This window comes from Phoxinus phoxinus (assembly GCF_949152265.1).
Source record: "Phoxinus phoxinus genome assembly, chromosome: 1".
Classification (NCBI taxonomy): domain Eukaryota; kingdom Metazoa; phylum Chordata; class Actinopteri; order Cypriniformes; family Leuciscidae; genus Phoxinus; species Phoxinus phoxinus.
Genome location: NC_136876.1, coordinates 45,215,038 through 45,265,863, shown reverse-complemented (window position 1 = coordinate 45,265,863; position 50,826 = coordinate 45,215,038). Strand labels below are relative to the sequence as shown.

Sequence of the window (50,826 nt, the reverse complement as noted above, 5' to 3'; positions counted from 1 at the left end):
GCAGTTATATGAATTTAAAAATCTTTACATTTTGTATTGTTTTTTTATAAGCTTTTTGTTTTGTGATCTCATGTTTGAAAGAGTTGCAAAGTATATTGTGAGATCGGGTTATAAAAGGTAATATTCCAGGGTTTCTTTTGAGTTATTTTTGTCTTATGAATATAAAACTTTGCCAAAATAATTAAAAGATTAATAATATAATTTTGTTTTTCAGAAAAAAAATATGGGTTTTGAAAACAAAGTAAAATGTCATGAGGTTTTAAATTAAGAGTTCTGTTTAATAATTGTGTCATGTCTATTTTAAAAAGAAATAGAAAAAGGGAAATACAAAAATAAATGTTCAATATCTTCAAGTGTTGTGTTACAAAAAGTAGGCTATATTTATCACAAACAGTGAATATATCAACTAATGGCTGCATTTACAGGATAACATCTATGAATCATTTTGTACATTACTTCTTTTACTTTACCCTATAAATATGTTATTTCTAATAATGTCCAAATGTGGTGCCAAGATATACAATAAGGTTTAAGCAATTTTGATTTACATGGAGGACTGGATCTGGCATTTAAGGCATTTCTTATACAATTGTTATTAAAGCCTTTATCAAATAAGGAGAGACCATTAACAAAAACTTGAGGATTTTGTAAGGTTGTAGGCTATAATTAATATCTCTTATTGAGAATTTGGTTCAGATTATGCCATTAGGCCATATTTTGAAATAAAATTAGAGTAAGTGTAAAATTGCCCATTCTTGTCAATAAGCTGGTTTACAATTAAAATGTTGTGCCGAACCCAATTCTCCATGTACAATGACCTCTTATTATGAATTATATTACCATTGTTCACCACAATAAACATGGAGTGCCTTTCATTCCGCATATGTTTTCCGGAAATACCCGAACGACGTTCGGCTCGTGTTCGGCTCGTGTTCGGCTCGTGTTCGGCTTTTGTTCGGCTCGTGTTCGGCTTTTGTAAACAAGGTCAAGTGTTCGCTGCAGTCTTCATTCTCCACTCGACTCGCTAGACACTTTCTCTTGCGAAGGATCCGTCCAGCGACACAGCACACTGCAGGTACAGCGATGAATGCATAGACATATGCAGCTACGCATGCTGATTTATTTTCTGCATGTCTTTTTCTCGCACACATTTTGCAGCATGTTGTTTTTCTCATAGCTAACGTTACGCCATGAAAAGATAGCATGGCGTTGTTTACATACTCTCGCAGTGTGAAAGCTCCTGCAGATGATGTTGTGTCGGGCTGATTTGAGAATGTCATTCAAGGGCATTATGTTACCTCATCAATATACATGAAAGATATTGTGCAGTGCAGCAAAGTCATGTGTGTCTTCCAGCATTTACTCAGCAGGTCTAGACTTGCTTGTCAGCGTTGCAGTGCAGTCATAACACTTCACAGATTTGCATTATATTAAATGCTTAATGCTTAATGATATTCACAATCCTTTTGATCCCCAGCATCAATGCAGATATTTAACACATCATGACAAAATGATTGCATGTAGAGTACAGTAGCCTATAGGAGCCATTTGCTAAAAATAAACAAATAAAAAAGAGCATTCTAGCATCCTATAAATTTATAGGATGCTAGAATGCTCTTTTTTTATTTTTTTTTTGTTCTGTCTGTCTTCAGGAATGACACTACAAATAATTATAATTGGCATTCAGTCATATTTCAGTCATACATTTAGGATTTGTCACTGAGATATCAATTTCCGAATCTATGCTATATTTGACTCATTTAGTTTACAGTTAATTAGCAACTATATTCTTCCTCTTTGTCTGTTTTATTAATATAAGTCAGGCTGTTAGGTCTTCAACCTTGCTAACAGGAGTTGTTTGGATAATCCTCCACCAGACTGAATTACAGACTGCGTTGCGTCACGTGTGCGTTCATCCCCAGATATTTATAGTCTATTCAAATGATGGACAAGTAGCTTTTGCATGTAAACACCGGTTTAAAAACAATTTGAGTTTTCAAACCAGCATAGTTGATTATTTTTTACTATAATACTAGCTTCTTCTTATTTATATCTTATATCTTATTTTTATTTTATTTTACTTCATGCATAAATTAATGTCTTCGAATTTTCTTACATTTTCGACACTTTTTAAAAATACTCGATACAACCACTGGCTTGCATGATAATTCCTTTATTTTCAGTCATATTTTACAGTATAGTATGCCTATTTTTTATTACATTTTTAATACATATTGCCAACATATAAGCTCTTTTAACAAATATTAGAAGTAAAAATGAAAAGCTGCGATAAATAACTCAATCCCTGAGTTGTAATGTCTGACCCAATATCTGGATAACACAAGAAAACTACCCACTGGGTTGTTACAAAAACTACCCAAATACTGAAAAAATAACCCAAACAAATGACCCAAAAGGCTCAACCCAGGATTTGGGTAGAAAAAAATAACCCAAGATTTAGAGTGTAGATAGTTATTTTTCATAATGATAAAAGATGCTGATTATGACATTGTTTTATTTTTTTTAGTGGTGTTTGCTGATAACTCGATTTTAACCTGACAGATTATAAAATAGGTGATAAAAAAAATGTACCCACAACACGAGTAGGGTAATGGTGGAGAATTGTGCACACTTTATATCTTCAGAAAATGATCAAATCTAGTTTTGTTGTCATACTACCATTGTGAAAAAGACGTTCACTTTAGGATACTTTTTATTTTTTTAATTTAAAAAATACTTTAAAATAATGTAATAGTTACATTTATATTAAAAGTAGTCTTTTTTACCAACTTAAGTAGGATTGAAGTAGCCTACATCTTTATATGTAATTTCACTTCTATTGTCTTTAAAAATACAATTAAAGTTACTGCTGAATGAAATGACAAGCATTTCATGTCATTTCTATTGAAACTTGTATGTCATGCATTTAAATATAAGTTGCAAATTAGCTAATTATAATGAAGTACTTTACATGTTTATTAATACGTTAGTCAACACATCAAAATAAGTGCACTTTTTAACAGTCTATTAAAGGGTTAGTTCACCTAAAAATATAGTAATTTTTGGGTGAACTATCCCTTTAAGTGTGTTAAGAAACACTCATGAAAGTGTCTCTTTAAGTGCACTTAAGTGGCCTATTATGTCAAATTAAATTTCAAAATATTATACTATATATCTGCAAGTAGTTTTTTTTAACAATACACTTTTTAAGATTTGAAGTACACCACAAGTGCACATTCAGTACATATAAGCACACTCCTTTTTCACAAGGGTCGTATCAACACTGAACTCCTGAAGCTTTGCTTTATTTAGGTCAAGGCCAAGGTCTGACTGTTTTGGTCATAAAAATAAGTCATATAAATCTGCTTGGTGTTTAATCATTGTTCTGTTGTGAAAGTCAACAAACAGTCTGCTAGGTCGGCACATGTCTTTTCTGTGCCATGAAGTGTGTGCACTGGGGCAGAAAGCTTACCGGTACATTTAATAATTTCCTGTTTTTTCAGTTGTTGTTATTTGCTCTCTTGAAGGATTTCTGTGAGCACCAGCCATGATGATGCAGTGTCTTCAGTTTCTGGTCGAACCAACCAAGAACGTTGCAGAGAAGTTTAAGGTATTTGCACAAATATCTCGGTAGTCTGAGTGGCTTACAAACAATGATGCAGATAAAAAGAAGGACATCAGGGGAACCTGTTGCTTTAAAAGCTTTGAGATTAGTTGGCATAACAAACTTAAAGTCGGTCCTTCTTTTGTCCATCCTGAAGTCCAAAAGTGAGCTCAAAGGCCCGTTAAGCTGGTCATTGTAACTGATTTCAATAGCGGTGAGTCTTTTGCTGCTCATGAGACTTAAGACAGAGGAAGTAATTCACGCATGAGCTGCATTTTAATCAAACACTGTCCTTGATTGTTTGCCGTAGCCTTCATGAACAACAAATGACAACATGGCTGCGTCCGAAACTGCATACTTCCCTACTATAGTAGGCAAAAAGCAGTAGGCGAATGATAAGTATGTCCGAATCCTCAGTATTCATAAAAAAAAAATACCTCTATTAGTTTTAGGCTATGTTTACACGGAAACGATCTGAAGAGAAAACGCAAAAGTGGCGTTGTGTTATCACTTTTTATTCTGCGTTTAGACGAGCGTTATGAGGAAGAAATCTGCGTGCATATGGTGACGCAAAAGTGTGTGAAATTCGATGTAGTGCACTCCAGACGGCTAGGTGGCGATGTGAAGCACTGAAAGTGAAAGAGACGCTGACACTTTTTCATGTTTAATACGGTAAAGCTGCTGTTTTAACCCTCGGTGCTCTTCACGTGTCGCTCAGAATAATTTTTTTTGTCAATGAAATTAATGCTATATTTTAGTTTGATAATGTTTTGTTATTTTCCTGTACTGGTTCATGCCTGTGACGTAAACGTGCACACGACGCCTTCACTGTCTAGCAGACTTTTGCGTTTTTACCGTTTTTACCCTTTAGGCGGGAACGCGATGGTGGAGCGTTTTTAAGATTTCCACTATGGAGGGTGGTTTCACTTTTTTGCGTTTTTAAGCCCCAAAAACGCCGTCGCCGTGTAAACGAAAGGCACATCCGATAAAATATTTTTACGTTTTCACCCGCGAGCGTTCTCGTGTAAACAGGGGCTTAAACTATTTCCCGCGAGATTTGTATATTGCGTCCAAATATGCCTACTTACCTATTATATAGTAGGAGATAACAGTACGTGAAAGGAGTAATAATATGTCCGAATCCTCAGTATTCATAAAAGAGTATGCGAGAAATCCCCGAATGGCTTACTGCTGTCTCCCAGAGTCTGAAGTGTGCATCCGATGGACACTTTTCTATCCCAGAAGGCCACGGGAGAGGATACGTCATACTCGAACATGGAGGAGGACAGCGACACGTGTGATTGTCCTGCACATGTTCTCCCACTCTTGCTACAAGGTTGTGGGGTTCAGGAAGGGCCGACGACATGGTCTTCCTCATGCTCTGGATCAACGATGTCCCCATTGAGAAGAGCGAGATTATAAAGCACAGCGCAGTTAGAACAATACGTTTGAATAAAGCTTTGTTTCATGTGTTATTGACTTATATTTATTGTGACGGTAGGGCTGTGCGATATTGAAGAAAAATGCGATATGCGATAACTCCTTAAATAATGCGATATTCGATATGCGATACGATAATGCTTAAAGTGTGTAAAATAAACGGAAATTATCTTTAAAATATATTTAAAATGATATAACCTACATGTGTTTCACATTCTTTTTATGACAAGAAAACATCCTTATAACTTCTGAAAGTGAACATCAGCGTTTTACTGTAGCGTAAGAAGTGTTATTTTAACATCAGTGTAAACCTCAGGGCTTCAGGTTATCCTACATTAGGTTTATTTAATAAAAGATACTGAATCATAAAATATAAAAATAAAACATTGCTTAGTTTTCACTGTATGAATTAAATATATCCTGTTCATGACCCCATTTATTGCAAGCTGTTGCGATATGCATATTGCGATATATACATTTGCGATATTTCGATAAATTCGATATATTGTGCAGCCCTACTTTTATCCATTCTTTTACTCATTCTTTATGTTTCCTATTGTTGTCAGTAAATACAATAAAATAATTGCATTAATTTATGCATTAATCCATTGCTTGACTGAAAATGTATCGACTGCATTTGTCTAGTGTGTATTCATCATAGACTGTAAAAAAATATGGACGTAGTGTCCGTGACGTCACCCATAGGTTTCTGAAGAGCATTTTTGAAGCCTAAAGTGGGCGGAGCCGGCCGTCGCCATCTTGGCCTCGCGTCACCGCTCGTCACTCCCGGATAACAGAATATGGGCAAAGAGGCGGAGCTAAGGAGCCTGGCTATCTGAAACCACGCCCACCTAGCGCGACGTTATGGAGTTAGCTCAGGCTTGGGAGCTAATGCTATATGCTACTCACACAGTACCAAGTCTGCGACTGCACAGGGGCTCGCGCTAAAGTGACAGTTGATGATTAAAATCAGAATGCCAATTAAAAGGTCCTGTTTTTGCCCTTCGAAATATTATAATAATTAAAAGACATAGCTACAAGTGAGACTGTGTATCGTGATTCTGTACAGCTATTCTGCTAGTTGAAAATGTATTATGCAGTAACTTTACAATATTACTCCGAGAGAGTGTGTGTGTGTGTGACCGTGATTATGTGCATACATGTCAGTCACTCTTTTATTACAGTCTATCTATGGTCCGTCAGCGCGGCATCGCTCGTCAAGTTCGTAGAGAGCTTTATTATTCAGTCCATTTTAAATTCTGATTTTGCCCGCATCTCAATTCTCAAATGGGTCAAAACATAGATATATTACCTATGAAGTTCAAGTAAATGCGCTAGAAATCCGCGCTCATTCAAGGATGTGCATTTATTGCATGGACGGAGAAACACAGACACCTGCAGGATTTCATCTGACGGTACATAAGCATGTTATAATCTGTTCCAGAGCAACGGCACCGCAGAACGAGTGTAGCCTTTATATCTATAGACGCTTTTAAATCTGAAAACTCCAAAAAGCAACGAAATTGTCAGACATCCATTAACATTAGTGCATGTTCACAGAGGAAAACCACTGGAATACAGCGCTGGTTTTTCTCTCGAACGACACTCGACGACAGCGGCGGAATCCAAAGCCATGGGCGAGGTAATGGGTGTATTAAATTATATGAAATAATCCCGAAAAAAAGCACAAACACGGCAGAGATGGCAAGTTCAGCGGCTGGAATTTGCTGAGGTGAAGTGACGGCTAACCGGCTAGCATTTACACAAGGGGGTAATCCATCCGCCGGAAACTGAAGCCTCCGCGGGCGCCGCCATTGTAGCAGAACTTCACCTGCTGTTAGCATTCCATTGACTCCCATTCATTTTTGCGTCACTTTGACAGCGAATAACTTTACATCTGAGGCGTCCAAAGACTCCATTTGTCCATTATTTATTTCTAAAGAAACTCGACAATGTATAAAAGGCTCCATTATCTTATACCTTACGTTATGGCCCCGTAGAAGCCGTTTTTGTAAAAATAGGCTAACGATTGCGTCATAACTCACGCGACTCTCTGTCGCACGGTAGATAAATTACCGTATAGACCGGCGTAGAAGCTCGCAGGCAATCGGGGGAACGTGGAGGCATTAAGTCCGATAAAGTGAAGGGAGAAGCCCACAGAGCGTGATAAAGTTGATCCTGCTGCTAGCTCATGGACAGCTAATGCTCACGCTCTCCGTCTCTGCGAGATTCGGAAGGGAATGATTCAGATTTCTCTCCGCACAGCTACTAGAAGACTGGCAACTATCAGGCACGTTGCTCACGTGTTCAAGCTCAGTTTGAGCCTGCGCAGTTCGCCTGGCGATCAGGAAGTGAGTGCTTCAAATGGGCTTCACTTTTCTCCGTTGAAGTCTATGGGGTCGCTGTGTCCATCTTATATACTGTCTATGCATTTACATCAGCGGGAATCCACCTGTCACTCAAAAGTGGACACACCCTTAATTTGGCAGAACTTTAAATATTAATCAACTAAACGGGTGAGTTATAAAAAAATGCACCCCCCTCACAGTTGTTATGAAGGGAAAAATTAGCTGTATAGACCAAAGCCACAGAGAGAACCAGGCTGTAAACATGTTTTTTTCTGCTGTAAAGTTGGGCATTTTAACATGCGGGAGATACAGATTTGACTCCCTTCTGCAGCCAGCCTCAAGCGGCCAGTCGATGAATTACCGTTTAATTCACTTCCGTGTTGGTTTCAAGAGAGAGACGGGGAGGTTGCCGCTTGGTATTCATGCATAGCTGTCATATGACAATACAATTAAATTCCATTTTGCTTGTTTTGCTAAAATATATTTTCATTAAAAAAAGTAATATAATTAAGTATTGGTCAGCATTTATAATTTTTATTGTGCTGGGGTGGGCTAGCAATGCAATTCATTCTGGGGTAATCTTAATTTTAAAAAGTTGTGTACCGGTACTTAAATTTTTCGAGTATAAAATCAACAGTGTTGCATCAAAATTACATACAAAGAAATGACAATGAAAGCAAAGCCCCATTTATACATGTCAATTAATAAACAAAAAATATAAAACATGAAAGCTTTAACAAAATAAATTAAAAAGGTAAAATAGAGCTTTAAGATTCTTAGAGAATGTAATATTTTGGATGTAGCCCTAATGTTGAATCTCTCTTTTAAAAATAATAAATAAAGGATTTTGATGACAGAATTTGCTGCTGTGAATATCGAATTATGCAAGGAGCAATAATAGATTAATAAAAAAGTATTCATTAAAGGGGTCATGACATGTTTTTTTTTATTTTATTATTATGTTCCCTTAGGTGCAATTATAGTATTACTATAGTTTTTTTTACAAAAAGCTTTTAAAATGTAGTGATTTATGACCTTTTCCCACCCTGTTTCTCATCCTCTGATTCAAACAGTCTGTTTTGGGGGTGTTTCCCCTTTAAGAGTTCAGTGTTAACGCCCACTGTTATGATTGGCTAACGTCAGTGCCTATGCTTCAATTATTAACGCCCCCAGCCAGAACATTTGCGGATTCGGCGCAACTGTTTAGTAGCGGGTGATGCATGCGAAGCGATGGCTCTTGCAATGATAAAACCTTATTATGTTTGAGCCGGAATCAGAGGAAAATGAACGATCACCACAACAACGAAGACTGGATCAGCCCGTGTCCACATGGAAAGTGAAACTATTTTGAATTAATAAAAAAAAATTAACCCGAGACACTTGAAAACGGATTATTGTTGCATAATTATCCTATAGCTTAATTTGCTAACAGTTTAACATTATTTAACTAATTCCAATGAAATGATAGGGTGTACCACGGACAAAAATGCATGCACAGACAGGCCATCTTAGAAGATGCAGCATTGATAAAGGCAAAATTTTTTATTTTCTATCACATGTAGGCCTACTAGAAAGGCGACATATTTTCAAGATTCTCTTATACAAATGTGTTTATATTAGCCATGGTAAAAAGTAAGTTTGCGTCGTCGTTATTGAGCCCAGAAGAGTCGGCACGGACTTATCTTTGAGCAACAGTTTTCTGGCAAAGCCAAGCATCATATTGGGATTTTTTCCTCAAAACAGTCATCCTTAAATGTATAAAACACTGCCGTGACTGGGACGTCCGCAAAAAATAAAGTGCATCCATTTTTCCCTGACGACTGGATCTTTCAGGGTATTTAAAAAGTAGTTTAAAGTTTTAAATACATTACTTACAGTTTGCGTCGTCGTTGTTGAGCCCAGAATAGACGGCACGGACTTATCTTTGAGCAACAGTTTTCTGGCAAAGCTCAAAACAGTCATCCTTAAAATGTATAGAACAAACGCTTAAACTAACACTGCCGTGACTGGGACGTCCGCAAAAAATAAAGTGCATCCATTTTTCCCTGACGACTGGATCTTTCGCAGTGTATTCAAAGATGTTGTTTGTCCACAGCCAGGAACAGCACATCTGCGGCATCGTAATCTCCCTGTACACAGACCCACTCGCTGTCCGTCGACTGAACACTTGTGAGGCGCGCGGCGCGTGGGCGCGACAACGATACGAAATGAGCGTAGTTGCCTTGCGCTTTAAGTGTAGTTGTCTTGTGCTGGAGGCGGTCATATGCAAACGCTGGTACGTCACTTCGTACCGTGACGTCACTTCTTACCATGGATCCAGAACGAGCTGTATTTAGAGCTTGATTAAATAAATGATTCGTTTATAATGGGGAGGACGTCTTAAGCTATGAAACTTGCAGGACGTTTTAATGGTACAAAGACCTCTTATATACCAAAAGATCAAGGCAAATTTGGTTTCTCATGTCATGACCCCTTTAATTGTAGCTTTTTGAAGCCAAACAGTGCATCCTTAAAAGAACAGAGAGAAACACGGGAGAGCATCGCAATTAATAACATTAGAAACATTTTATCAAAAATAGATTGTCGCTCATACCTTTTAAGTTCTTGCGCTTGTTATTACGTCGTAGGTCACATGATAACGTTAACAAGGTGGATGATGTCCGGATTGCATTATACTACGCGCATTCAGGCTATATAATATGTAATCTTGCTCACTAAGCAAGTATTTATTGAAATGAAGTACTTAATCAGAGAGTATGCCAGTTCAGATACAGCCATAGTCTCACGTAGTCAAACCTTTGACTATCAGCATAACGTCAGGTCCACATTACAACTCACTGGAGCCAAGAACCGAACACACGACAGGAATAGACCATATGCCAATCACAGTTTGCTTTGTTTTAATGTGTCGTTTACGGGCAGGGGATTTCTGTCCATCTGTAAAAATGTTGTAAAAATTCTGTCCAAGTAAAATGCACAGATTGATTAATCTGCCTGTGCCTGTGGACAGTGCATCACTGAGACTGGAAATTTAATACCTTTTTTTTTTTCTTTTTTGCGTACAGGAGTTTCGTAAGAAGGCGAAGAATGAGAAGAGAGAACCGCTGGACGAGAGCCAGCAGTTCATTGTGGACCTCGCCAAGGATCTGGGACGCGTCTGTCAGGTACAGCCACGGATACATGACTAATACAGTATAAATTAGAGCTGATGGCCGAATAATCACATGCAGAAAAGACATGAGAAATCAAATTTACCTTGATCTTTTGACTTATAAAACAAAAATGTTATGTGACCAAGCTCCAAAAACAGCTTGTTTTGATATTGCGGGATCTGTGATATCACACGGCCAAATACATTTGCATATGACCGCCTCCAGAGCAAGACATCAATGTTCTTCGCACCATAGGTGACCCCCACTAGCAAATAGAGCCCATTATAGAATAGAATAGAATATAATAGAATAGAATAGAATACATTTATTGTCTTTTTGTGCTTCTCAGGGGTACATTCTCATGAAACATGTATACAGAAAAATATAGACAACAGCTATAAATATACAGTATATATATGGCTGGGTCTTTCACATTTTTCAGTGAGATGTTGGTCATGTAGAGATGAGCTCGCGTCTGTGTGTGTGTGTGTGTGTGTGTCTTCTCTCCTGCTGGTAACAGAGGTCGGAGGTTTTGGAGCACGTCTCAAATAGTGAGGACGTTTGGCCGACTCTCGCCTGCAGGGCCTTCATTCTGGAGTGGGCATCTCTGCTAGAGAGCAAGGTGAGATACACATTTATACCTTTACTGACATTTGTCTGCACTCACTGAAACCGAAATGCTGCAAATCACTGGGTTTTGTCTCCAAATATTGTTGTAACAGAAAAGACCAATGCAGACGGACGGCTGGCCAGAGAGCAGCGACTGGAAGGATCAGGACATGGAGAACGCCAAGAGACTCATCCTCACCTGGGCCAAAGACCTGAGGGCCCAACCTGAGGTACTCACACATCACACTGGATCTGATTGAGAAATACCTTCTCGATGGCTTTCCGTTTAACCCTAGAACGGCTACTGTATCGTAGTTGATATGCAAGTTTCTAAGGCCTCTAAAGTAAATCATTGACATGATCAAAACTTTGCTGAAAAACACACAATCTACCACATGCCTTCTGTCATCTGATTGATAGCTTATACTTTTTTAGCATGTAAAAGGCTTTTTAGTGTAATTGTAAAAATGTCAACTGACAGTGGTTCACGTGTCTTTCTGCTGTGAAATCTTTACGGATTTTTATAAGGTAAACATCATAATAACTTTTATATTGTTGGTAATATTTTAGGATGAACTCTTTCTGGACTGAAGCAATTTACGATTATGTGATTATCCATACAAATGTTTTTTTATATAGAAAATTACATATTTACATGTTACAAACTATCAGAATTGTATCTTGCCTTTTGGCTATAAAAATTATCAGCATCTATCTGCACCAAATTTTTGCTCAGTTTGGGCCAATGAAATTGGCCCCCCTTTTAAATATGACCTCCATATAGTCACTACTGTAAACCCAAATAAGTTGGGAAAACTAAAAAAAAATTGAGGTAATCAGTTACATCAAAAAGTTTAAGTTAATAAATAAAAAAATGTACTTCAGCTAATTCATATACCAGTGGCGGGCCGTGAATTTCACACCTAGGCCTTCAGTGATGTCCAACCTGAATTAATAACGAAAAACAGTGAAATTCCTTTTTTTATTTTGCACCGGCAGTTATAGGGTTAATGCGGTGAGTTCGGGAAAGGCTGGGTAGAGAGAAACGAGCGAGTGCGTTCGGCTTTAAAGTGTAGGCTACAGTGGTTCTTGCGTTCTGATTATAAATTCAGAAAAGGAAACTCCCTTGTCTTGTCCTTCAATGGTTACAATAGTATTAATGTTTGAAAAAAGAAGTTGCTTCGATCATAAATTTACAAGAAAAATTAGGAAGAAAATATTATGCACGGACAAAAACGGGGGCAAAAAATGCATTATACTCACCAAAACTACTGCCTATTTTTTTAATACAAAATCCATTCTAATTTCTTTCCTCAAAAATACTTAAATTACTTGGATGTACAGGTTGTCTGTGCGTTTCAGTCCCAACAACCTTTTCTATTGCCATCGAGGCTATAAAGTGCTGAAAGTCGAGTCTGTCCCGTCGTATTTCTGGCATAAGTTTTAATTGGCTTTAGTGCTGCAAGTGTCTGCTCGACAGAAGCAGTAAACCGGGAAAACACCGCAAAACATGACGATGTGTAACGTTACAGCTGACACAAGCTCTCACACAGATTTTTGAACGATATCAATGAGATCAGCGCGACTTTTGGCTTCAAAATCAGCCCTGGCATAACTTTACATTGCAGTCTGTTCTGTTTTTACCCGGACAGATCGATAGAGATCCGTGACTCTGCATAAGCTGGATAAAGCTGAATAAGGGATTTTTTTCCGGTAGGTTTGAACCTGCTGGTGGTCGAGGAAGGAAAGAAACATTAATTTGTGGGTTGAAAAACTATTAAATATACAGGAATATATTTTAGTTTACACAGTTCGCTACTGATGCGGTTAGCTATCTCTGACTACCAGTAATAATAGTACACGCTCTGACCATCCAATCAAAGGGCGTGAAAATGCTTACGTTATTGTATGCCTGCTAGATGGCCCCGGTGCATTCAACTCGAAATCTGATTGGCTTATTAAATCTGACTGATTATCTGATTGGTTAAAGCAACAGTTTCATTGCCATTCATTTTAAGCTACAGGCGCCCGCACTATTGATTCTGAAGGCCTCGAGGCAGATATATTTGACCTGGCAACACATGATGGCTGAAATATGATTGGATAAAAGCGCTAAAATAAACATACACTACTGGAAGCAGCGCAACCAAGAGAAAAACTATGACATTACGAGAATGGACTATTGGGAATCATGTAATACTCATTCATAAAATATATATATTAAAGTTCAAGTCAGTGATTCTGATAATGTTTAGGCCAGCAGAGAAGGCCTTGCTGGCCCTGACGGCCCACCACTGTCATATACATTACATACACAACACATACTTAAAATTGGCATGTAATCTCAACTTAAATATTTTTAGTAGTGGAAACTTGGAAACATTCAATAAATGCTACCTTGCTAATTGGTAACACCATGCTTTGATAGCAGTAGCACAGCACTTGCTGAATGAGTACAGCAATATAAAACATTCAGCATATATCTGTTCGCAAACTACCGTAATTTCCGGACTATAAGTTGCTCCGGAGTGTAAGTTGCATCAGTCAAAAAATGCATCATGAAGAGGAAAAAAACATATATAAGTCGCATTTATTTCAAATTTATTTCGCAAAATCCAAGACCAAGAACAGACATTTAATCTGGAAAGGCAAGCTCCACAATAGCACACAGAACAACAGGCTGAATAGGTGTCCGGTGTGTTAACGTAACACATTAACAGTTATTCAGATACACAATACAGTAGCATAAAGAACATATACCTGGCAGGCTGAATAGACTAAATTAACATTAGCCAGCGAGTCCAACAAGTTACCGGTAAGCAAGTTCACCAAGCTCCCGCGATCTCACTCCACACTGAATCCATTGAACTCTTACTCGGTGTCGCTTCCGAACAACTCCGCTAACTAGAGCGCCCTCTCGCGGCTGTAGACGGTAATGTTTTCTCTTGGTTCATCTCAGTCAGTATGAATTAATTTTGATATATAAGTCGCACCTGACTATAAGTCGCAGGACCAGTCAAACTATGAAAAAAAGTGTGACTTATAATCCGGAAAATACGGTAAGCTGATGCTGAACAAGAAACTTCAACAGAAACTCTTCTAAACTAGCATAACAAAACATTAAACACTACTAAATCTCAAACTTACCATTAATATTGCACACACAAAAAACATTATATAACACTTAATTTTAGCATTTACTTTCCCTTTTGAGTGTCATGGCAAAGCATGCTGGGAAATAGAAATCCCAGCTCAGTTTCAGTTAAATTTAAGTTTGTCTAAATGAAAAGAAACAAATTCAAAACTCAAAACAATGAAACAAATCAGATTACTTAAAATGTGTCAGTTTTGTGAACTCAAAAGAAAAGTAAAGTTCTAAATACTCAAAAAAAGTTAATTTGATTGAACTAACTTGTTTAATTTGCGTTGGCTCTACGTAAACCTATTAATTGGGGGGTTTAAGTTAGGGTTTACACTGTATATGTGCCATAAAAGCCTGATTGATCAAATATGATATAAAACACATATGGAAACTTTCATGTTTTTTTTTAATGGTTCAATAAACAGTTTTTCACAAAAATGGACATATTGCATCTATGTCAAGCAAGGAAGAAAGTGAAAAATGTCTAAGCCCGTAGAGCCGCGCTTCCTTTGTGTTCAGTGGGGAAAATCAGCGTACATGTTTTAAATGACATCCTCAAATCTGTATGCTATTATTTTTTGAATATTGTTTTTTGGAGGTGAATAGTTGGATGTCAGTTGCATTGAGTGGCATCTTTGCATCCTTCCCCCCCTCCGTGTGCAGCAAAGTGTCTGGCCTGGAGAGCAGGTGGTGGCAGTTTTGGATGACTTTGAGACTCACTGGAAAAGAGGGCGGATGTCCACCCTGCAGTCGGCCGTGGAGCTGGTGTTCTGGACACTCATCAACAAAGAGCTGGACAGGGTATGAAGGAAGTCACATCACAGGAACTTCAGAGGGGAATTCAGCCAACAAACGGCTTTATAGTAACACAAAACCTTTCTGATTTATCCGTGTGTTCAGGAAAACATTCCCCAAAAGTGGCTCACGTGGAAACAGAGGAGCCAGAAAATAGGTCAGATCATCTCTTCAGTGTCTTGAATATCATGAATAATAAAAAAAAAAAGCTATAAACGACTTAGCCATTGTCAACAAAGCTGAATCCGTTGAAAATGTGTGCTGCTCCTGACATGTGATGCGCATAAACACAATATTTTCATTGGATTCAAGAGTTTAGCGTCCATATAACCAATGCAGTGTATTGATTTAGATGAAAATATATTCATGTGTCTGTCAGGTGGTGGGTAAATGTTATGCATGGTATTAACAAATCCTTTATTTTTAATATTCTTCGCTCAATTCTCTTTTTTGTTGTTGTTTTTCACTCACTAGGTGCCACCCCATATATTCCTCACATAGGTGAGTCACATGTTAGTGCTTCTGAATATATTCCAGAAAGCTTTGTAATTATAGTGTGGATTGATTATTAAGACTCAGTATGAACTTGTGCTAATTGTTGCTTTTGTTGTATTTAGTGTGGGACTGGATCTGTGATGCAGGAGGTAAGACATGTGCTCTACAAAGACAGCTGCCCTTCTCAAGCATCAACCTTACTGTAACAGAACCTCATAACTGCGCAGCATCATACAAATAGTGTTTCTCACATGAGATTCAACTCACATTTGACAAGATTGCGCCTTCAATAGACACATTGCCGTTCAAAAGTTTGGGGTCGTTAAGATTTGTTTTATGTTTTAGAAAAAAGTAGTATCCTATGTTGACCAAAGCTGCATTTATTTGCTCAAAAATTCAGTAATATTATTAAAATATTTATTTTAGAATGCTGGATAAAAGTGTTGATTTTTGAATAGAAGATGTAAGTTCTTTCCTTGTACGCAGACGCAGAACGCATAGTTGACAGTCACCTTTAGTCCGTTTAGTGTGTTCAAGCGGAGCTTTTCGGCCGAGACGCAACTGACGTGTCCGCTTTCGTCACCTCTAGTTATTTGACATTGGCTTGGTGTGTCCCGGGCTTAAAAATGTTATCCTTTAAACCATATATTTGCTTTGTATCGAAAGCAAGCCTTTGATGACTTAAAGGGGTGGCTGATTATGATTTCACTTTTTTAACTTTAGTTAGTGTGTAATGTTGATGTTTGAACACATATACAACATCTGCAGAGTTACAATGCTCAAAGTTCAAAGCAAAGGGAGATATTTTCTTTTTAAATTGCTTTTTAAGGACTACGACAAACGGCTGGTAGGGACTACACAACATTTCTCACGGGTTAGTGACATCGCCAACCCTAAAATGTACATAAACCCCGCCCCCGGGAACGCGATTCATAGATTATCAAGACAGAATATGCTAATAATTGACTAGAAGATAATGACACATAAGCAACATAAATTTAAATATAAACAAAAAAGTTTCTGACATTTTTAGAACACAAGCTGTTGTAGCTCCGCCCCCTGTGCCGGGAGGAGCAGCTCATTTGCATTTAAAGGGACAGACACAATTTTAACATGCTTTATATAAAAATATCTGTGGGGTATTTTGAGCTAAAACTTCACACACACACTCTGGGGACATCAGAGACTTATTTTACATCTTGTGAAAAGAGCATTATACCACCCCTTTAAAATGCTGCCTACATTTGCTGCTCTTTAGCCATTTTGAACGATTCATAGTTTATAATTTGATTCATTTGTCTTGACCCTCCATTAATTTCTTCATAGTGGAGGTGACCCTTGACCTGGACACGGCCAATCCCGACCTGCTGATCTCCGAGGATGAGAGGCGCATGCGCTGTGGTTTCAAGCGCAAAGACATGCCCAACTATCACCAGCGCTTCGACGGTTGGTGGTGCGCGGTCGGATCCGAAGGCTTCGCCACTGGCCGCCAGTACTGGGAGGTGGACGTTGGAGAAATGGACTGGCGTATCGGCGTGGCGAAAGAGTCAGCTTTGCGTAAGGGCTTCAAGTCCCTGAACACCGACACGGGATACCTGAGCCTTCGGCTGGAGCGCGGCACGGAGCTGAAGGCCCTCACCGTGCCCTTCACCGGCCTCCCGGCCTCCTTAATTCCTCGAAAGGTCGGCGTCTACCTTGACTTCGGCCTGGGCCAGCTGTCCTTCTATGACGTGGAGAACCGCTCGCACATCTACACCTACAACGAGACATTTGACGAGAAGCTCTTCCCGCTCTTCGGAACGGTGGAGATCGGGAAGGACCTGGTGGTCAAATCTCCGGGGAACAGGAGCCAATGCCTGTGTCCCGGGATGTGCCTGTGGGGTTGAGGTCCCATCGACTCCAACCGGAGCCCAGTGCTTAATCTCTAGAGCAGTGGTTCTCAACCGGTCACAGCCTGAAAATGTTACGCTTTGTTCAGAGAGATAGCAGGGAAAACGTGCAAAAAAATGGCAACAAATACATTTTTACGAAGTATACTTTGGGCTTTCCACTCCTAGCGTAAGAAAAGCTGTTTTCTGTGAATGAGACGTCTGATCCATTAGTCGCTATTGGTGAATAACTAGAAAATAAGGTAAAAACTATTTGCGCTACAAACCATGAGTATAGTATTAGGACAATAAATTAAAAAAAGAACAATACTAAGCAGCATAACAGACTGTTTTTGAACAGCTGAAATAACTGGAAGCGGACGAGACCGGAAGACTCGCACATTCAAGCCTCGCACTTTGAAAAAAAAGAGGAATAGTGGGATGGTCAACTTTTAAAAGGGGCTATATGTACGAATTGTCATGTATTATTTGCTTTTTTTATTGCCAATGTCTGACGAAAGTGAAAAAACGAGATCTTCCCCGACTTCCTAGCCTGTATAAACTGAAATTATGCGAAGGACTCAGGTGTTTTTTCCCGTTAAAATCCAAAAGATGTGACGTTTATGCGCGCTCCGGAAAGCCTCTCTTCCGTTCAATGACACATGATGCTTACAGTATGTTCAGGATAATGCCGAAAGAGCCATTCTGTACTGTAATGTCAACGTGTCATGCACAGAAAAGGGATCATAATTCAAACTATAGTCTCACATAGCCTAATAATCAAACAGTGTGATTTTAATGACCTCATCTGTAGACATGATGCCGGTGAATCGCAGAGCTGGTGCAAACATATCCACGTCACTATGATCAGATGCTTTCTTGCCTGCTGTTTTGGACCACACTGCTTGGACGGCGTCGGGATGTTCGCTAACAGCATATGCAAAGGTATTTGCTTTTTACTTCAAAGTGAAGAGCAGGAAAAAGAAAACGTCGCTATGATCGGGGCCTTGAATCACATTCAGTCTCGTGTTCACGAGTGCGAGCACAAGTAATAAGTTGCTGGCTGCAGTTCACTTAACGGCCACCGGTGTCGCTAAAAACAAGGGTTTCTGCATAAAGCCCCTTTAAAAAGGGAACACAACACTAGTGGTATTTTGGCGCAAATTAGGGTCGTCACTTGGTCGACAGACAATCCCCTCATTCTCTGAAACAATGAACAAAATAAAGCAACGTAAAATAAAATGTGATGCAGACTACATTAAACCCAGGATCACTTTTAATGGTTTGTGACAACTATAATGTGGCTGGTGAGAAACAATTGACATTCACAGACAATTAGAAACCCCTCAAGCTTTGAAGAGAATTGTCTTCTTCAGCCAATACATGTTAATCGTTTTGTGCATTGTTGAGCATATGCAGTTCATAGCAAGATGAGTGTTTGATGCTAATGACTATTTTTTTGACAATAAACACACACTGTGTTGGGTCATTTGATGTAAAAAGTGTATAGTCCTGAAGCAAAACCAGTTGAGAACCAGTATTCTAGACCTCATTAGCATTAGGTGAACCACTGGGCCACATTAGACGGTCGGTCCTTATGACTGACAGCGATCCAAGACCAATAATTTCATCAAGGTAGTACGATGTCTTTCAGCTGCTGCTTCTGTGGTACTTTTGAACCTGCGTCTGAACCTTATTATAATAGTGTTCGCCTGCCCTGTCTGCACTTTCACATTCATCTGACTAAGTCAAATCATGAAAAATGCACTTTATGTGAATAATAAACAGAAATCACTTCAACCCTGTGTGTTCACTCTTATTTACCTGTCAGATATTACTCATTTGTACTTTATGTAAAGATTAGATGTAAACATGCATTGTGAGATACATTTACTATAGTGCAAATGAGTGTCATTATTTTGAGTTGTCATTGAGTGAATTAATTAGAACATAATGTATTACACGAAAAAAAAAATGCTCACACATTCATTAGGGCCCAAGCCTTGAAAAGGCGAAGGCCCTATTGTTTTCCATGGGATTATTATTTATTCTTCTTCTTTATTATTATTATATTACTACCTTTTGGGCACTTTTGGGGGCCTTAACGTGCTCAAAAACTCTTGAAACTTTGCACAAATGTCAGAACCCGCGGCCATTAGGGCCCGACTGAAGCTGGGACCCGGGCGTGGCAGGGGGGCTCGACAGCGCCCCCTGGAATGGGATTCAAAAACATGTCCATATCTCAAACACGCTTGCATGTAATAATATGAAACTCGGTACACGTATAGATCTCATCGGGCCGAACAACTTTCGTGCTCTAAGTTTTACGCCAGTCCAACAGGAAGTCGGTTATTATGGGCTGTATGGAAACGCATGTTCTGGCATTTGAAACACTTGTCCTAGAGAATTCATCGGATGACCACGAAACTCGGTGTGCATGAAGTCAAGACATGGAGGATGATAAATTGCGAGGGGATTTTTGATATCTCGAACGGTTTGGCCGTGGCGAGGAAACGAATTTATGGCGAATATTGGAAACAGGAAGTGTGTTATAACATCCTCATACATTAATTGATCTGGATGAAACTTCAGCAGTGTGTTCGTTGTAAGAGGCCGATCACATGGATGTGACTATTGTGAGTCAAAGTTATAGCGCCACCAACTGGCAGCAGGAAGTGTGTCACTTTCAAAATGCTTTGAATTCACCCTCTTATTTTTACCCGATTTGCTTCAAACTTCATCTGTATAATGTAAACACACGACAGATGTAGACCTGTGAAAGGATTATTGATATCTTTAATACTGTCGCCATGGCAACGCTTTAAACTTTTATATTCTTTTTGGATGCATTTGAGGCTCTTAACATGCTTCAAATTGCATGAAACTCAACATGCATATCACATTTATTGTGTAATAGACATGTGCGAAGTTTCAGAAACGGGCGTGGTAAGGGGCTCAGTAGCGCCACCTTTAGTCAAAAATGGGGTATTAGTTTTACCTACAGTAACAAAAATCGGTATCTATATTTATCTCCCCGATCCGGACAACTTTCTAATTGACAGTCATTAGCTCCGACCAACAGGAAGTCAGATATTTTGGTTTGAATGTGATTTGATGGGAATTTTGCCAGTCTCTCTCAGTGTCTGTGTGTGTGAGAGAGAAGGGGGGCTTTATTAGGGCCCAAGCCTTGAAAAGGCGAAGGCCCTATTGTTTTCCATGGGATTATTATTAGGGCCCAAGCCTTGAAAAGGCGAAGGCCCTATTGTTTTCCTTCGGATTATTATTATTATTATTATTATTATTATTATTATTATTATTATTATTATTAATATTTTTCTTACGACTATTCGGGCACTTTTGGGTCTCTTAACGTGCTCAAAAACTCTTGAAACTTTGCACAAATGTCAGAACCCGCGGCCATTAGAGCCGGACTGAAGCTGGTACCCGGGCGTGGCAGGGGGGCTCGACAGCGCCCCCTGGAACGCGGTCCGAAAACTTGGTCCATAAATCAAACACGCTTGCGTGTAATAATATGAAACTCGGTACACTTATAGATCTCATCGGTTCATATATCCTTCGTGCTCTGACTTTTTACCCCAGCCCAACAGGAAGTCGGCTATTTGGCGTAGTTTAAAAAACACATGCAATGGAATTTAAAATACTCCTCCTAGAAAATTCAACCAATCACCACGAAACTCGGTGTGCATGAAGTCAAGACATTGAGGATGAAAAATTGCCAGGGGATTTTTGATATCTCGAACGGTTTGGCCGTGGCGAGGAAACGAATTTATGGCGAATATTGGAAACAGGAAGTGTGTTATAACATTCTCATACATTAATTGATCTTGATGAAACTTCAGCAGTGTGTTCGTTGTAAGAGGCCGATCACATGGATGTGACTATTGTGAGTCAAAGTTATAGCGCCACCAACTGGCAGCAGGAAGTGTGTCACTTTCAAAATGCTTTGAATTCACCCTCTTATTTTTACCCGATTTGCTTCAAACTTTATGTGTATAATGTAAACACACGGCAGATGTAGACCTGTGAAAGAATTATTGATATCTTAAATACTGTTGCCATGGCAACGCTTTAAACTGTTATATTCTTTTTGGGTGCATTTGAGGCTCTTAACATGCTTCAAATTGCATGAAACTCAACATGCATATCAGATTTATTAGGTACTAGGTATGTGTGAAGTTTCAGAAACGGGCGCGGTGGAGGGGCTCAGTAGCGCCACCTTTAGTCAAAAATGGGGTATTAGTTTTACCTACAGTAACAAAAATCGGTATCTATATTTATCTCCCCGAGCCGGACAACTTTCTAATTTACAGTCATTAGCTCCGACCAACAGGAAGTCAGATATTTTGGTTTGAATGTGATTTGATGGGAATTTTGCCAGTCTCTCTCAGTGTCTGTGTGTGTGAGAGAGGAGGGGGGCTTTATTTTAACCCTTTCTCTGCTGTGTGGGACTTCTCGGGCACTTTTGGGGCCCTTAACGTGCTCGAAAACTCTTGAAACTTTGCACACAGGTCAGAACCTGCGGCCATCAGGGCTGGGCTGAAGCTGGTACCCGGGCGTGGCAGGGGAGCTCAACAGCGCCCCCTTGAACGTGGTCCGAAAAACTTGGTCCATATATCAAACACGTTTGCATGTAATAATATGAAACTCGGTACACATATAGATTTAATCGGGCCGAACAACTTTCGTGCTCTAAGTTTTACGCCAGTCCAACAGGAAGTCGGCTATTATGGGCTGTATGAAAATGCATGCCCCTGGAATTTGATATACTCGTCCAAGAAAAATTATCCTATCGCCACCAAACTCGGTCAGCATGAAGTCAAGACATTGAGGACGGTAAATTGCGGACGGATTTTTGATATCTCGAACGGTTTGGCCGTGGCGAGGAAACGAAGTTATGGCGAGAAAAGAAAAACACAATGTGTTATAACGTCTTCATACATTTATTGATCTTGATGAAACTTCAGCAGTGTGTTTGTTGTAAGAGGGCAATCACATGGATGTGACTATTGTGAGTCAAAGTTATAGCGCCACCAACTGGCAGCAGGAAGTGTGTTACTTTCAAGATACTTTTGACTAAAGTGGGTGGGTTATTTTTACCTACAGTCACAAAACTCGGTATGTAAATTGTGCTTATCGATCCGGACAACTTTCTCATTTACAGTCATTAGCTCCGACCAACAGGAAGTCAGATATTTTGGTTTGAATGTGGTTTTGTCTCTCTCTGACAGAGTTCCCCCTGCCATTCTCTGTGTGTGTGTGTGTGTGTGTGTGTGTGTGTGTGGGGAGGGAGGGAGGGCACACACACAGACAGCCCCCCCCCTTTTCTGTGTGTGTTTGGAGGGGAGCAGAAAGACTCACACTGATGCAAGCTCTAAAGCAGACTTCTTCTCGACAGTCAAAGCGGGGTTACGTTATTGCCCGTCGTGCACAGGAACCCGAAAGGCAACGGGGTGGCGGCTTTTTATATATATATATATATATATATATATATATATATATATATATAAATAAATATAGCTGCAAGCAGCGATGGAGGGCCCAAGCCGGTGGCAGCGCCAGCCCGGTGCCTTTAGTGTAACTAAAGGCACCAGGGTGGCGGTGCCACCGGCTTGGGCCCGTAATCGCTGCTTGCAGCTATATTTATTTATATATATATATATATATATATATATATATATATATATATATATTTAGGGCCCAAGCCTTGAAAAGGCGAAGGCCCTATTGTTTTCCTTCGGATTATTCTTCTTTATTATTATTATTTATTATTATTATTATATTACTACCTTTTGGGCACTTTTGGGGGCCTTAACGTGCTCAAAAACTCTTGAAACTTTGCACAAATGTCAGAACCCGCGGCCATTAGAGCTGGACTGAAGCTGGTACCCGGGCGTGGCAGGAGGGCTCGACAGCGCCCCCTGGAACGCGGTCCGAAAACTTGGTCCATAAATCAAACACGCTTGCGTGGAATAATATGAAACTCGGTACACTTATAGATCTCATCGGTTCATATATCCTTCGTGCTCTGACTTTTTACCCCAGCCCAACAGGAAGTCGGCTATTTGGGGTAGTTAGAAAAACGCATTCAATGGAATTTAAAATACTCCTCCTAGACGATTCAACCAAACACCACGAAACTCGGTCAGCATGAAGTCAAGACATGGAGGATGAAAAATTGCCAGGGGATTTTTGATATCTCGAACGGTTTGGCCGTGGCGAGGAAACGAGTTTATGGCGAATATTGGAAACAGGAAGTGTGTTATAACATCCTCATACATTAATTGATCTTGATGAAACTTCAGCAGTGTGTTTGTTGTAAGAGGCCGATCACATGGATGTGACTATTGTGAGTCAAAGTTATAGCGCCACCAACTGGCAGCAGGAAGTGTGTCACTTTCAAAATGCTTTGAAATCACCCTCTTATTTTTACCCGATTTGCTTCAAACTTCATCTGTATAATGTAAACACACGGCAGATGTAGACCTGTGAAAGGATTATTGATATCTTAAATACTGTTGCCATGGCAACGCATCAAACTTTAATATTCTTTTTGGGTGCATTTGAGGCTCTTAACATGCTTCAAATTGCATGAAACTCAACATGCATATCAGATTTATTAGGTACTAGGCATGTGTGAAGTTTCAGAAACGGGCGCGGTGGAGGGGCTCAGTAGCGCCACCTTTAGTCAAAAATGGGGTATTAGTTTTACCTACAGTAACAAAAATCGGTATTTATATTTATCTCCCCGAGCCGGACAACTTTCTAATTTACAGTCATTAGCTCCGACCAACAGGAAGTCAGATATTTTGGTTTGAATGTGATTTGATGGGAATTTTGCCAGTCTCTCTCAGTGTCTGTGTGTGTGAGAGAGGAGGGGGGCTTTATTTTAACCCTTTCTCTGCTGTGTGGGACTTCTCGGGCACTTTTGGGGCCCTTAACGTGCTCGAAAACTCTTGAAACTTTGCACACAGGTCAGAACCTGCGGCCATCAGGGCGGGGCTGAAGCTGGTACCCGGGCGTGGCAGGGGAGCTCAACAGCGCCCCCTTGAACGTGGTCCGAAAAACTTGGTCCATATATCAAACACGTTTGCATGTAATAATATGAAACTCGGTACACATATAGATTTAATCGGGCCGAACAACTTTCGTGCTCTAAGTTTTACGCCAGTCCAACAGGAAGTCGGCTATTATGGGCTGTATGAAAATGCAAGCCCCTGGAATTTGATATACTCCTCCAAGAAAAATTATCCTATCGCCACCAAACTCGGTCAGCATGAAGTCAAGACATTGAGGACGCTAAATTGCGGACGGATTTTTGATATCTCGAACGGTTTGGCCGTGGCGAGGAAACGAAGTTATGGCGAGAAAAGAAAAACACAATGTGTTATAACGTCTTCATACATTTATTGATCTTGATGAAACTTCAGCAGTGTGTTTGTTGTAAGAGGGCGATCACATGGATGTGACTATTGTGAGTCAAAGTTATAGCGCCACCAACTGGCAGCAGGAAGTGTGTTACTTTCAAGATACTTTTGACTAAAGTGGGTGGGTTATTTTTACCTACAGTCACAAAACTCGGTCTGTATATTGTGCTTATCAATCCAGACAACTTTCTCATTTACAGTCATTAGCTCCGACCAACAGGAAGTCAGATATTTTGGTTTGAATGTGGTTTTGTCTCTCTCTGACAGAGTTCCCCCTGCCATTCTCTGTGTGTGTGTGTGTGTGTGTGTGTGTGGGGAGGGAGGGAGGGAGGGAGGGCACACACACAGACAGCCCCCCCCTTTTCTGTGTGTGTTTGGAGGGGAGCAGAAAGACTCACACTAGAGTGCGGATCGGGCCAAATTTTTCAGTCCGAGCCCGGCCCGCGTCCGACAGAGCAGTAACCGAACCCGACCCGAGCCCGACAGGCATAAAGATATTTATGTTCGAGCCCGACCCGAGCCCGACAGTTAAAATCCCATTTTTTTCTCATACTAATGACAATTGTACGTTTTTTTGTGTGGAAAGCCCGCTTTTATTAAGCAACTGTAGGAAGGCAATCGGAAATGTCAACAGGACAAGCGCATCAGCGCGCGGAGCAACAAGCGCTCTTAACACCTGGCGCGCGCACATTATGCACGCGTTTCGTTGTCACGGCTACATAAACAAATGTCCGCACACAGGAAGACGGATGTTATGGTAATATTTTACATGTATTTTAATCACAAAAACGAACGTTTGCATCAAGTGAAAGCATCAGGCACATCGGCTACCTACATAATAAGCTGTTTTAAATTTAAAATGTTCAATGCCTTATCGCGCTGATGTGACCGAGCCCGACCCGAACCCGAACATCATTTCTAAATATCTGTCCGAACCCGGCCCGGCCCGTCGGGTACCGGCGGGTCCCGTCGGGCTCGGGTCGGGTATCCATCCTCTAACTCACACTGATGCAAGCTCTAAAGCAGACTTCTTCTCGACAGTCAAAGCGGGGTTACGTTATTGCCCGTCGTGCACAGGAACCCGAAAGGCAACGGGGTGGCGGCTTTTTATATATATATATATATATATATATATATATATATATATATATATATATATATATATATATATATATATAAATAAATATAGCTGCAAGCAGCGATGGAGGGCCCAAGCCGGTGGCAGTGCCAGCCCGGTGCCTTTAGTGTAACTAAAGGCACCAGGGTGGCGGTGCCACCGGCTTGGGCCCGTAATCGCTGCTTGCAGCTATATTTATTATTATTTTTCTTACGACTATTCGGGCACTTTTGGGTCTCTTAACATGCTCAAAAACTCTTGAAACTTTGCACATGGGTCAGAACCCGCGGCCATTAGGGCCGGGCTGAAGTTGGGACCCGGGCGTGGCAGGGGGGCTCGACAGCGCCCCCTGGAACGGGGTCCGAAAACTTGGTCCATAAATCAAACACGCTTGCAAGTAATAATATGAAAATCGATATACTTATAGATCTCATCGGTTCATATATCCTTCGTGCTTTTACTTTTTACGCCAGCCCAACAGGAAGTCGGCTATTTAGGGTAGTTTAAAAACGCATGTTCTGGCATTTGAAATACTCCTCCTAGAGAATTCATCCAAACACCACGAAACTCGGTGTGCATGAAGCCAAGACATGGAGGATGATAAATTGCCAGGGGATTTTTGATATCTCGAACGGTTTGGCCGTGGCGAGGAAACGAATTTATGGCGAATATTGGAAACAGGAAGTGTCTTATAACTTCTGCATACATTGACTGATCTTGATGAAACTTCAGCAGTGTGTTCGCTGTAAGAGGCCGATCACATGGATGTGACTATTGTGAGTCAAAGTTATAGCGCCACCAACTGGCAGCAGGAAGTGTGTCACTTTCAAAATGCTTTGAAATCACCCTCTTATTTTTACCGATTTGCTTCAAACTTCATCTGTATAATGTAAACACACGGCAGATGTAGACCTGTAAAAGGATTATTGATATCTTAAATACTGTTGCCATGGCAACGCATCAAACTTTAATATTCTTTTTTAAAGTTTTTGAGACTCTTAGCATACTTGAAATTGCATGAAACTCGACAGACACTTTACATTTATTGCCTAGTACACTTGTGCAAAGTTTCAGAAACGGGCGTGGTAAGGGGCTCAGTAGCGCCACCTTTAGTCAAAAATGGGGTATTAGTTTTACCTACAGTAACAAAAATCGGTATCTATATTTATCTCCCCGAGCCGGACAACTTTCTAATTTACAGTCATTAGCTCCGACCAACAGGAAGTCAGATATTTTGGTTTGAATGTGATTTGATGGGAATTTTGCCAGTCTCTCTCAGTGTCTGTGTGTGTGAGAGAGGAGGGGGGCTTTATTTTAACCCTTTCTCTGCTGTGTGGGACTTCTCGGGCACTTTTGGGGCCCTTAACGTGCTCGAAAACTCTTGAAACTTTGCACACAGGTCAGAACCCGCAGCCATCAGGGCCGGCCTGAAGCTGGTACCCGGGCGTGGCAGGGGAGCTCAACAGCGCCCCCTTGAACGTGGTCCGAAAACTTGGTCCATATATCAAACACTTTTGCAAGTAATAATATGAAACTCGGTACACATATAGATTTAATCGGGCCGAACAACTTTCGTGCTCTAAGTTTTACGCCAGTCCAACAGGAAGTCGGCTATTATGGGTTGTTTAAAAACGAATCCCCCTGGAATTTTATATACTCCTCCTAGAAAATTATTTCGATCGCCACCAAACTCAGTCAACATGAAGTCAAGAAATGGAGGATGCTAAATTGCGGACGGATTTTTGATATCTCGAACGGTTTGGCCGTGGCGAGGAAACGAATTTATGGCGAGAAAAGGGAAACACGATGTGTTATAATGTCTTCATACATTAATTGATCTTGATGAAACTTCAGTAGTGTGTTTTTTGTTAGAGGCCGATCACATGGATGTAACTAATGTGAGTCAAAGTTATAGCGCCACCAACTGGCAGCAGGAAGTGTGTTACTTTCAAGATGCTTTTGACTAAAGTGGGGGGGTTATTTTTACCTACAGTCACAAAACTCGGTATGTATTTTGTGCACATCGAGCCGGACAACTTTCTCATTTACAGTCATTAGCTCCGACCAACAGGAAGTCAGATATTTTGGTTTGAATGTGGTTTTGTCTCTCTCCGACAGAGTTCCCCCTGCCATTCTGTGTGTGTGTGTGTGTGTGTGCGTGTGTCTGTCTGTCTGTCTGACACCCCCCCCCCTGTGTGTGTCTGTGTGGGGAGGGGAGGGAGGGCACACACACAGACAGCCCCCCTGTCTCTGTGTGTGTGGGGAGGGGGGCAGAAAGACTCTATTAAAATAGGTATATTGTGCCATCTAGTGTTTTATACTATGTATACATGTGTTTTTTCTTTTAAACAAGTGTTTTAAAGTACAGTAATTTCAATGAATATATATACCACACTTCATATGAATTTTTGGTCTTGTGTACTTACAATGGCTGCTGATTTCATGTGTCCGTTAAGTCCATGAGACTGTAGGGTGTCTAATTTTTCATTTTAGGTTTCAGAAGGGTGCTCACGCATACTTTGTGGTTGATATGTGCCCTCGATGCGCACTTTTGCAGAACCCACACTGATGCAAGCTCTAAAGCAGACTTCTTATCGACAGTCAAAGCGGAGTTACGTTATTGCCCGTCGTGCACAGGAACCCTAAAGGCACAGGGGTGGCGGTGCCACCGGCTTGGGCCCGTAATCGCTGCTTGCAGCTATATTTATTATTATTTTTCTTACGACTATTCGGGCACTTTTGGGGGCCTTAACGTGCTCAAAAACTCTTGAAACTTTGCACAAATGTCAGAACCCGCGGCCATTAGAGCCGGACTGAAGCTGGTACCCGGGCGTGGCAGGGGGGCTCGACAGCGCCCCCTGGAACGGGGTCCGAAAACTTGGTCCATAAATCAAACACGGTTGCATGTAATAATATGAAACTCGGTACACTTATAGATCTCATCGGTTCATATATCCTTCGTGCTCTGACTTTTTACCCCAGCCCAACAGGAAGTCGGCTATTTGGCGTAGTTTAAAAAACACATGCAATGGAATTTAAAATACTCCTCCTAGACGATTCAAACAATCACCACGAAACTCGGTGTGCATGAAGTCAAGACATGGAGGATGAAAAATTGCCAGGGGATTTTTGATATCTCTAACGGTTTGGCCGTGGCGAGGAAACGAATTTATGGCGAATATTGGAAACAGGAAGTGTGTTATAACATCCTCATACATTAACTGATCTTGATGAAACTTCAGCAGTGTGTTCGCTGTAAGAGGCCGATCACATGGATGTAACTATTGTGAGTCAAAGTTATAGCGCCACCAACTGGCAGCAGGAAGTGTGTCACTTTCAAAATGCTTTGAATTCACCCTCTTATTTTTACCCGATTTGCTTCAAACTTCATCTGTATAATGTAAACACACGGCAGATGTAGACCTGTGAAAGGATTATTGATATCTTAAATACTGTTGCCATGGCAACTCATCAAACTTTAATATTCTTTTTTAAAGTTTTTGAGACTCTTAACATGCTTGAAATTGCATGAAACTCTACAGACACTTTAAATTTATTGCCTAGTACACTTGTGCAAAGTTTCAGAAACGGGCGTGGTAAGGGGCTCAGTAGCGCCACCTTTAGTCAAAAATGGGGTATTAGTTTTACCTACAGTAACAAAAATCGGTATTTATATTTATCTCCCCGAGCCGGACAACTTTCTTATTGGCAGTCATTAGCTCCGACCAACAGGAAGTCAGATATTTTGGTTTGAATGTGATTTGATGGGAATTTTGCCAGTCTCTCTCAGTGTCTGTGTGTGTGAGAGAGGAGGGGGGGCTTTATTTTAACCCTTTCTCTGCTGTGTGGGACTTCTCGGGCACTTTTGGGGCCCTTAACGTGCTCGAAAACTCTTGAAACTTTGCACACAGGTCAGAACCTGCGGCCATCAGGGCCGGGCTGAAGCTGGTACCCGGGCGTGGCAGGGGAGCTCAACAGCGCCCCCTTTAACGGGGTCAGAAAACTTGGTCCATATATCAAACTGAATATTGCATGAATTAGTATGAAACTCGGTACACATATAGATCTCATCGGGCCGAACAACTTTCGTGCTCCAAGTTTTATGCCAGCCCAACAAAAAGTCGGCTATTATGGGTTGTATGAAAACGCACGCCCCTGGAATTTTATATACTCCTCCAAGAAATTTAATTTGATCTTCACCAAACTCGGTCAGCATGAAATCAAGACATTGAGGATGCTAAATTGCGGATGGCTTTTTGATATCTCGAACGGTTTGGCCGTGGCGAGGAAACAAATTTATGGCGAGAAAAGAGAAACACAATGTGTTATAACGTCTTCATACATTAATTGATCTTGATGAAACTTCAGCATTGTGCTCGCTGTAAGAGGCCCATCACATGGATGTAACTAATGTGAGTCAAAGTTATATCGCCACCAACTGGCAGCAAGAAGTGTGTTACTTTCAAGATGCTTTTGACAAAAGTGGGGGGTTAGTTTTACCTACAGTAACAAAACTTGGTATGTATATTGTGCACATCGAGCCGGACAACTTTCGAATTTACAGTCATTAGCTCCGACCAACAGGAAGTCAGATATTTTGGTTTGAATGTGGTTTTGTCTCTCTCTGCCTCTCTCTGCCAGAGTTCCCCCTGCCATTCTGTGTGTGTGAGTGAGTGTGTGTGTGGAGAGGGGAGGGCACACACACAGACAGCCCCCCCCCCCCCCCCATTGTGTGTGTCTGTGTGGGGAGGGGAGGGAGGGCACACACACAGACAGCCCCCCCTGTCTGTGTGTGTGGGGAGGGGGGCAGAAAGACTCTATTAAAAATATGTATATTGTGCCATCTAGTGTTTTATACTATGTATATGTGTTTTTTTCTTTTAAACAATTGTTTTAAAGTACAGTAATTTCAATGAATATATATACCACACTTCATAGGAATTTTCGGTGTTGTGTACTTACAATGGCTGCTGATTTCATGTGTCCGTTAAGTCCATGAGACTGTAGGGTGTCTAATTTTTCATTTTACGTTTCAGAAGGGTGCTCAGGCATACTTTGTGGTTGATATGTGCCCTCGAAGCGCACTTTTGCAGAACCCACACTGATGCAAGCTCTAAAGCAGACTTCTTCTCGACAGTCAAAGCGGAGTTACGTTATTGCCCGTCATGCACAGGAACCCTAAAGGCACCGGGGTGGCGGGTTTTTTATATATATATATATATATATATATATATATATATATATATATATATATATATATATGTATATATATATATATATATATATATATATATATATATATATATATATATATATATATATATAAATAAATATAGCTGCAAGCAGCGATGGAGGGCCCAAGCCGGTGGCACCGCCACCTCGGTGCCTTTAGTGCAACTAAAGGCACCGGGGTGGCGGTGCCACCGGCTTGGGCCCGTAATCGCTGCTTGCAGCTATATTTATTATTTATTATTATTATATTACTACCTTTTGGGCACTTTTGGGGGCCTTAACGTGCTCAAAAACTCTTGAAACTTTGCACAAATGTCAGAACCCGCGGCCATTAGAGCCGGACTGAAGCTGGGACCCGGGCGTGGCAGGGGGGCTCGACAGCGCCCCCTGGAACGCGGTCCGAAAACTTGGTCCATAAATCAAACACGCTTGCGTGTAATAATATGAAACTCGGTACACTTATAGATCTCATTGGTTCATATATCCTTCGTGCTCTGACTTTTTACCCCAGCCCAACAGGAAGTCGGCTATTTGGCGTAGTTTAAAAAACACATGCAATGGAATTTAAAATACTCCTCCTAGACGATTCAACCAATCACCACGAAACTCGGTGTGCATGAAGTCAAGACATGGAGGATGAAAAATTGCGAGGGGATTTTTGATATCTCGAACGGTTTGGCCGTGGCGAGGAAACGAATTTATGGCGAATATTGGAAACAGGAAGTGTGTTATAACATCCTCATACATTAATTGATCTTGATGAAACTTCAGCAGTGTGTTCGTTGTAAGAGGCCGATCACATGGATGTGACTATTGTGAGTCAAAGTTATAGCGCCACCAACTGGCAGCAGGAAGTGTGTCACTTTCAAAATGCTTTGAATTCACCCTCTTATTTTTACCCGATTTGCTTCAAACTTTATGTGTATAATGTAAACACACGGCAGATGTAGACCTGTGAAAGAATTATTGATATCTTAAATACTGTTGCCATGGCAACGCTTTAAACTGTTATATTCTTTTTGGGTGCATTTGAGGCTCTTAACATGCTTCAAATTGCATGAAACTCAACATGCATATCAGATTTATTAGGTACTAGGTATGTGTGAAGTTTCAGAAACGGGCGCGGTGGAGGGGCTCAGTAGCGCCACCTTTAGTCAAAAATGGGGTATTAGTTTTACCTACAGTAACAAAAATCGGTATCTATATTTATCTCCCTGAGCCGGACAACTTTCTAATTTACAGTCATTAGCTCCGACCAACAGGAAGTCAGATATTTTGGTTTGAATGTGATTTGATGGGAATTTTGTCAGTCTCTTTCAGTGTCTGTGTGTGTGAGAGAGGAGGGGGGCTTTATTTTAACCCTTTCTCTGCTGTGTGGGACTTCTCGGGCACTTTTGGGGCCCTTAACGTGCTCGAAAACTCTTGAAACTTTGCACACAGGTCAGAACCTGCGGCCATCAGGGCTGGGCTGAAGCTGGTACCCGGGCGTGGCAGGAGAGCTCAACAGCGCCCCCTTGAACGTGGTCCGAAAAACTTGGTCCATATATCAAACACGTTTGCATGTAATAATATGAAACTCCGTACACATATAGATTTAATCGGGCCGAACAACTTTCGTGCTCTAAGTTTTACGCCAGTCCAACAGGAAGTCGGCTATTATGGGCTGTATGAAAATGCATGCCCCTGGAATTTGATATACTCGTCCAAGAAAAATTATCCTATCGCCACCAAACTCGGTCAGCATGAAGTCAAGACATTGAGGACGGTAAATTGCGGACGGATTTTTGATATCTCGAACGGTTTGGCCGTGGCGAGGAAACGAAGTTATGGCGAGAAAAGAAAAACACAATGTGTTATAACGTCTTCATATATTTATTGATCTTGATGAAACTTCAGCAGTGTGTTTGTTGTAAGAGGGCGATCACATGGATGTGACTATTGTGAGTCAAAGTTATAGCGCCACCAACTGGCAGCAGGAAGTGTGTTACTTTCAAGATACTTTTGACTAAAGTGGGTGGGTTATTTTTACCTACAGTCACAAAACTCGGTATGTAAATTGTGCTTATCGATCCGGACAACTTTCTCATTTACAGTCATTAGCTCCGACCAACAGGAAGTCAGATATTTTGGTTTGAATGTGGTTTTGTCTCTCTCTGACAGAGTTCCCCCTGCCATTCTCTGTGTTTGTGTGTGTGTGTGTGTGTGTGTGTGTGTGTGTGTGTGTGTGGGGAGGGAGGGAGGGCACACACACAGACAGCCCCCCCCCTTTTCTGTGTGTGTTTGGAGGGGAGCAGAAAGACTCACACTGATGCAAGCTCTAAAGCAGACTTCTTCTCGACAGTCAAAGCGGGGTTACGTTATTGCCCGTCGTGCACAGGAACCCGAAAGGCAACGGGGTGGCGGCTTTTTATATATATATATATATATATATATATATATATATATATATATATATATATATATATAAATAAATATAGCTGCAAGCAGCGATGGAGGGCCCAAGCCGGTGGCAGCGCCAGCCCGGTGCCTTTAGTGTAACTAAAGGCACCAGGGTGGCGGTGCCACCGGCTTGGGCCCGTAATCGCTGCTTGCAGCTATATTTAGGGCCCGAGCACCGATGGTGTGAGGACCCTCTTGGAATTGCTCTGTTTATTATTATTATTATTATTATTATTCTTCTTCTTCTTCTCCGCATTTAATCGCATTTTTGAGGGCCTAAACATGCACGAAAACTCACGAAAATTTGCACACGCGTCAGAACTGGCGAAAATTGACATCTGATATGCGTTTCAGAATTGGGCGGGGTAAAATGGCTCGATAGCGCCACCTATAAAGGTTCAACGGAGTGCGCCTCCCGCTACGTTTCACGTACGTGTACGAAATTCGGTACATACATGTAATGACCCAATACCTACAAAAAAGTCTCTTGGAGCATAGCCTTAAACACAACAGGAAGTCAGCCATTTTGAACTTCCTCTCTGATTTTTGTGCAGTTTTTGCCATTTTCAGGCCTCGTACTTTAACGAACTCCTCCTACAGTTTTAATCTGATCATCTTCAAATTTGGTGAGTGTAATCTTAAGGCCTTTGCGACGTTAAATTGCGAAGATCTAGAGTTTTCGTCGAAGGGCGTGTCCTCGGCGGCCTGACAAATTTTGATGTTTCGCCATGAAACAGGAAGTTGCTGTAACTCAGGCAAACAATGTCCAATCTGCCCCAAACTTCACACGTTTGATAAGAGTTCTGTCCTGAACACATGACCATGCTCAAATTCAGTTACAGTCATAGCGCCACCTGCTGGCAACAGGAAGTGACATGTTTAACACTGTTTTGGACTCCTAATAACATATAAAAAATTGCCAGCAAGTGCTAAACATGTTAACAACATACTAGAAACATGCTAAAACATGCTAGCAAACATAAGCTAAGTGCTAAAGCATGCTATTACTGCAATTAAATAGGAATTTGCTGTAACACAGGCATTGAATGCCCAATCTGCCCCAAACTTCACACGTTTGATAAGAGTTCTGGTCTGAACACATTTACATGAGAATATTCAGTTATAGTAATAGCGCCACCTATTGGCAACAGGAAGTGACATGTTTAACACTGTCATGCTGTACTAGCAACATATTAAATAAACCATTGAGTTATAAACATGTTAGAAACATGTTAAAACATGCTAGCAATTCTTAGCTAAGTGCTAAAGCATGCTAATGCAATGAAACAGGAAGTTGTTGTTACTCAAGTAGGCAATGTCCAATCTGCCCCAAACTTCACAGGTTTGATAAGAGTTCTGTCCTGAACACATTTACATGAGAATAATCAGTTAGAGTAATAGCGCCACCTGCTGGCAACAGGAAGTGACATGTTTAACACCATTTTGGACTCCTAATAACATAAAAAATTGCCAGCAAGTGCTAAACATGTTAACAACATACAGGAAACATGCTAAAACATGCTAACAAACATTAGCTGAGTGCTAAAGCATGCTATTACTGCAATTAAATAGGAATTTGCTGTAACTCAGGCATTGAATGTTCAATTTGCCCCAATTTCACACGTTTGATAAGAGTTCTGGTCTGAACACATTTACATGAGAGTATTCAGTTATAGTAATAGCGCCACCTACTGGCAACAGGAAGTGACATGTTCAACACTGTGATGTTGTACTAGCAACATATTAAATAAACCATTGAGTTATAAACATGTTAGAAACCTGTTAAAACATGCTAGCAATTCTTAGCTAAGTGCTAAAGCATGCTAATGCAATGAAACAGGAAGTTGTTGTTACTCAAGAAGGCAATGTCCAATCTGCCCCAAACTTCACACGTTTGATAAGAGTCCTGCCCTGAACACATTTACATGACACTTTTCAGTTATAGTAATAGCGCCACCTACTGGCAACAGGAAGTGACATGTTCAACACTGTGATGTTGTACTAGCAACATATTAAATAAACCATTGAGTTATAAACATGTTAGAAACATGTTAAAACATGCTAGCAATTCTTAGCTAAGTGCTAAAGCATGCTAATGCAATGAAACAGGAAGTTGTTGTTACTCAAGAAGGCAATGTCCAATCTGCCCCAAACTTCACACGTTTGATAAGAGTCCTGCCCTGAACACATTTACATGACACTTTTCAGTTATAGTAATAGCGCCACCTACTGGCAACAGGAAGTGACATGTTCAACACTGTGATGTTGTACTAGCAACATATTAAATAAACCATTGAGTTATATACATGTTAGAAACATGTTAAAACATGCTAGCAATTCTTAGCTAAGTGCTAAAGCATGCTAATGCAATGAAACAGGAAGTTGTTGTTACTCAAGAAGGCAATGTCCAATCTTTCCCAAACTTTACACGTTTGATAAGAGTCCTGCCCTGAACACATCTACATGACACTTTTCAGTTATAGTAATAGCGCCACCTACTGGCAACAGGAAGTGACATGGTTAACACTGTGATGCAGTACTAGCAACATATTAAATATGCCATTGAGCAATAAACATGTTAGAAACATGTTAAAACATGCTAGCAATTCTTAGCTAAGTGCTAAAGCATGCTAATGCAATGAAAGAGGAAGTTGTTGTTACTCAAGAAGGCAATGTCCAATCTGCCCCAAACTTCACACGTTTGATAAGAGTCCTGCCCTGAACACATCTACATGACACTTTTCAGTTATAGTAATAGCGCCACCTACTGGCAACAGGAAGTGACATGTTTAACACTGCGATGCATTACTAGCAACATATTAAATATGCCATTGAGTTATATACATGTTAGAAACATGTTAAAACATGCTAGCAATTCTTAGCTAAGTGCTAAAGCACGCTAATGCAATGAAACGGGAAGTTGTTGTTACTGAAGAAGGCAATGTCAAATCTGCCCCAAACTTCACACGTTTGATAAGAGTCCTGCCCTGAACACATCTACATGACAATTTTAAGTTAAAGTAATTGCGCCACCTACTGTCGACAGGAAGTGACACGTTTTAAACTGTGATGCATTGCTAGCGACATATTTAATATGCCATTGAGTTCTAAACATGCTAGAAACATGCTAAAACATGCTAGCAACACTTATCTGAGTGATAACGCATGCTATTATCCCCATAATAAAGGACATTTTTGTAACTGACTTTGACATCCTCCTATATTTACCTACTTAAATGCACAATGCCCACCGTGCTCTGTCTTCCTAAATCCACCGGGTGGCGGTTGGCACGGGTGCGAGGGCCCTTTCATCGCTGCTTGCAGCTTTAATTATTATTATTATTTTACTACCTTTTGGGCACTTTTGGGGGCCTTAACGTGCTCAAAAACTCTTGAAACTTTGCACAAATGTCAGAACCCGCGGCCATTAGGGCCGCACTGAAGCTGGGACCCGGGCGTGGCAGGGGGGCTCGGCAGCGCCCCCTGGAATGGGATTCAAAAACATGTCCATATATCAAACACGCTTGCATGTAATAATATGAAACTCGGTACACATATAGATCTCATCGGGCCGAACAACTTTCGTGCTCTAAGTTTTACGCCAGTCCAACAGGAAGTCAGCTATTATGGGCTGTATGGAAACGCATGTTCTGGCATTTGAAACACTTCTCCCAGAGAATTCATCCGATGACCACGAAACTCGGTGTGCATGAAGTCAAGACATGGAGGATGCTAAATTGCGAGGGGATTTTTGATATCTCGAACGGTTTGGCCGTGGCGAGGAAACGAATTTATGATTAAAAAAGGATGCATAAAGTGTGTTATAACTTAGTTATAGTTTTACCTACAGTTACAAAACTCAGCGTGTGTATTGATCTTATCAAGCCAAACAACTTTCTAATTTACAGTCATTAGCTCCGACCAACAGAAAGTCAGATATTGTGGTTTCAATGTGAATTGTGTCTCTCTCTGTCTCTCTGGCATTCTGTGTGTGTGTGTCTGTCTGTGTGGGGTGGGGAGGGGAGGGAGGGATCTGTGTATGTGTGTGTGTGTGAGGAGGGGGGCTAGTTTAGTTTAACCCTGTCTCTGCTGTGTGCAAAATCTCGGGCACTTTAGGGATGCAACGATACCATTTTTTCAGAATCGATCCGATCCGATACCAAACATTCTGAGTATCGACCGATACCGATACCAATCCGATACCAGCACAGTTTTTTATTTTTAATCAAGTAGAATTTCTATAACTCTGTGTGTTGAACTGATAGTCACTATTTTGTGTTAAACACAATCTACTTAATACAGACAACTTCATTATAAAGAAAAACAACAAATAAAAAAAAATATGATCATAATCTGTGACAAAAATGCTATTATAAACTAGATTAGTGGATAATTCAGCAGTAAAATTTAGCCAAAAAAAAAATCACAAGTGCACAATAATTGTATTAAATCTGAACATGAAAAAAACATTTAGTGGGGAACAAATATGAGACAATAAGTGTAACACTAAATTTGGTAAAACGTTACACATTGCTCTTTGTATTGTTGTACATTCATGAAAAACAAGATAACAAAAATCAAAAAGATTAGTTATTTTATATATAGCCTAGGCCTACTATAAAATTGAGACATGTTTTAAATTTATAGCACAGCGGTTTAATGAGGCAGCAACATATGATAGATAGGACAGAACTAGAAATAATCGTTCATTGCGTCGCTGTATTATGATATGAAAGGCTCCAGTACAGTGCGGCACACAGCGCTTATGCGCATCGCGAGCGCAGAATGATGCGCATGAAGCAACACGAGTCACAGCGCGCAGCGCGTCGATTCCGCATTGAAAAGTTCAAATCACAAAGGAAAGGCATATTGATGCGTAGTGTATTATACAGTATCTATCCATCTATGCAATAGTTTCTTTAAACAGAGCATTTTCTTTAAACAGTTTTAAATGTCAGTTACTCTGCGCGTGAAGAACAATTATAATGCTCTGACTCTACTCCAGTGTTGTGAGAGACACCCGGTAGAAAGTAACGTTAACATGATTAAGGTACAGCAATAAAGTCCAGCAAGATAAAGTTGTTTAATGCAAAACCATAGCCCTTTATCTACAGATCAAGTATAATTATAGTAACTTTGAATCATCTTGGAGAGAGTTTTTCATCGTGTTGACTCGTAACCGAACGTGACGCACTGCTTGATGCTGAATGGAGAATGACTGACAGCCGCAGCGGAGGGAAAAGTGAACGTGATCTTGAATTTAATGACTTAAATATTAATTTCTATCTCACATTATACTATATAATGGCTTCCGAACACTTATAATATAGTGCACGACAACTTTATGGTGCTTTATAATGTTTTTGTGCCTTTTGTGGGGCTTAACAATAGCACAGAATAGTATACGCACAATATCGGATTTGGATCGGCCTCGTCTGACCGATACCCGATCTGGCAAAAATGGCAATATCGGAGCCGATACCGATACTGAATATCGGATCGATGCATCCCTAACTTTTGGGGCCCTTAACGTGCTCGAAAACTCTTGAAATTTTGCACACAGGTCAGAACCCGCGGCTGAAGCTGGTACCCGGGCGTGGCAGGGGGGCTCGACAGCGCCCCCTGGAATGGGATTCAAACACTTGTCCGTATATATCAAACACGCTTGCATGTAATAATATGAAACTCGGTACACATTTAGATCTCATCGGGCCGAACAACTTTCGTGCTCTAAGTTTTACGCCAGCCCAACAGGAAGTCGGCTATTGTGGGTGGTATGAAAACGCATGCCCCTGGAATTTGAAACAGTCTTTCTAGAAAATTCATCCAATCGCAACCAAACTCGGTCAGCATGACGTCAAGACATTGAGGATACTAAATTGCGGACGGATTTTTGATATCTCGAACAGTTTGGCCGTGGTGAGGAAACGAAATTATGGCGAGAAAAGAGAAACACGATGTGTTATAACGTCTTCATACATTAATTGATCTTGATGAAACTTCAGTAGCGTGTTTGTTGTAAGAGAGCGATCACATGGATGTAACTAATGTGAGTCAAAGTTATAGCGCCACCAACTGGCAGCAGGAAGTGTTACTTTTGACAAAAGTGGGGGGGTTAGTTTTACCTACAGTCACAAAACTTGGTATGTATATTGTGCACATCGAGCCGGACAACTTTCTGATTTACAGTCATTAGCTCCGACCAACAGGAAGTCAGATATTTTGGTTTGAATGTGGTTTTGTCTCTCTCTGCCTCTCTCTGACAGAGTTCCCCCAGCCATTCTGTGTGTGTGTGTGTGTGTGTGTGTGTGTGTGTGTGTGTGTGTGTGTGTGTGTGTGTGTGTGTGTGTGTGTGTCTGTGTGGGGAGGGGAGGGAGGGCACACACACACACATAGACAGCCCCCCTGTGTGTGTCTGTGTGGGGAGGGGAGGGAGGGCACACACACAGACAGCCCCCCCTGTCTCTGTGTGTGTGGGGAGGGGGGCAGAAAGACTATTAAAACTAGGTATATTGTGCCATCTAGTGTTTTATACTATGTATACATGTGTTTTTTCTTTTAAACAAGTGTTTTAAAGTACAGTAATTTCAATGAATATATATACCACACTTCATAGGAATTTTCGGTGTTGTGTACTTACAATGGCTGCTGATTTCATGTGGCCGTTAAGTCCATGAGACTGTAGGGTGTCTTATTTTTCATTTTAGGTTTCAGAAGGGTGCTCACGCATACTTTGTGGTTGATATGTGCCCTCGATGCGCACTTTTGCAGAACCCACACTGATGCAAGCTCTAAAGCAGACTTCTTCTCGACAGTCAAAGCGGAGTTACGTTATTGCCCGTCGTGCACAGGAACCCTAAAGGCACCGGGGTGGCGGTTTTTATATATATATATATATATATATATATATATATATATATATATATATATATATATATATATATAAATATAGCTGCAAGCAGCGATGGAGGGCCCAAGCCGGTGGCACCGCCACCTCGGTGCCTTTAGTGCAACTAAAGGCACCGGGGTGGCGGTGCCACCGGCTTGGGCCCGTAATCGCTGCTTGCAGCTATATTTTATTGTTATTTTTTTTAATTCTTGTTCTGTTCTGAATATCAATACATTTAAAGGATTTGTTGTGGAATATTTTGAGTATCATAATAAAATCAGAACAATTCTCGTTTTAGTGATTATTTTTATTTTTTATTTTTTTCACTGTTCTAATCAGGTCAGGCAAGTCAAATTCTTTGTCTTGTCCCTTAAAAAAGGTAATATATATATATATATACCACACTTCATATGAATTTTTGGTGTTGTGTACTTACAATGGCTGCTGATTTCATGTGTCCGTTAAGTCCATGAGACTGTAGGGTGTCTAATTTTTCATTTTAGGTTTCAGAAGGGTGCTCACGCATACTTTGTGGTTGATATGTGCCCTCGATGCGCACTTTTGCAGAACCCACACTGATGCAAGCTCTAAATCAGACTTCTTCTGGACAATCAAAGCGGAGTTACGTTATTGCCCATTGTGCACAGGAACCCTAAAGGCACCGGGGTGGCGGTTTTATATATATATATATATATATATATAAATAAATATAGCTGCAAGCAGCGATGGAGGGCCCAAGCCGGTGGCGGTGCCACCCTGGTGCCTTTAGTGCAACTAAAGGCACCGGGGTGGCGGTGCCACCGGCTTGGGCCCGTAATCGCTGCTTGCAGCTATATTTAGGGCCCAAGCCTTGAAAAGGCGAAGGCCCTATTGTTTTCCATGGGATTATTAGGGCCCAAGCCTTGAAAAGGCGAAGGCCCTATTGTTTTCCTCCGGATTATTAGGGCCCAAGCCTTGAAAAGGCGAAGGCCCTATTGTTTTCCTCCGGATTATTAGGGCCCAAGCCTTGAAAAGGCGAAGGCCCTATTGTTTTTCTAAGGATTATTCTTCTTCTTCTTCTTTATTATTATTATTATTTTACTACCTTTTGGGCACTTTTGGGGGCCTTAACGTGCTCAAAAACTCTTGAAACTTTGCACAAATGTCAGAACCCGCGGCCATTAGGGCCGCGCTGAAGCTGGGACCCGGGCGTGGCAGGGGGGCTCGGCAGCGCCCCCTGGAATGGGATTCAAAAACATGTCCATATATCAAACACGCTTGCATGTAATAATATGAAACTCGGTACACATATAGATCTCATCGGGCCGAACAACTTTCGTGCTCTAAGTTTTACGCCAGTCCAACAGGAAGTCGGCTATTATGGGCTGTATGGAAACGCATGTTCTGGCATTTGAAACACTTCTCCCAGAGAATTCATCCGATGACCACGAAACTCGGTGTGCATGAAGTCAAGACATGGAGGATGCTAAATTGCGAGGGGATTTTTGATATCTCGAACGGTTTGGCCGTGGCGAGGAAACAAATTTATGGCGAATATTGGAAACAGGAAGTGTGTTATAACATCCTCATACATTAATTGATCTTGATGAAACTTCAGCAGTGTGTTTGTTGTAAGAGGCCGATCACATGGATGTGACTATTGTGAGTCAAAGTTATAGCGCCACCAACTGGCAGCAGGAAGTGTGTCACTTTCAAAATGCTTTGAAATCACCCTCTTATTTTTACCGATTTGCTTCAAACTTCATCTGTATAATGTAAACACACGGCAGATGTAGACCTGTGAAAGGATTATTGATATCTTTAATACTGTCGCCATGGCAACGCATCAAACTTTAATATTCTTTTTTAAAGTTTTTGAGACTCTTAGCATACTTCAAATTGCATGAAACTCGACAGACACTTTACATTTATTGCCTAGTACACTTGTGCACAGTTTCAGAAACGGGCGTGGTAAGGGGCTCAGTAGCGCCACCTTTAGTCAAAAATGGGGTATTAGTTTTACCTACAGTAACAAAAATCGGTATCTATATTTATCTCCCCGATCCGGACAACTTTCTAATTGACAGTCATTAGCTCCGACCAACAGGAAGTCAGATATTTTGGTTTGAATGTGATTTGATGGGAATTTTGCCAGTCTCTCTCAGTGTCTGTGTGTGTGAGAGAGAAGGGGGGCTTTATTAGGGCCCAAGCCTTGAAAAGGCGAAGGCCCTATTGTTTTCCATGGGATTATTATTAGGGCCCAAGCCTTGAAAAGGCGAAGGCCCTATTGTTTTCCTTCGGATTATTATTATTATTATTATTATTATTATTATTATTATTATTAATATTTTTCTTACGACTATTCGGGCACTTTTGGGTCTCTTAACGTGCTCAAAAACTCTTGAAACTTTGCACAAATGTCAGAACCCGCGGCCATTAGAGCCGGACTGAAGCTGGTACCCGGGCGTGGCAGGGGGGCTCGACAGCGCCCCCTGGAACGCGGTCCGAAAACTTGGTCCATAAATCAAACACGCTTGCGTGTAATAATATGAAACTCGGTACACTTATAGATCTCATCGGTTCATATATCCTTCGTGCTCTGACTTTTTACCCCAGCCCAACAGGAAGTCGGCTATTTGGCGTAGTTTAAAAAACACATGCAATGGAATTTAAAATACTCCTCCTAGAAAATTCAACCAATCACCACGAAACTCGGTGTGCATGAAGTCAAGACATTGAGGATGAAAAATTGCCAGGGGATTTTTGATATCTCGAACGGTTTGGCCGTGGCGAGGAAACTAATTTATGGCGAATATTGGAAACAGGAAGTGTGTTATAACATCCTCATACATTAATTGATCTGGATGAAACTTCAGCAGTGTGTTCGCTGTAAGAGGCCGATCACATGGATGTGACTATTGTGAGTCAAAGTTATAGCGCCACCAACTGGCAGCAGGAAGTGTGTCACTTTCAAAATGCTTTAAAATCACCCTCTTATTTTTACCCGATTTGCTTCAAACTTCATCTGTATAATGTAAACACACGGCAGATGTAGACCTGTGAAAGGATTATTGATATCTTAAATACTGTTGCCATGGCAACGCAGCAAACTTTAATATTCTTTTTTAAAGTTTTTGAGACTCTTAGCATGCTTGAAATTGCATGAAACTCGACAGACACTTTACATTTATTGCCTAGTACACTTGTGCAAAGTTTCAGAAACGGGCGTGGTGAGGGGCTCAGTAGCGCCACCTTTAGTCAAAAATGGGGTATTAGTTTTACCTACAGTAACAAAAATCAGTATTTATATTTATCTCCCCGAGCCAGACAACTTTCTAATTTACAGTCATTAGCTCCGACCAACAGGAAGTCAGATATTTTGGTTTTAATGTGATTTGATGGGAATTTTGCCAGTCTCTCTCAGGGCCCTATTTTGACGATCTGAAACGCAAGTGTCAAAGTGCAAAGCGCAAGTAACTTTGTGGGCGGATCCCGGCGCTGTTGCTATTTTCCCAGCGCGATAAATGACTCTTGCGTCCGACGCAAATCTAAAAGGGGTTGGTCTGAAGTAGCTTCATTATTCATAGGTGTGGTTTGGGCGTAACGTGAAATAAACCAATCAGAGCGTCCTCTCACATTCCCTTTAAGAGCCGGCGCGCTTGTTCCACGGCGGATTGCTATTATATCGGCGGGTTTGCCAGCGCACGCCAGGAGCAGTTCACAGCCGAGGAAACCGACGTTCTCGTCAGGGCCGTAAAACACAGAGAAGTGACATTGGGGATGATGGGAGAAACCCACCCAAATTAGCTTCGGTTAAACAGGCGTATAATTTGGGTAGTAAATGTGTAGCCTAATCTAGATTTTTTTTTTTTTTTTTTTTTATCTAGATAGATCTTTTTCACATCTTCACGGACACAACAATGATTTCCCTCGTGTGTTAATATTTTTCCTTGTAATAATGTATGATTTGCAAAAATGAAAACTGCTGCATCTTTTTATAGGCCTATTAGAGAATCAAAGTGGATGCGCGTTAACATTATGGCCAAGCACGCGCCCCTAAAATACCATATCACTAACGCGCAACGCGCCACTGTCTTTAGACTGTTTTTTTCCTGGTCAATGGCGCAATTGCTTTCTAAAACTGGAAAATAGCACCATGGAAGTTTTGCGCCGGAACACGCCTCCTCTTTGCGCTGAACCGCCCCCGCGAGCGCAAGTTCATTCCCTAATTTACCGACGTGCGTCTGTGGAGGGAAAAGTCCGCTGTGCGCGGGTGCAAAATAGGAATGATACATGCGTCGGTGTTCAAAGTCAATTGCGCTGGGTGCAAGATAGGGCCCTCAGTGTCTGTGTGTGTGAGAGAGGAGGGGGGGCTTTATTTTAACCCTTTCTTTGCTGTGTGGGACTTCTCGGGCACTTTTGGGGCCCTTAACGTGCTCGAAAACTCTTGAAACTTTGCACACAGGTCAGAACCTGCGGCCATCAGGGCCGGGCTGAAGCTGGTACCCGGGCGTGGCAGGGGGGCTCAACAGCGCCCCCTTTAACGGGGTCCGAAAACTTGGTCCATATATCAAACTGAATATTGCATGAATTAGTATGAAACTCGGTACACATATAGATCTCATCGGGCCGAACAACTTTCGTGCTCTAAGTTTTACGCCAGCCCAACAGGAAGTCGGCTATTATGGGTTGTATGAAAACGCACGCCCCTGGAATTTTATATACTCCTCCAAGAAATTTAATTTGATCTTCACCAAACTCGGTCAGCATGAAGTCAAGACATTGAGGACGCTAAATTGCGGACGGATTTTTGATATCTCGAATGGTTTGGCCGTGGCGAGGAAACGAAGTTATGGCGAGAAAAGAAAAACACGATGTGTTATAACGTCTTCATACATTAACTGATCTTGATGAAACTTCAATAGTGTGTTTGTTGTAAGAGGGCGATCACATGGATGTGACTATTGTGAGTCAAAGTTATAGCGCCACCAACTGGCAGCAGGAAGTGTGTTACTTTCAAGATACTTTTGACTAAAGTGGGGGGGTTATTTTTACCTACAGTCACAAAACTCGGTGTGTATATTATGCTTATCGATCCGGACAACTTTCTCTTTTACGGTCATAAGCTCCGACCAACAGGAAGTCAGATATTTTGGTTTGAATGTGGTTTTGTCTCTCTCTGACAGAGTTCCCCCTGCCATTCTCTCTGTGTGTGTTTGGAGGGGAGCAGAAAGACTCACACTGATACAAGCTCTAAAACAGACTTCTTCTCGACAGTCAAAGCGGGGTTACGTTATTGCCCGTCGTGCACAGGAACCCGAAAGGCAACGGGGGTGGCGGCTTTATATATATATATATATATATATATATATATATATATATATATATATATATAAATAAATATAGCTGCAAGCAGCGATGGAGGGCCCAAGCCGGTGGCAGCGCCAGCCCGGTGCCTTTAGTGTAACTAAAGGCACCAGGGTGGCGGTGCCACCGGCTTGGGCCCGTAATCGCTGCTTGCAGCTATATTTATTATTATTTTTCTTACGACTATTCGGGCACTTTTGGGGGCCTTAACGTGCTCAAAAACTCTTGAAACTTTGCACACGGGTCAGAACCCGCGGCCATTAGAGCCGGACTGAAGCTGGTACCCGGGCGTGGCAGGGGGGCTCGACAGCGCCCCCTGGAACGGGGTCCGAAAACTTGGTCCATAAATCAAACACGCTTGCATGAAATAATATGAAACTCGGTACACTTATAGATCTCATCGGTTCATATATCCTTCATGCTCTGACTTTTTACCCCAGCCCAACAGGAAGTCGGCTATTTGGGGTAGTTAGAAAAACGCATTCAATGGAATTTAAAATACTCCTCCTAGACGATTCAACCAATCGCCACGAAACTCGGTGTGCATGAAGTCAAGACATAGAGGATGAAAAATTGCGAGGGGATTTTTGATATCTCGAACGGTTTGGCCGTGGCGAGGAAACGAATTTATGGCGAATATTGGAAACAGGAAGTGTGTTATAACATCCTCATACATTAACTGATCTTGATGAAACGTCAGCAGTGTGTTTGCTGTAAGAAGCCGATCACATGGATGTGACTATTGTGAGTCAAAGTTATAGCGCCACCAACTGGCAGCAGGAAGTGTGTCACTTTCAAAATGCTTTGAATTCACCCTCTTATTTTTACCCGATTTGCTTCAAACTTCATCTGTATAATGTAAACACACGGCAGATGTAGACCTGTGAAAGGATTATTGATATCTTTAATACTGTCGCCATGGCAATGCTTTAAACTTTTATATTCTTTTTGGATGCATTTGAGGCTCTTAACATACTTCAAATTGCATGAAACTCAACATGCATATCACATTTATTGTCTAATAGACATGTGCAAAGTTTCAGAAACGGGCGTGGTAAGGGGCTCAGTAGCGCCACCTTTAGTCAAAAATGGGGTATTAGTTTTACCTACAGTAACCAAAATCGGTATCTATATTTATCTCCCCGAGCCGGACAACTTTCTAATTTACAGTCATTAGCTCCGACCAACAGGAAGTCAGATATTTTGGTTTGAATGTGTACTGTTTGGAGCATTTTCCCTCTGCCCCTCTGCGTCTGTCTGTGTGTGTGTGTGTGTGTGAGGAGGGGGGCTAGTTTAGTTTAACCCTTTCTCTGCTGTGTGCAAAATCTTGGGCACTTTTGGGGCCCTTAACGTGCTCGAAAACTCTTGAAATTTTGCACACAGGTCAGAACCCGCAGCCATCAGGGCCGGGCTGAAGCTGGTACCCGGGCGTGGCAGGGGGGATCGACAGCGCCCCCTGGAATGGGATTCGAACACTTGTCTGTATATCAAACACGTTTGCATGTAATAATATGAAACTCGGTACACATTTAGATCTCATCGGGCCGAACAACTTTCGTGCTCTAAGTTTTACGCCAGTCCAACAGGAAGTCGGCTATTGTGGGTGGTATGAAAACGCATGCCCCTGGAATTTGATATACTCCTCCAAGAAAATGAGTCTGATCACCACCAAACTCGGTCAACATGAAGTCAAGACATGGATGATTCTAAATTGCGGACGGATTTTTGATATCTCAAACGGTTTGGCCGTGGCGAGGAAACGAATTTATGGCGAGAAAAGAGAAACACGATGTGTTATAACGTCTTCATACATTTATTGATCTTGATGAAACTTCAGTAGCGTGTTTGTTGTAAGAGGCCGATCACATGGATGTAACTAATGTGAGTCAAAGTTATAGCGCCACCAACTGGCAGCAGGAAATGTGTTACTTTTGACAAAAGTGGGGGGGTTAGTTTTACCTGCAGTCACAAAACTTGGTATGTATATTGTGCACATCGAGCCGGACAACTTTCTGATTTACAGTCATTAGCTCCGACCAACAAGAAGTCAGATATTTTGGTTTGAATGTGATTTATGGTATACTTTAGACTACGAGTTTTTAGCGGTGGTTTATTTTATTCACACCAAACTTTTTCAACATGATGAAAATACATTAAAGATGCTAAATTGTGAACGGATATTAAATATCTCAAACGGTTTTGCTATGGCGAGGGATTAAAGTAATGTCCAAAAAAGGAAACACTAAAAGCCTCATATCTTCTAAAAATGTTATTATTCACCATTTATTTCTACATAAAAGTATACAAATATCAGAACTAAACCCATTTTGTTCTTTTTTTCAATTTAAGAATTATGTAAATGTTAAAAAACAGCCAGAATGCGCTATTTAGTCAAAAAATAAGTCATACATAGGGCAATACTGCCCTCTTGTGATCAAAATCAGGTAGGCCCATTGTATATTGTATCTATATAAATAGTGACTGTTAGAATATTTTCCTACCGGTTAATCGATGTGTGATTAAAGCGGGGGCTTTTAAATCGCTAACTTAAAAGCCAAAGTAAGTAGGCTACTGGACGTCTGAATGAACTAAAACACATTCACTCTGTTCTGCTCGTTCCTCGCCGTGAACGCGTTATTGCTCGTGCAGCCGTGAGCATTTCGTTTAATAACATAGCGCCATTTCGGGGGTGGGATTGCTTGAATTGCGTGTTCAATAGCCTATTATTCTTAATCTTTTCAGTCAGCTCTTCACTCATGATTAATGAAATTGGACTCCTTGTGCTGATGTTTGCTGCGACTCATTCAGCTCACGATTTATTAAGCGGACACGTTCAGGTTTTAATAGGCTAGTGCCCACTATATTTGAATATCTGTATGTAATATCTATACCTAGTCACACCCTACTCTTATTAAATGTATGCTTCATAGTTCAATTTTAATTTCTAAATTTGATCTATAAATTAAATTATTTAGAATAATAAGACACTGTAGGACTGTTAGCCTACCCTGTGGCTGATCAAATTAAATATTTTACACTGAAAAATAACAATGCATTAAATAATGTTACAAGATTGTTTTAAATATAAGTTAATTAACGATTGTTGCAAAGAATGAAAGGCTACTTTTAAACATAACACTAAACCTCCTTTAGGTGTCGCCAGGCGACCGTCTTAATGAGCGAGTCATTGATTCATTCGTTCAAACGAGTCGTTCAAATGACTGAGTCATTCATGAATGACACAGATCTTTATGGATTGATCATTGAATCTTTGAGTCAAGCGATTCTTTCAAAATGCGGAATCATTCACTAATGAAAAAACACTGAGATGCGCAATGGTTCTGCTGTGATCTTTGTTTAACTATTTTCGCTGCTGAAACAGAACAAAAACAGTCAACATTGTTGTGTGTGTGTGTGTGTGATTTTGGTTGGGTGACATTTGTAGGTTACAGTTTGACAAGAGTTTATAGTTTAACAAAAGCACAATGTTGTGTTTTATTGCGAGTGTACACAAATATAAGGAAACACTTTGCAGTTTGAATGATGTCCTGTATGAACAAAATGACAGAGTATGTTTTTATGTCTCCATTTTTCGATCGATCCTCGTACACACACACACACACACACATTGCAATCTTGACATTGCAGCCACACACACAGACAGCCCCTCCTGTGTGTGTCTGTGTGGGGAGGGGGGCAGAAAGACTATTAAAAATAGGTATATTGTGCCATCTAGTGTTTTATACTATGTATAAATGTGTTTTTTCTTTTAAACAAGTGTTTTAAAGTACACTAATTTCAATTAATTCAATGCTGCATTTTTATGTATATTTAAACATTATCAAAGACTACTTTCTGTCAAAGTTAGGATGTTATTTTTTTAGTTTCAAAAGTTCTCTGTCTCCCTCTGTCTGTCATTCCCCTCCCCTATTCCTGTTTTTTCATTGCACGTTTTTCAATGTAAAAAAATCTTTCTGTTTTGATATATTTAAACTTTTAAAAAAAATCTGGCAAAAAATATGCCCTCGATGAGCCTTTTGCACAACCCATTTTATTTATTTAATTTTTTCACTGTTCTAATCAGGTCAGGCAAGTCAAATTCTCTGTCTTGTCCCTTAAAAAATTTAATATATATATATATATATATATATATATATATATATTATATATACCACACTTCATATGAATTTTTGGTCTTGTTTACTTACAATGGCTGCTGATTTCATGTGTCCGTTAAGTCCATGAGACTGTAGGGTGTCTAATTTTTCATTTTAGGTTTCAGAAGGGTGCTCACGCATACTTTGTGGTTGATATGTGCCCTCAATGCGCACTTTTGCAGAACCCACACTGATGCAAGCTCTAAAGCAGACTTCTTCTCGACAGTCAAAGCGGAGTTACGTTATTGCCCGTCGTGCACAGGAACCCTAAAGGCACCGGGGTGGCGGATTTTTATATATATATATATATATATATATATATGTATATATATATATATATAAATAAATATAGCTGCAAGCAGCGATGGAGGGCCCAAGCCGGTGGCACCGTCTTCCTGGTGCCTTTAGTGCAACTAAAGGCACCGGGGTGGCGGTGCCACCGGCTTGGGCCCGTAATCGCTGCTTGCAGCTATATTTATTTATATATATATATATATACATATATATATATATATATATATATATATATATTTATTTATTCATTTTATTTAAATTTGTAATTTTCACAACCAATATGCAATATATATATATATATGGAACATTATTAAACTGCTTTTTAACAATAACAAGCAATACAAGTACAATACAAAACATATATGGTAAATATACACAAAAAAAACTATACACCTTTTTTTTTCCCGGGTCTGTTTGGACAGGGTGGAATGTAAGCTTGTAAAATAGTCATAAC

General features: G+C 40.7%; 1 protein-coding gene across 1 annotated transcript; it reads left to right on the top strand.

Moving 5' to 3' along the window:
* The first annotated feature begins 848 nt into the window (after positions 1-848).
* Positions 849-19,247, top strand: LOC307009096 (uncharacterized protein). Its single transcript, XM_079632527.1, has 10 exons — positions 849-1,075; positions 3,528-3,610; positions 10,458-10,556; positions 11,065-11,166; positions 11,267-11,383; positions 14,959-15,096; positions 15,196-15,247; positions 15,565-15,591; positions 15,708-15,734; positions 16,912-19,247. Exons 2-10 carry the CDS (start codon positions 3,548-3,550, stop codon positions 17,469-17,471), a joined length of 1,185 nt encoding a protein of 394 aa, XP_079488653.1. The 5' UTR covers positions 849-1,075; positions 3,528-3,547; the 3' UTR covers positions 17,472-19,247.
* Positions 19,248-50,826: the final 31,579 nt, after the last annotated feature.

Coding starts and splice junctions, on each gene's coding strand:
- LOC307009096 (XM_079632527.1), top strand. CDS start 3,548: ATGATGATGCAGTGTCTTCAGTTTCTGGTCGAACCAACCAAGAACGTT. Junction 11,167..11,266: donor CATCTCTGCTAGAGAGCAAG/GTGAGATACACA, acceptor TTGTTGTAACAG/AAAAGACCAATGCAGACGGA. Junction 11,384..14,958: donor ACCTGAGGGCCCAACCTGAG/GTACTCACACAT, acceptor CTCCGTGTGCAG/CAAAGTGTCTGGCCTGGAGA.